This window comes from Enoplosus armatus, chromosome 4 (genome assembly GCF_043641665.1).
Source record: "Enoplosus armatus isolate fEnoArm2 chromosome 4, fEnoArm2.hap1, whole genome shotgun sequence".
NCBI lineage: Eukaryota > Metazoa > Chordata > Actinopteri > Centrarchiformes > Enoplosidae > Enoplosus > Enoplosus armatus.
The window spans coordinates 23,008,238-23,080,326 of NC_092183.1; the positions used below are offsets into that span (position 1 = coordinate 23,008,238).

General features: G+C 41.5%; 2 protein-coding genes across 3 annotated transcripts in view; both read left to right on the forward strand.

Annotated features, from left to right (window-relative positions):
* The first annotated feature begins 3,473 nt into the window (after window positions 1-3,473).
* tjp2b (tight junction protein 2b (zona occludens 2)) lies at window positions 3,474-54,868 on the forward strand. Of its 2 annotated transcripts, XM_070903647.1 has the most exons (23): window positions 3,474-3,632; window positions 8,408-8,461; window positions 12,833-12,957; window positions 13,379-13,481; window positions 15,898-16,417; window positions 17,248-17,351; window positions 19,155-19,308; window positions 31,542-31,647; window positions 32,144-32,262; window positions 33,099-33,162; window positions 33,793-33,943; window positions 34,098-34,206; window positions 39,715-39,934; window positions 43,355-43,539; window positions 44,379-44,474; window positions 44,599-44,678; window positions 47,069-47,279; window positions 47,389-47,489; window positions 48,094-48,312; window positions 50,923-51,030; window positions 51,351-51,851; window positions 52,698-52,783; window positions 54,612-54,868. In XM_070903647.1, the coding sequence occupies exons 1-23, from the start codon at window positions 3,540-3,542 to the stop codon at window positions 54,754-54,756; spliced, it is 3,654 nt and encodes a 1,217-aa protein (XP_070759748.1). In that variant the 5' UTR covers window positions 3,474-3,539; the 3' UTR covers window positions 54,757-54,868. The 2 variants fall into 2 exon arrangements, with proteins under 2 accessions (XP_070759748.1, XP_070759749.1); XM_070903648.1 differs by lacking the exons at window positions 31,542-31,647; window positions 32,144-32,262; window positions 33,099-33,162; ... (11 more) ...; window positions 52,698-52,783; window positions 54,612-54,868 and adding an exon at window positions 22,353-22,566 and having other exon boundaries at window positions 3,544-3,632.
* Window positions 54,869-64,819: 9,951 nt separating this feature from the next.
* Window positions 64,820-72,089, forward strand: part of fam189a2 (family with sequence similarity 189 member A2) — a 22,246-nt gene continuing 14,976 nt past the window's right edge. The window contains exons 1-2 of the mRNA XM_070905016.1: window positions 64,820-65,197; window positions 69,454-69,510. Of these exons, the coding sequence (XP_070761117.1) occupies window positions 64,919-65,197; window positions 69,454-69,510 (336 nt within the window). The 5' untranslated portion in view covers window positions 64,820-64,918. The remainder of the gene's footprint in view (window positions 65,198-69,453; window positions 69,511-72,089) is intronic.

The following is a 72,089-nucleotide window of genomic DNA, read 5'->3' on the forward strand; positions in this document are numbered from 1 at the left end:
TCCACACACACACACACACACACACACACACGGAGCAAAGTCAGCCAACAGCAGAGCAGAGAGGCCGTGGTGGAGACCGTGGCATCCCTATTTCTCTGTCAAATAAAACCTCATTTACTGACTGATGTAGATTCTGGTTGCCTTTAAAGTTTATATAGACACACAAGTACAGATATTTGTGTTGTTTTTATTCTAAAATATAGTTGGATAGTTAAATTAAGTTTTTGTTCAGTAAGGTAAAGGTAAAATGTTTTCATGCATAAATTGGTGCCTTTGCCAGGAATAAAAATGATTGCCAGAAACACCAAATTGCACCATTTAAAAAAAATAAAAAAATAAAAAAATAAAAAAAAAAAATGTACGGGGATGTGCTTCGTTGCACAAAACCAGTAAAAAAAGTTCCATTAAAAATGTTTCTCTCACTAGCATCCATGCTTGGGAATCAGGGCAAGGTGGAATGATCAGAGTCTGTTGCCCTGGAGAAAGCAGTTCATGGCTGATGGAGATGGTTTAAATACAAGAGCCTCAAATAAGTTGAATTCAATAGATTGGAGGTTACATTGAAAATAGACTTGCAGATAAAGGCAACACCTTCACCTTCTTTAGTAGGTGAAGAATCCTCATTTAATGGTAAGAAAACATTTGGTTACAGCTATGTTTCACATAAACCAATCACACCCAGGCTATGATGAAGAATGATGTGTAGGACTTTATCTGGTGCTTTGTAGTACACTTCACCATAGTAGTGGGGATGATAACTAGATATTGGTGATTCACACATTTAGCGAATGAGAACTTGTGAGTGATACAGCGGGGGGAAGGAGATAGTCTCAATGTTGAAAACTGGGCTATCTGTCTGATAGTGTACACTGTGAACATTTCCCTTGCTGGACATATTAACTAAGCTAGTGGACTCCAAATCCGCAGTAACTATAAACCTTGCAGGCTCTGTAATCACTTGTGACCTGCCGAGCACTAAAGCCCTAATGTCAAACTCAAGCTTTAACCTCCTGTTTACACGTACAGACTCCCAGTAGCAGTCTTTCGTGAGCCTGCATCTTGTAAGCATTCTTGCACTAAGCACCTAATTTTCTCAGTTCTGTTTGGGCAGTTATTATCTCCTGCCACAAAACAGGTGCACAATGAAGTAGTGCATTTCTTGAGCATGTTTTTCTTTTTCAAGTCCTGGTAGCTGGTTCAAGTTTTGTTGGGAGAGTTACTCATGCCATTAATAATAATAATCATGTGTTTATGATGTAATGCAATCAAATATATATTAAGCCAGAGCGTGTTTAGCTTGGGAAGTTTGCACTGTATATGTTCTATTTCGTATGTGCTTCGCCCTCTACGTCGTCACCCTTAGACAGATCTTTGCACACCGCAGACCATGTGTGTCATTAATTTTTAAGGCTGACAAAGGATCAGTTTGGGCCTGAAGGCATAGAGCCACCTGGTTTCTAGCTTTGGAAAAATTAACATCTTAGTTGTTTGTATGTTGTATGTATGTTATACCACATCAATTGACATTAGTGTAACTATCATTAACAGTCCAGCTGATCACAGAGGCGAGTACATCCTCAACCAGTGGGGCTGTAGGGCTGTAACATGAAGTAAGGTTATAGCATGATAATGGGAACCCTATTACTGTCAGACATGAATATTCAGTGATAGATGCATTTTGTGTTTTCAAACTGATACCTGCTAGATTAGACAAGGTATATAAGGAACTCCAGCAGCATTTGACCATCTGTGATAGTTAAGAGTGCAGGACAGTGCCAGTAACACAACCCACTGAATGGCCAGAGCCGCGAGAGAAAATCGTTTTAAAGGCATTAAAAACAACAGTGTACATGTAGTGATGTTATTGATGTCTCTATTGTTAATAAATGTAGGGCATTGTTGTATACGGGTTGCATACACACAACACAACGCACATTGATTCAATGGTCAATGAGTCTGCATACAGATGGGAGGTTGCAGAACAGCTCGCCCTCTGATGACGCTGTGGACTTCAGGAAGAGCCCCCCAATACTGTCCCTCATCACCATACTCAACAACACAGGAAGCCTTCAGGTTTCTGGGATTCACAATCTCCCAGGACCTAAAGTGGGCGTCCAACATCAACACAATCATCCAAAAAAAACAGGCGGACAGGGGATGTAGTTCAACCTGCCTCAGGGGCTGCGGTCCAGTTCTAACCTGCAATCATCCAGTCTGTCCTCTGTACATCCATCACTGTCTGGTTTGGATTGGCCTCCAAACAGGACAGGAACAGACTACAGCATACTTCAGGTCGGGTGCCTTTAAGCAACTGCCACAGTGAATATGTAAACTTCAGGAATTTTCACATCTTTCCAACTTGTACTTATTTTCCTACATTTACTACAGCACCAATAAGCCTTGCCAACTCCAATCAGTCATGCTATGTGAACAGAGCTTAAAGAGCCATACCACTGCTTTTGCACATCTTAGCCGTGGACCATTTTAAAAAGCATACAATAGGTATAATCATGTTACTGTTCCAACCTTGTCACAAGACTAAACATTGATATTGATAAATTGGAAACATTCAGTGCCAGACCTTTTTATATGATTTATTTCCTCAATATATTTGCATAGCATCTACAATATGATTGGCAGGTTAGGCTACTGAAACACCTCTGGTCAGGGAACAATCGTGGTTACAGTTTGAAAGGCAACATTAATTGTTGGTTTGTGACAGAACGCAAACTCTGGTCTCAGACATGGAAGCCCACACCCTTACTTTCCACCTTGCTAGATGAAGGGTACACCGCTCACTGCTAGAGCATGACTGATATATTGGTGTGGTCAATGGTACATATAGTATATATGTATATAAAGTTGTATACACTTGTAAAGGTGAATGAGTGAGAGAAAACGGTTGCCAACAGACACAGAGCAACATTAGCACTGATTTAGAGTCATGTCCAACCGATGACTGTAAGTCCAGTATTCTCTCTCTTTTAGCTCTAACTGCATCTGTCTGCTGTTTGGTGCTGAGCAGGTAGTGTACAGTGGCTTCATCAGATTTTTATCTTGTTGGCCTACTGACCTTCTGCTAATCTTACCCTTATCTACTCGTACTACTTGTAATGCTAACTCTAACCCTGGTTGAGTTACACAACTATAGTTTTTTTATGAGAAAGAATATACTTAAAAGCGACATAGTTTGGCTTTGATATAAAAATATTGGTTAGAGGAGCTTTAACATTTGACATTTCAAAACTGTTGTAATACACAAATAGGACTGATGCCATCTTTTCCTCTTTCAAGGGTTTTGTTGAGGATGTTGACTGTGATTCTTAAGGGAGTGAATATAGTTAGGAGACAGTCCTCACAAGTATGGTATAACAAATGTGTGTGTTTGAGTAAGTGAGAGAGAGAGAGGCAGAGAGTGAGAGAGGCAGAGGAAAAGCAGCAGGACATTGTGCAGAGTAACAGACCGAGGGAGGAGGGAGGACAGGCGGAGCACTCTGTTGGGCAGTTCTGGCGCTTGTGGACCCCGCTACTACCTGGCCATGTCATCCGGCCTGCGCAGGAAGTGGAGGAGAGCAATGCGAACGCTCAGGACTCTCCGCGGGACGGGAGCAGGAGGAGGTGGAGGAGGCGCTGTGAGTCTGCTGTTATTTTTAGTCTCTCCTCCCTCCTGGTGCTAGGCTAATCCGCCAGTGCTCAAGCTTATCCAGATTGGAGGTAGGACATGTGGCAGGAAGGTTAAGCGCTCGCTCCTGTTGGAAGCCTACTTTGGTTGTGATGCTAAACTATCCAAACTGGGCCAGACCATGCTGAAGCAGGATTTTGCTAGTCAGGGCTGTGGGTTTGACAGGGCAGGGGGACCGTGGCTGCTCCACTCACAGGAGCACTGAGGAAGCTCCTCTGCTAGTCATGACTTTGGAGTGGCTGCCAACCGGCTGCTGCGCCGGCTACCCCAGCGGGCGTCCGTGCAGGCAGGCTGAGACGGGCAAGATTGGGGACTCAGATGGCTGCTGGGAAGGGGGAGGCAGCGGGATTGGTGGGGGGGCCAGGATCCAGCTGAGGGGGCTGGACACTGAACAGCTGAAAGGCAGCCTGGTGGTCCTCTACGCACCTGCTGGGAACTCCTGTCTGCTCAGATTGGTGGGACATGCATGGATGTCTGGATGAATGGACAGATAGTAGAGAGCATAGTGTGCTGTGTTATGTCCTCAGGGTGTCTGCTTCTTGAGATTTATTAGATAGTAAAAGACGTAACATGGTGAATTTAAAGAGTATAGTTTTATGGCTGTTTAATGCAGAGTTTCACATGTTGTCTCCAAAGGCTGGTTCTGGAATTGATCCTAAACTCAGTGCACACTAGAATAATGCGATTAAAAGTCTTCTCTCTGACTTTACTTTGGAGAAGGAAAGGTCATGTGATTACTTTCGCTAGGCAACGTTATGCTGATTTGCTAATAATATTGCTTAGCGGTTCAAGTGACAGAAAATTAAGTTTACTATATACCTATGTTGTAGCTGGCATTTTGATATTTCATACATATGTGTAATGCTTACAGCTGTTGATGCTTAGTTATAATATGTAATATGTCCTTTCATATTTATTGCTTGATGGTGAATCAGTTGAAAGACTCTCAACCTTTAAATATCTAGGGATTGCGATTGTGTGTGTGTGCAAAGATACTGTACAGGCCGCAGCACCTTGAGATGACAATGCACAGCTTTCTGGCATTATTCCTGATGATTAATTAATGAATGTCTCTGTTCTTTTACATTGTGTGTTGTTTTTGTGTCTTTTGTTGCACCTCCAACCGCTGAACCTCTTTGTTTTGGGTAATAAAGTTACATTTGATTAGATTTAGTCTGAAACTGTGCAATAAACCCTTGTGCTAAGTGAGAGTTTTATCAAAGAAGATGCAATGTTGAAATAATGTGTAATTATCAGTGAAATCTGTCTCAAAAACAAAATCAAGTAAACTTTCTTTTCTTGCTCTTCTTCGGTGTAATTATCACAATACTCGTTGCAAATCATTTTTGATTGATTGAATTTCGGTGATTGTAATTTTTCACTAAAATGACTGCACTTCATCACACTAGTATAAAGTTCTGTACATTTGCCTCTAGAATTAATCAAATTAGTTGAAAAGAGAGAGAGACAGTGAAGCTGAGGGGACTGACACAGAGGGGGAGGTGGGGAGCTGTGTGTGTTTGTCTGTAGAAGAGAATGAAATACATACATTTGTAATGTCAGTAGCATACATGTACAAGTGCTTTGATATATGTTGTTTCTCATATGGCCCATTCTAACCAAGAAGTCCGTGCTGCTCGTACGTGTGTGTGTGTGTGGAATATTATGTCTGTGGAGAACAACAGCATTAGTCATTTCAGTAATTGCCCCGGAACATGTGTTTACTCCTTACATTCAAGTGACAAAGACCTCTAGTGGCTGTAGGAATTATGACAGGAGCAAAGGAATAAATAGATCAGGTGGGGGTAATAGAGGGCACGTGAGTCCACAATTACAGTCCACGTGGGAGGAGGAGGTCTCGCTGGATGGATGGGTCACCAAATCACCAGAGACAGCTGTTCATTTCTTACCGAGAGTCAGAAGACCACAATAGTTCCATAACCTTAGCCACATGTATTGTTGTAACCATGACAAAGAAGGTCTACTAACCTTAAAGCTGGAGTGCAGAACTTTTCTCTCCCCCTTCTGGCGTATGCTTAAAGGTTTTCCGTAGCCCAGAGCCATGTAAAGTTAGAGTTGCGTCAACTCCGTTCTCTAATTAAACCAAACATCGCATTTCTGTCTCTCAGTATTTACCATGGATGCATTATATTTACACATTCTAATTGCAAGAATTTCCTGGAACTATCTGAAGTCTAAGTGAATCACGTGATGATCAAGCATTTTGAACTTCCTTGATGCGTCTCTACATGGCTCTGCTGTAGCCATGGCGGTAGCCCACTCCGTTACAGTTTCTCTCCCATTAATTTCTGACAAACCAATCATTTCTGGTGCCAAGCATCACTACTGGTACACCAGCACGGGAAAGCGGTCACAGACATCAGATTTAAAAACTTACTGAATATACAGAAATACAGAGAAATTTACCTGACGGCAATAGGCTTAATCAGCATTGTGTAAAGTCGTTTGGCAGCTTGAATGTAACAGATGTTCATTTATATATAAAAGTCCCTCACTCCAACATAGTAAGATAGACAGATAGACTTCATTGTTTCCACAGAGTGTTCCTTATGTGAGCCTCCAGAACAAAGAGACATTTACATAAAACAACATGACAGTTAACTGAAACACAACCTGTGTTCTGCAAGCTATGGAATTCAGCACCGCTATGGCAGAGTGGAGTAATAGTGTTGTGACATCGTTTAGAAGGTACATACAAATGATGTGGTCCTGCTAATAGGGGCACCAGATCAGAAAGCGCTTCTAGGTGTTCTGTACAAACAACGTAGTTAGTCGACTTGTTGCCGTGTGACAGCCACATTCAGGTGGCAAACAAATGAGAACCTCTAAACAGCCCAGACTGATTTGCCAAAATATAAGATGATGTGTGAACCTTGGGACGATGCTTAGATGTGTAAATCCACACCTGCCCACATGCAGATGCTGATCTTGGCTAAATGATCTTACTTGTGAGGCCCTGTCCCTCTCCTCATTAGACTAGTCAGTTAGTGACTGACTCTGTGTGGTTTAATTAGAATGAGGGACCTCCAGCTGTCAGTCAGAAAATGCCTCCATGTATCATGGTCTATTGGGTGTCTCTGCTGTTCAGCTTGAGGGGAGATCTGTTCAGCTCACTCATGAATACCATGCTGTGCAGTATTACAGAAGTAACACGTGAATTCTATTTGAGGGTGTTTTTTTTTCATTCCGTTTTCAACAGTGTCTAACTGAGCAGCTGTAATAATGTGATAATACCAGATTCTTACACTGACAAACTTAGTCAATAAGGCACTGACTTCATCAGCGATGAGCCATCCCAGAATCTTGAAGAAGGTCCATGACTGAATTGCTGTACTGCTCTATTAAACTCAGTGCTGACAGGACTGAACTTTTTTCTTTCATGTGATTTCCTTACACACATCTCGACCAGTTATGCATTAGAAAATACTTTGTTTAAATAGTAATTTAGCAGCAGGGTGCAAAGCAGTGTGTCGCTGCCCTCTCTGGTTGAAAGCTCAGTTTTCCTCTCTGTTCTTTTCTATTGTCGCTCGCTTACGGCTCTTGTTAGCAGCTGAAGTAGAGCAGAGCCTGCCTCCATTGGTGTCATCAGGGCTTAGCGCACACATCACTTATTTGGTGTGTGTGTTTGTGTGTGAGTGTGTGTGCGTGCGTGCGTGTGCGTGTGTGTGAGAGAGAGAGAGAGAGAGAGAGAGAGAGAGAGAGAGAGAGAGAGAGAGAGAGAGAGAGAGAGAGAGAGAGAGAGAGAGAGAGAGAGAGAGAGAGAGAGAGAGAGAGAGAGAGAGAGAGAGAGAGAGAGAGAGAGAGAGAGCGAGCAATGAGGTGGAAAGGGATGAGGGCAGATGTCTACTGGAATAGTTGTCCAATTATAATTATACACCAGCCAGCAGAGAGATAGACAGGACAACATGCAGGTTGCCGTGCTGCTGTTATTGACGTGATACTGACTGTTCTTTCACAGAGGTCAGTTCCCACACCCTCACATGCCCTTTTCCTCTGGTGTGTGTGTGTTAATCTGGATTAGTCTCTTTTCCTCTTGTATGTCCTCAGAGATCTATATGTTTCTACATACCGGCCCCAGCTCCTCCTGTCCATGTCGAAGTGTTCTTGAGCAAGACACTGGACACTTCTTTTCATGCAGGTTATTGGCAATGTACGCAACGTAACAATTACACATGCTAATTAATTTTTCCCATAGACAATGTTAAGTGGATGGCTGTTGGATTTCACTTGGCTGGGCATTTATTTATTGTTTATTTAGCAGGGACAATGCACAATACATGCATTGCACCAAATGCTATGTTATCACAATACTCAGCAAATAGTAAAATGTTGAAAATATCATCAAAAATTGACTTGAGTATCACGATAATATCTTATCATGGGCCCTCTGGTGATTCCCACTCCTAATGGATAGTGTATAAGGTATTGCAGAATCTCTGGTAGAAACTCATTTATTTATAAATGAATAAACATTTATAAAATGAGTCTCACGGTGTATGTTGTCATATCACCCATGTACTGTGTACATAATAATTTATGGAGAGAAGTCAACTGTGAAAAGTTGTAAAAAGTTTGGAGATTATTGGATGAATCTTTGAATTTTATTGTTATTATTTACTTTATTCACAGAAGCCTCATGCTGCTGAATCCAGTCTGTCGCTGGTGTTGCTAACGCTAACTGTTGTGTGTGTGTGTTCTCTACAGAGCTCAGGAATGGAAGAGATGGTCTGGGAGCAGTACACAGTCACTCTGCAGCGGGTGAGTTCATTCACTGACTATGTGGTTAAAACAAATCTATTCATCAATCTGGAGCATTTGGGGACCAACTTCTGCATTTATCAATCCCCTGACATCAGACAGCTTAATCCTGACAAAGCAGAAATTCAGTTCTTGAATATCATATAGCATTAAAATCTTAATTACTTTTTTGATAGAAATAATTTTATTTATCACCACACCTGTCAGTCTGCTGTGTATGAATCTTCAGTTCTTGGACCCTGGTATTAACAATGGTGTATGCTAGAGGAAACTCCCTGCTGCTTGAACATGAAGTATACCTACTAAAAAGCAGGAGAATCAGAGTGACTATGCACTGTACATTGTATTGCATTTGTAGATGTTTCAGCAACACTGTGCCATTCTTAGTGCTTAAAATTATATAAAAATTGAATAACATGCTGACGATATATGCTTAACCCTAACAATTAATCTTAAAGGGGAGAATGTGTTTAAACAGTAGCCTCTGCTGTAGATACAGGGCACTGGCACAATGCGCATTTGATTCTGCCAATATGGAGAGTAACACACTATTCTTATGGGGGAGAAACATCATTCAGGGAGGAAAGGAAACATCTTCAAGTGAAAGGGAAAATACTTTTCCTTTTGTGACTTCCCTTGTCGTGCATATGGCTGGTCTGATTGCTGTGATCGAAAACATCTGAATCCACAGCTGTGTGTGCTAAAATGGAACGGTCGTACCCCAGAACTTTAGAAAACAGGCTGTAGTGGCCATAACAGGAGTTAGGGTGGATGTGGTACATTACTTTTGTTGTTTACAAACTTTACTTAGGTGAAAGACTTTAAAAGTGACATATTTTCTTCCTGGTAATCTCTCTACTGTATCTCTACATGAGTGGAAAAAAAGTTTGGAGATACTACATGTTGTGGGGTGAATAACCTCTTCTGTTATGATAAAAACCCTACTATGAGGACAAATTCACCCCAGAATTATTATTTTTTGGACTTTCTATGGATTCTCCTTGTTCTTGGGCTTATACGGTTAGGCAAATGATAATTGGAATGATATCAAAAACATTTTGTTTAAAAAGAGGCACTTGACAGAATGGTTACAGTATTATCACCATTACTCTGTCTACAGAATCTCTGGCTAAGAGCTGCATGGCAGACACTAAAGGCAGATTACAGCATCATAAAATCAGTTTATACACAATGCCCCCCAGACTCCCTTCTGTCAGTTGATAATCTTATAAATAGCTAGAATAAGGTGTGTGGCTACCAAGCACCAACGTCTGGGTCTGAAAAGTGAAGCCAATGCTTAAGTGCCATAAACCTGCATTCTTTCTAATGGCCAGCAGGGGGCGATTCCACGGGTTGCAAAGAGAAGTTCAATATATGTCTATGAGAAAATGACCCTACTTCTCACTTGATTTATTACCTCAGTAAATATTTTCCTAATCAGTTTATGGTCTCAATCGCTAGTTACAGCATGATGTTCATTTTGTAAATTATTGTCCCATTTAGAGTAAAATAGACCATAAAGCAGGGCATGCTTTAGGACGTGGCTACCTTGTGGATAGAGGCGTTTGGTTGGACTTAAAGACACTTCAAGGAGTCAGCTGTTAATTTTTTCCAGTAAGTACATTTATAAGCAAAGTTTGTTAGCAGCTAGCCAGGAGCCAGGTGCAGCCAGGTTGCAGGAAGTGTCCTCGGGTTCTCAGATCCCCAGCTCCACCTTCTCGTTCAAATATGGTTCCAAAAAACCAAGATAGCGACGGCCAAAACACCAAACTCGAGGCCTCAAAACAGTCTGGATCAACAGGGAGATTAAATATACATCTCAATCAATAAAATGCAAAACATCACATCACATCAAAATGAAACATTCAAGCTAGTTTTTACTCTGCAATTACAGACCATAGACGATGGAATGAATGACCATTATCTCTTCTTAGCCAAATTTGTCTAGTGCAGATGAACATTGTTCTAACCATAGACCTGCTTTGACATTAGTTAAAGAGGACCTATTATGCGTTTCCTTATTTTCTGTCATATGCATAGTGTTACAGTGTTGGATTTTCCTATCAAACGTTACCAAAGTTGCCAAATAATGAGGAAAACGTATGCAAAAGTAATCCCTGTGACCCAAAAGCTACTCAGAATGCTCCGTTCGCTTTTCGTGTCTACTTCCGTGAGACCTATTATGTAATACATCCCGGATTTCCTCAGATGGTCATCTGCTCAGGGCACAGCAGTGACAGCACGCCCACGTAGAAGAAGACATATATCTATATCTATCCTCTTAGTTTGCTGACTCTAACTCTAACTCTTGGAGCCCGGGCCTGAAAACCTCCTCCTCCCAGCGGTCCAAAGCTCCTGTGCTGGTGGTGTAAACACCAACACTCCCCTGGTGCTCAGAGCGAACTGAGCTAACGGCAGTTACAGTTAGCGGTTACTTTATTAAGCTTTCTGTCCATCAGGAAACTCCGTAAATCACAGAGAGTTGAGGCAGAGCAGTCGGAGGACATCAGAGGAAGAAAACATTTTCTCTATAAAATGATCGAGTTTCACCAAAATCAGTGAATAAAGTTGTGTGTTTTTGTACAGTAATCAGTGAGGCCCAGTCCCCAGAAACACTCATCACGCATCTATCATTTTTCCAACCTACTTCTTGTCTCATTTGTGGTCTGATAAACAGTACGTTCATCAAATTCAGTGCCTCATATCTCTCTATATATTTTCCAAGTTAAGTTACTGTTGCTGTCATGCAGTCGACCACAGCAGCTTGAGTATGAAGCGGTGCGGGCTGTGCGCAGAGAACACAGGCTTCTCCCTGCCCCTTGTGGGTTGCAGGGAGCTGGCCAATCAGAAGAAAGTGGGCTTTTAGGGAGGTGGGCCTTGAAGAGACAGGAGCTCAAACGGCTTGTGTCAGACAATGGGTTAACTGAGGGGCTGCATGAAGGGCCAGAATAAGATGAGTAAGGACTTATTTGATATGTGAATCATGCAAAGCTACTCTAGTGGTGTCCCAAAATAAAGATAGATAGAGCTGGAAAAGAGCATAATAGGTCCTCTTTAACCTGCCTTTGGGCTGCTCCACTACTCACATTCATACCAGCAACTCTAGAAATTATCTTCTTGTACAACAAACATAACATTTAGAAAGAAATGAAATTACATTTCTTTATTAATATACTGAACGCCTCTGCCAAATGTTCTCTGACAATGTATTTCATTAGGTTTCCTACAAACTGGAGGCTTTTTATGGCTATTTTTAGGCAACTCAAAGCTGACTTGAAACATGAAGTGTTTACTCTTTCAATATTTTACCCGTGATTCCTTATTCCAACCTTAAGCAAAGTTTATAGTATCCTAAACCTAGGCTCATGTGAGACGCAGGACACACGCAGTGCTCTTTATACTAACCATCAACCACCTCCCTAAGACTTCTGTGCATGTGTGTGTATATGGAATGGAATGGAAAAAAAACATTGCCAGTGAGCATAACCCCATCCGCAATCATGTGTCTTCCAAAGTGTGCAAAGTAAAACTGTTTAGAGAGATTTAGGGAGATTAATTAATAATTAAGGAGACAGGGTTGACATCAGAATCAGAATCAGAAATACTTTATTGATCCCCGGGGGGAAATTAGACACGTTCCAGGTGCTCCCATTCAAGAATAGAAAAGTAGCATAGAGTTAGGAATGAGAAGTCTGTAAAAATGAAAGATATAAAAAATATAGAAATACAGTATATACATTTACAATACTTATATGAAAAATAAACATTATATACAATAACGATGTATATGTATGCATATATATGTATTGCACTTGTGTATATGTTGTATATACATACATATACTGTATTGCACTGGTAAATATGTATTGCACTGTTTTTTTATAAATAGAGAATAAATAATGAGGTTATAGTTGCTGACAGAGGTGAAATAAGTCCAGAATCACTCTGTTTGTTTTGAGTGTTTGACACTCAACAGTGAGTTGAACAGTGTGATGGCCACTGGCAGGAATGATTTCCTGTGGCGCTCTGTTGTGCATTTAGATGGAATGAGTCTCTCACTGAAGGTACACTTGTGCCTGACCAGCACATCATGGAGAGCATGTGAGACATTGTCCAAGATGACCCGTAGCTTGGACAGCATCCTCCTCCACCGTCAGATGTAATATATTTTGCAATGCACATGAACACAAAATCATCCTAATAACTATGGAGATTTCCATCCAAGTTATTTAATTTGTCAACAAAACCAATAAAAATCGTCACAGTTTCAAAAACCAAACAATCAGCACCTCCATGACTGCCTGTTGGGAAGTAAATGACAGCAGTCTGTTTAAATGTACTGTATTTACTAACCAATGTATTTTTGTGTAGGACTCTAAGATGGGCTTTGGCATCGCTGTGTCAGGTGGACGTGACAACCCCAACGTGGAGAATGGGGAGACGTCGATCATTGTGTCAGACGTGCTGCAGGGAGGACCAGCAGAGGGGTTACTCTGGTAAGTCTGTCAAATAGTGACCAAAATTTTCCTCAAATGGAAAATGCTTCAATGAACTGAGTTGCCTGCTAATGACCCTTACTACTAAGTCACTACTAGTCACATGTCTGTAAAGGATACAGCTGAGTTAGCTAGCACAGCTCTCCGTCAGAGTTCTGTAAAATAACTTGCTAAGAAGGCCTCAAAAAATGGCTTTAAATGTAGTCCACGTGAGCTGATAGTTTTATAGTAAAGTGATTGTACAGAAGGTCCAGAAGGAAAGTACAGTACTTAGCTCATTATGCCCTAGATTATCTCCACTGATAGTCAATCTAGGGCAAATAATTTGTTTCTGTGATCAAGTTTAGTGGGATTGGGATATTGTTTACTTTATGATTTTTATTTTCTCACAATTACCTATTTGTGTGTATCTTTTTTCCAGTGAGAATGATCGTGTCATTCAGGTCAACTCCATCCCCATGGACAACGTGCCTCATTCCTTTGCTGTGCAGTCCCTTCGTAAATGTGGCAAAGTGGCCAAAATAGTGAGTATGAACCACATACTAGGAAGACACAGTGTCCTTTTGGAGAGTTGAGGCAAAATTTGTGGATGCTCACCTTTTGTTAGGTCAGGAACCATTTGCAACAGAACCTTTACGTCAAGTCACACTCATAAATGCATGTACATGTATTAGACATATCTCTATATATAAAATAGACAATAAACATTTAAGCCTGTTACTGCTAAGATTGGGGACATGACAGCTCACAGTTTGTCATGGTAACTCAACATGCCATAAAAAAAATTGGTGCTGTGATTGGGGAAAAAAAAAAAGTCTGTTCAAACTGTTCACTGTTGAATGAACAACTGCTGGTTTTCTCAGCCACCACCTCAGTCATGTCGGATTTGATTTCCAGTACTGGTACCTCCAGTCTGCGTTCCAGTGAACACAGTTGGCAGTGTTGGCAGATTTGAAATTAAAAACAATGATATTGAACTGTAACTCTTGTAGTGCACTACTATAGTTCTGAAAGCCATCAGAAAATTCAGAGTTGTTTTTAATCAAATAATTTACAGTATGGGAGTCAACATTCAGCAACATTTTTACACTAACGGTAAGATCCGGGCTAACCCTTGCACATCCTTCTCACCTTTTTCAGCCCAAACCAGTTTGCATGTCTGATAAATACATTATCCAGGGCACATTTCAGATCTTGCAGGGTGAGCCAGCACTGGAGAGGACTTTGACTTTTATCTCTTTTATTAAAACATGTCTACCAAGCACTAGTAACAGCACTGTACCACACACTTAAAGAGCTGATCCCCCCCACACACCACACACATTTAAGACTCAAGAACATTACATTGACAAAAACCTTATCATAACCACATACTACAAACAGCCCCTTCTACACACCATGTCCTCTGAAACTACACACCACATCCTCAGATCATTTCCAAAAAAAGAAAAGAACTCAGCCCTAAGGCATGCAGAAACCAGCCCTTTAAACAATTACTCGGGGTTCACCAGCCCTACACCCTGCACCCTGTTAGGCCTTGTGAGCACTCGAGGGGAGAAAAGAGTGCTGAGCACTATACAGTACATCTACAGGAATGGTGTGTGTGTGTGTGTGTGTGTGTGTGTGTGTGTGTGTGTGGATTTAAGTCTCAGGTTTTCAGCCTGGCTGCCTCTCACGCTGCTGCAGCTCTAAAAGTAGCAGCCGTTCTCCCCCGTGTGCGTACTGGACTAATCTCACTGCTCTGACATGTCGAGGGAAATGTGATTTGCTGCTTTGAATCACCACTTTCAAGACATCCAGCTATTATCTCACTCCTGTCTGAGAGAGTCAGACATAGAAGCCATTTAGTTTAAAGCTAGGTTTCTTTTAGAGTTGTTTTTTAGCCTTATTGAATAGATAGGTCGGTCAACAGATAAAGTCTGTCTGGTTTTAAAAAGAACAAAAGTACACATAAAACAACAAAAAATGTTGTCTCAGAATTGTTGTTCGTGATTAGGAATAGAACAAGCAGATACAGTGACAAAATAATCTTTACTCCAGGTCCACTGGCTTTTTCCAGAGCTTTCAACCACATCTCATGGTCTTTATTAGCCAATGGAGTTTGCCCAGTTTTCATGATGTTGGCTATCATCAGGTGACTCCCCGTTTTGCCAATCATGACCAAACTTTATACAATGACTTGAACAGGACCGTGTATGTATTATTTGTTTGTGCTGGAATTGTGAATGAAAGGTTTGAGGTGACTAACGGTTACAAACAGGAGAGAGGGAGAGAGGTCTCATCAGCAGGACTGAGTGTGCGTCTGCATTTTATTCACCTTCAACTCTGGCAGGATTCCCACTCACAACCTTTGGATCTAAAACAGGCACAGAAGTGGCTAGATCTTAAACCACTGGATGTTTTTTGCCAGATTGGTCCAGATATGCTATGTTCCCAATTTGAATCGCTCTCTTCTGCTACTTACCCCCCCCCCCCTCTCTCTTTGCTGCATCTTAACTCTATTGGTGTTATTGATACTCTGGTGTGTTTATTTTCGGGTCATTGATACTTTGGTGTATTGATATCGGGGTTATTGATAATCTGGTGTGTTTATTTTTGGGTTATTTATACTCTGGTGTAATGATATTGGCCATGCCATGTTTTTGTGTTGCTATAGCAACCTTCAACACAAGGCTTTCTTGTTTCTACAGTAGTCATTGATTTTATTTGCATCTAATTGAAACGTGCATTAGTCGTTATTTGCTGCTGTGCACAGAACATCACATGTATTCTACATATAGATATGGAACGCAATTCTAAATCCAGTTTCTTGTGTGGTGTCAATGAAGGGGATCATCTGATTGGTGTGTGGAGGTACATAGGACAAAAAAGGTTGGGAACCACTGATCTAAACTATTTTTTTAATTAAAGGGCTTATTGTTGTTTTTTCTTTTCTGTCAGACGGTGAAGAGACCTCGTAAGATGGCGGTCCATCTGAAACAGCCCCCCTCCCCAGGTGGAGACAGTCAGGAATACACCCCCTCCACACACTACTACGATGCCGACAATGACAACGGATGGTATCGTAACGAAGGCAGGGACCACACCTCTGACAGCAAAGGATACCTGGACCCAGAGTACAGGGGAGGGCGGGACTACAACCAGAGAGGAAGGAGCCGTGGGAGAAGCCAGGACAGAACCTCGCCCAGCCCGGACAGATCCAGGAGGGACGGCAGCCGGGGACGAGCCCTGGAAACCAGCGCTGACCGTCAGAGGTACCACAGCAGAGGACGCAGCCCCGGGGACAGCTCCCGAATGGAGGACAAGTACGAGCGAGGAGAAGGAGGAGGAGGAAGAGGAGGGAGGTATAGGAGCAGGGACCAGCTTAATGACAACCCTCCATCTCCAGAACCTTCCAAAGAGCTGGAGCCACTGGAAAAACCTGTCAATGTCCTGCTGGTGAAGAACAGACCCACCGAAGGTAAAACATACCAGCTACTTACTATAGCTGCCCATTTAACTGAGAAGAGGTTGTGTTTTACCATAGGGCTGCATGACTGTGGAGAAAATGAGAATCACATCTTTTCTTTGACAATTGAGATGATTGTCTTTCATATTTATTACATTCACAGAAACACAACACTCATGATTATGCTTTGTTAAAACTGCAGCCTCTTAGAAACAAAGTATAATAATAACTCTGAAATGTGAAATTACTGAGTTAAATTGACACTTGGAGTCAATGGTCCAAGTGGAGAGTGGTTTTCTGTATTTCCTTGTTTTTCACTGTGTTGTTTGGAACTCTAGCTTTGGCCAGTTGTGAAGTGATTGTCTCTCCTTGTGCCTGATATCTGGTCAGGGATAGTGATGGTCTGTATAAGGCTTCTGTTATAGATGTGTGTAGTATTGTGTCAGGGACTTTAAGCACAGACACCCCAACAATTCTGTCTTTTAAAATGGATTTAAAAGCATTCAAAGAAATTAACTCATGGAGTTTTAAAATATTCTGCAATATATTCCAGCCTGAGGGTGCAGAATATCTAAAAGTCCTGTGACCGCAAAATGTACTGTCCATTATTCTTCTGTGAAATATAAATACATAGGTAGGATGGGAGCAGCCCAAGAATTGCCTTGTATATTGAAGTATACCAGTGTGTGCGCATGGTGTGTTCATGTGCTGGTGGAAAATCTGACATCCTGGCATCCAAATCATCTTCTGAACAGAACTGCATTCACAACCTAAAATATCTTCAGTCAGTTCCAACAGGGGTTTGCAGTAACTGTGCTGTGTTGGATGTTGTGTTTTTGTAGAGTATGGTCTACGTCTGGGAAGTCAGATCTTCATCAAACAGATGACCAGCACAGGCCTGGCTGCCAAGGACGGGAACCTGCAGGAGGGAGACATCATTCTTAAGGTGCACACGCATTTATTCACAGTGCAGTCACACAATCACATCCTTCACAGAAATGTCATTTAGCACAGTGGTTTCCAATCTGGGGTTCCTTAAACACATATGAGGAATCACTAGATGGTTAAAGAGGACCTATTATTCTTTTCCTCATTTTCTGTCATATATATAGTGTTACAGTGTTGGATATTCCTGTTAAACGTTACCAAAGTTGCCAAATAATGAGGAAAACGTAAGTAAAAGTAATCCCTGTGAGCCAAAAGCTCAGTCTTCAGACTGCTCAGAGCGCTCCCTTCACTTTTTGTGTCTTACTTTCGCGAGATGTATTGCGAAATACATCCTGGATTTCCTCAGATGGTCATCTGCTCAGGGCACAGCAGTGACAGCATGCCCACGAAGTAGAGGGACGCGCTCATCCACCTGCTCAGTACTTCTGAGTTATTCGGCTGCTCTGTTCAGGAATGCTCTTTACTACTACTCAGGTTGTTCAGTATGTCTCACAGAAAGTGCTTTTTGTGTTGTGAAGGAAAGAAGGTCGGTAGTAGGTAGTTTCTTGATGGACAGATGGCTTTACTTGTTGCTAAAGTAATCGTTAACGACTGCTAACTGTAACTGCCATTCACTAGTTAGCTGTGCATTTAGCAGTCCTCTTAGCCATAGATATATATCTATATCAGGCCAATCTTCTGGCCAATCAGAAGAAAGTGGGCTTTTAGGGAGGCGGGCCTTGAAGAGACAGGAGCTAAAATGGCTTGTGTCAGACAGAGGGTGAACTGAGGGGCTGCATGAATGGCCAGAGTAAGATGAATAAGGAGTTATTTGATCTGTGAATCATGCAAAGCTACTCTAGTGGTGTCCCAGAATAAAGATATAGAGCTGGAAATGAGCATAATACCTCCTCTTTAAAATAATGCCAAAGAACTCATGTGATTAAGTGCAAATGTTTATTTTTTTCTTTCACTTCTCTAGTTTTTGCTTATTTTCCTTGTGAAAAACTGGATACTGTCACATCTTTGGGTCATCTAAAAATATTTCAAAGGAAACAATCTGAAGAATAAAGATCACTCTGGTTGGACAGTTCATGTCCACACCAAGGCCATGATGACAGGTCGTTAGTAGTCACTGATTTAAAGGCTCACAATCCAAAAAGACTGAGAACAACTGATCTAGTATGTGTTGCACACAGTCATTTAAACAATAGTTTTGTATTTAGTGATAATAAATACATTTTAAAAGAAAAAATATTTTAGCTTGTCTTAAAAACCTTTTTGTCAGGCACATGGTTGCACGTCTGCTCTCATTGTTGGATTCTAGTGTTAAACTATAAATTAACGATAAATCCTTCGTCTGACTTTGTCTTAAATCTGGATAGTTTTGGAACATGTTTCCCATTGTTCTCTGGAACATGTCAAATATCCATGAATAAATGTGAAGTCCACAGATGTCAGGTGATGTGTAACGCCAAAAGCCATTATTACCTTTGCAAGACACAACAACACACTTCTATCTTATTTAGTGTGATTAATATGATTATTTTAAATTTCTAGATTTAAAACAAACAAAGAGGCCTCATTGTGGTCAAGTTTTTCCTGGTCAAGACAGGCGGCAACAACCATACATAAGAGTTAAAGCAGATAACACAATACTGTATATACTGTGTGTTAAAATCATAGACACCAAGATTATATAAATATAAGATATATACAGATCCACAGCCCCTAATATGAAGTATTAGTTAGAGCTCCCACAGCCTCTGACTGTTTGTACTGTGTGCACGGTTTGTGTGTCTGTGTGTGTGTGTGTGCACAGATCAATGGGACAGTGACAGAGAACCTCTCTCTGCATGATGCTGGGAAGCTGATAGAGAAGTCGAGAGGGAAGTTGCAGCTGGTGGTCCAGAGAGACCGCCGCCAGATCCTTGTCCGCATCCCCCCCCTCGCAGACTCTGACTCTGATAATGACGGTGAGTCACTGAATGCATAGCCTCACCAACAGGGGTAGTGTTGAACCCACAGGGAGGTTTGTAGTGGTGTAGGGAGGACTGCTGTGTACACTGTCTCCCACAGGTCTGAAATATACTTGTTGTGGTACTCTGGATGGGGGTACATCAAACAGATGACAACCAACAAATGGTCTAATTTCAAAATAGTTTTCAAAATGATTCTCTTTATCCTTGTAGATCTACAGAGGCAGTCAGAGTGTCCTGACTGACTGTTCCTTCAAATTTAATCAAATCAATGTGATAGCTAATATGACACTTGGCTTACAATATACATGGACAGCTGCATGTTGATCTAACCAGACGGCGTAACTGAGTAAAGCCTGTCTTTGGGAAACACTGTATGTTGATTTCTTACAGATTTGGATTGGTCATGTAGTTACAGAGTTGACATGCTGTGTTGAATTGTGTCAGGTACTCAAGTGGTACTACCGTATATAATATGCACTGTTTTTGACCCTCTGTTAACATGAAACTCGACAGATGACAAAAGAAATAGAGCTAATCAGATCTGCTCCAAACTGCGGAGGCTGAAGTGTGCTGCCAGAAAAATTATAGATTTTTTCAAAGGTCTAGAATTTATTGATTGAGACAGATTATATAGTGATTGATTAAATTAGCATTTAAATGATACTGTTAAAGTAATTCATCAATTATGCCAATTATTCGATTCAGTTAATCCAAATTTCTCTCAGGGGTGGCTCCATAGACTATAAGTACTAGCCTTAATAGATTCATTGAGACTGAGACTGACCCGCTGGAAGGGTACCGGAAACAGGTACAAGGTAATCAAGAATAAGCAGCTAGCCGAAGGTTAAGGTAAAAAGATGAGTTTGAAGTTTGGATTTAAAAGTCCCAACAGAGTCAGACTGTCTGATGTCCACAGGGAGGTTATTCCAGAGGAAGGGGGCTCGATAGGAAAAGGCCTGCAGCCAGCTGACTTCTTTTTAACTCTGGGGACAGACAGAAGCCCTGTATTCGGAGTGTGGAGAGCACGGGATGGAATATAAGGTTCAGGGAGGTCAAATAGATATGAAGGGGTGGGCCCATTTGCAAAGTCATTAGAAGCACCTTAAAGTCTGATCGGACATGGATAGGGAGCCAATGGAGGGAAGCTAAAATTGGCTTATATGGTCAAAAGTTCTGGTTTTACTTAAGATTCTAGCTGCAGCATTCTGAACCATTTGAAGGCTTTTAGTTCTAGCATGTGGCAAAACTGACAACAGAACGCTACAATGATCAAGTCTGGATGAAACAAAGGCACGAATGAATATATATTTATAATGAATTAAATTATATCTAATATCAAGATTGGAAGTTAAACTGAAAACAGACTGGCAGATTAAGGCAACACCTCCACCTTGTTTAGTAGCCCAAGCAACATGGCCATTGGTACAATCAGGTGGGGAATTATAGTCAATTATTTTTTAATTATTATTGAATTATTATTCATTAATTATTTAATGGTAACAAAACATTTGGTTTCAGCCATATTTCACATAAACCAATCACATCCAGGCTATGATGAAGAATCAAACCATTCATCAGTAAGTTTTTTGGTAGATGGTGATCTGATATGTAGAAAACCAAATTTGAGGGTCTTGTTGGGGCTGCAGTTTTCATTAATAGGCCAGTCTGTAGAGCTAGCAGTCGCTGATGTATGAATTGGAACAAGATGCCTTATATTATTATTATTGGAACATTCCTGCGGCCTGTGCACGGCACAGTGTTGGGATACAATTGTGTTTACCCGAGATATTTTGTTGGACTTTATCTGGTACTTTGTGGGACACTTCACCGCCAGTAGTAGGGATGATAATTAGATTTTTGTGATTCACACATTTAGATAACTTGTGAGTGATGCGGCGGGGGTGAGGGAGAGTCTATTAGTGTACACTGTGAAGGTTTCCCTTGCTGAACATATTAACTAAGTCAGTGGACTAAAATAGAGGCACCTATTCCAGTAGGACGAAGGCCATCAGCAGGTCAGGGCAGCCCAAGAAAGAAGGCTGGTTATCAACAACACCAAATCCCTGCTGTTACAATAACAAGCCAGCCAACGGTTCAGTGAAGTATCTCATCATTAACCAGAAACAATTAATCAATGCCAACTCATCTTTCTGGCAAACTCCAACATCTTTGTGACTGCTTCATCATTATTATTATTATTGGTGCCAACATGGATTATGATGCTGTAAAGCTAGTGGTGGTGTGTGCCTGGATTCCCTACCAACCTACGTGATGCCAGCCCCCTCAGATTAGACTCCTATTAGTCCCCTATTACTAGCGTACGTTGTTTATCCCTGTCAGTGGGGGTAGAAGAGGCACGCAGGCCAACAGGAACACCAATGGCTAGCAAGGGTCGAAAACCGGTCATCTGTCAGGAAAGGTGACTGCAGACTGGGCTAGACAACCCGTTGGACAAAGTCTGCATCAACTGCTGACGAGGCTATGCTAGTGCTAACACTAATAGGCCTGCTATCAAGCCTGATAGCATTTATTATTATTATTTTAAGTACATCAATGAAATACAAATCAAATTACTTTAGAAATGTTTGAATGATATACTTAATAATTAATTTTAACTAACCAATGAAAAAGTTAATAATTATTCCTTGCGACACACTTGAGCCTCCACACAACACAGTGTAATGAATGGAACGATTTATAATTAAAGCAGAGTGTTTATTGGCATTATTCCAACTAGAGACATGCAGTTACAGTCATGTTTACATTCACATATACTAAGGGTTAATAAAGGCTAATAAATATTTGGCATTCAAGCAGCTAAAAATAACATCTGAAGCTAAGTAGTCTTGAGTTTCTGCTTGCTTCCCTACTGTGTATCACTCAAAAAAGAGAGAGGTCAACAGCAGGTCAGGATTTAATCAGGACCTTACAGTGGGCTGAAATGTTTTTAGGAAAAACCTCCAGCCCCTTGTGTTGAAATATGACTAGAAACTGTAATAGCTCAAAAGTGCAATCTTTGTCTGTGTTTTCTCTTCCAGATAATATGTCATACTTTTAGATGAAGGACCACCCAAGACACAGCATGTGTAACAATCTGTTGCCTATCTCTAAGCTGTAAAACGGCTGTGACACAACCTGACTAAGTTGTAAAGCTTTCACACCTTTTGCACTTGTCTTTATACTGCTCTAAATCTTTTAACTTTTTAATACATGATTCATTTTCCTGAATAAATAAACACATTTTATTCACTATGTACTTTGAATTGTGTGATTCATTAAATATAGAAGTTGAAGAGCCACACTGGCAGGACAAAGTCAATAGGAGAGACACTTCTACCATGAAAAATTAAAAGGCCCCCAACCATTAAGCAAATGTACCTACTAATTTGTCATCCCATGACATACAATATGTAATGCAGCCAATATAATCCTAATTAAAAACAGGCTTACCTTAATACTGGGATGAGCAGAAGCAGGCATGCATTTCCTTGAGTTTTATATTTGTTTGTTATTGCAATCTGTGTGAGGCATTCAAGATGTGCATTGGTGAGCTGGTTTCTTTGTTTACTCTTGATAGTGTTCATGGTTGAGTATGCTGACTCATGCGTATGTGCTCACAAAAAAAGATATCACTGGGAGTGGTTTTAAAGTGGGAGTTCAACTTCGAGAATGTTGTCTATTTCACTTTCCAGAGCAGCACGATAAAAAGGGCAGAGCTGTGTGAGAGTTGGAATGAGAGAGGATACATCCACATGGAAGGGATTTTCGATTAATTTGAAAATCTCATGCTCATTCACATCACTGAATGTTGGATACAAATTCTACCCAAATGCTGCCGTAGAGATGGGTCATTTGTGATTACAGATCTGACTTTTGGGAACTGAATGAACTATCCAGTGTCCAGTACGTACAGGGCAGTTATTTTGTTCTGGAATGCCCTGATTGAGCTTATCTCTCCCTTGAAGAGTTCAGGTGACTGATGTCAGTCAACTTTGGCTCTTGTATCCCCTTGCTGTCCAGGAAAGTGCGAATCTCAGGGAGGAGGCTCAGGAACCGTTTCTGCTGAACAACAATCTCACCTTGCTATGCATCACTAAATCACCATACTCTATCTCATAGTCTTATGAGATTGCCGGAACTGTCTGTGGTTTAGTGCTCGGGACACAATGAAATTCACCACAATAACCCTTTGCATCATGTTTTGGAATTCCTTATTTTCATAGTTTTGATACCTGATGTCCTGATGTCCCTGTGTCCTGATGTATGATGCAGTGAAAACTGACAAAGATGGGCATTTCTTCTTTTTTTCATGAGACCAACAAGCCCCTTCTCTTTGCCTTGCATGCTGAGGACACCATCACTTGCAAGACTTGACCAACTGAGTTTTTTTCCTAAAAAAAATGCATTCAGAATGCATGTCTCCTTTCTTTGTCTATAGAGTGGAAGTAAGCACAACATTTCTTCTCGAAAGAAATTTTCTTTTGGGCTGAGCAACATCTGTCACATTGGGGCTTTTGTCCACTGCAATGCTGACACAGAGGGACAGTTTAGTAAGTAACTGGTCACTTACGTCTTTGTCGATGTCATCTATCAGGATCAGAATCAAGTTTATTGCCAAGTAGGTTTTCACATACAAGGAATTTGCATTGTTATATTGACAGTTTGTGTCCAGGGTGGGAGGGGTAGACCACAATCTTTCCTGCACGCCTCCAGGTGCTGGAGGGTTGGTCAATCTCCCACCTGTAGGCAGACCACCAGAGATGAGGGTGGTGTCATGCAGCAGCTTTAGAAGCGCGATGGACTGATGACTGGAGGTGCACCTGTTGGTATACAGGAAGAAGAGTAGAGAGGACACCGCCTTGGGGAATCCGAGCCAGAGGCATGTTTCCCCAGCTTTGCTGCCTCCTGTCAGACAGGAAGTCTGTGATCCACCTGCAGGTGGAGTCAGTCACGCTCAACTGGGACAGCTTGAAACTTGAAGGCGGAACTGAAGTCCACAAACAGTATCCTGGCATAGGTTCCTGAGGAGTCCAGGTGCTGAAGGATGAAGTGGGTCTGCATTGTCTACAGAACTGTTGGCTGTGTAGACAAACTGCAGGGGGTCCAGGAGATGGTCAGTGATGGATTTTAGGTGGGACAACATAAGGTGCTCAAAAGACTTTATTACCACAGAGGTCAGGGTGACTGGTCTGTAATCATTAAGTCCACCATTGGTCCTTGTTTTTGGGTGGACAGGGATGATGGTGGAGGACTTGAAGCAGACTGGTACGTGGCATGTCTCCAGTGAGGTATTAAAGATGTCTGTGAACCAGAGACAGCTGATCAGCCTAGTGCTTCAAGGTAGAAGGAGAGTCTGACCCAGCTGCTTTTCTGAGTTCTGCCTCTTGAACAGCCGGTTAACATCTCTCTCCAGTTTGGAGATGCCTCATAATGGTTGAATTGGACAATTGTAATTGCTTTACAGTCACTTCCTTGTTGTCAAAGTCTGTGAACAATATACACTACTCACAAAAAGTTAGGGATATTTGACTTTCGGGTGAAATTTATGGAAAATGTAAAAACTTCATGCTACAGTGATATTATATCATGAAAGTAGGCCATTTAAGTAGAAGCATGCAATGGTAATTTCTTCATCTCAAACTATTTATTGAAACAAAAACTAACAACAGTGGTGGGTATACCACAACAAAAAATGTCAATGTCTCAATAACTTGTCATGTGTCCTTGAGCATCAATTACAGCTTGACAACGACGTCTTATGCTGTTCACAAGTCGACTTATTGTCTGCTGAGGCATGGCATTCCACTCTTCTTGAAGGGCTGCCCTCAGGTCATTGAGGTTCTGGGGTGCGGGGTTACGACCCTCTACATGACGACTCAGCTGATCCCATTGGTTTTCTATGGGATTCAGGTCTGGAGAAAGTGCAGGCCACTCCATTTGAGGGACCCCAGCCTCCAGCAGCCATTCCCTGATGATGCGACCTCGATGAGCTGGGGCATTGTCGTCCATGAAGATGAAATCAGGCCTGTGTTGCTCATGCAGAGGCACAATGACTGGATTAATGATGTTATTCAGGTAGTATCGGCTTGTCACAGTACCATTCACAAGGTGTAGGGCAGTTCTGTGTTGACTAGACACACCTTCCCAGACTGTAACACCACCAACTCCAAAGGCTCGTCTGGTGACAACAGTGGCTGATGCATAGCGTTCTCCTTGACGTGTCCAACAGCGTTGGCGGCCATCATTTCTGCTCAATGTGAATCGACTTTCATCAGAGAACAGCACTGAGGCCCACTGGTTCCTCATCCAGCGCAAATGCTCCCTGGCCCATGCAAGACGATGACGCTTGTCCCTGGTGGTGTGGTCAGGTACCCTTGCAGCTCGTCTAGCACGCAGACCATGCTGAAGTAAGCGGTTTCGAATGGTCTGACGTGACACTCGGATGCCTCTCACCTCACTTAAACGTGCCTGGAGTTGAGTGGCATTCACCATCTGGTTCCGCAGGGCACTGTTCACAATGAAGCGGTCATCAGAATGGGATGTGGCCAAAGGACGTCCACTTCTATGCCTTTCTGTGACTCTACCAGTCTCTCTCTGTCTCTGTTGCAACCTGCTGATGACACTCTGTGAAAACTCTAAGGAGAACAACCGTTTGAAGCCTCGCAATGGCCAGTCACTGTTGATCGATTGTTAGGTGTCGTCTTGGTCTCATGATGTCAAAATGTGAACAGCATGACGAAGAGGACTGTTTGAATACAAATTGTCATTGAACCAGAACATTTAGTGGTCGATTCATGGATCAGACACTTGTTGTTTTTGCGGTTAATTACCTTGTTAGAGAACAGCATGTTATGCAATAAGTACTGAAACACTGGACAGTTGGACATGTACATTCAAAAGTTTAGAGAAGGTCAAATTAAGTTCACCTGTAAAGGTTATAGTGCATTTTAGGTGCATTCTGAAATATCATCCAAAAGCCGAATATCCCTAACTTTTTGTGAGTAGTGTATAGAGAGAGTCTGAGAGGCTTTTTATTTTTGCCCTAGCCAAGATCCATACAATCTCTCTTCTGAGGTTTTGCTGCTCACAAAGAGAGCAATTTTTCGATTTTTCTTTTCCTGCTGTTACTACCAGGTGGATACGCTTCATTGAACTTTGGATGCATGGTTTGGAAATGGCGTTCCAAGGGACTTTGCTTGAAACTGGAGTGGGTTTGGTTGCATATTGAACTCAAAGGGTTGGATCCATGGAGGACAAATAACGACATGAGTAGTATTTTCTTGAAATTTCCTATGTTCATCTTCTTTGGCTCGCATCTTTCTTTTTTCACTCTGAATATCTGCTGTCTGCACACTAGTCCCCTCTCCGTCTTCGTATTGATTTTCGGTTACTGCATACTCAGTCTTCATTTTCATCTCTTGTCACACCGCTTTGTTTCTGTCCATCTGGTTTGTGACTTTGTTTGATAAGAGATCCCCTATTATTGTTCATGCACGTCATGCTAACTAGCATGAGACCCTGCAATAGCCGAACTAACGCTACTACACAAGTGTGCTGTGTTTTTATTCTAAACCATATCTGTCCAAAAACAGCACTATCGCCGTTGTGGTGATCCAGCGGGCCACCAAAACTGGCAAAACCGCAGTGAGTTAGGGTAGGTCTGAGCAGGTTTTGACAGTTGCATGTTTTTAGCTTATACTGCCATCTTGTGTATGAATACCATAGCTGTTTTGGGTATTTTTATGAATTATATATATTGGCTGCATTATCATATAATTATTAGCTGCCATCAAGTCACCAAACGCTGAAGCTCATGCAGTGAGTAACACTACTTCAGATTAATGTGCTCTGTTTTATAATATTGTGGGATGTCTGAATATTGAATCATGATGTTGCAGACAAAGGGTGATGATTTATTTTTGTGAATACAGAATGTTGCATTACAAAGCGTGGCTCATAAAGTGGGTAAGATGTTTGTTGAATTTTCAGTGTAATAACATATTAATGATTTGTCCTAACTGTAGCAACTCGCCGTTATCTGTCCGGGTGGTATATCGGAACCCCCATCACCTCCCTGTTGTCTCTTGCTGTCTTTCTATTTCACACAAATCTTCTCAAATCATGCTCACTCATCTCACTGCACAGACAGGATCACTATAATTAACTGTTGGCTGAAACCTTTCTGTGAACACCGGAGAAATTAAAAAAAGAACTTTGTAATTTGGATCCTGTTACAGTATATGAGAAATGGGAATAATGTTGAGACACATATAGTAAGTAACTACTTATTTAAATTTAACCAGGAACTGATATAATAGTTACATTCTGAAGTTGTGCCTAGTTTGTAAGCTGGAAACTATAAGTATAAGAACTGTTAAAATTCACTGGAGTCATGAGTGAGATTCGTTTAAACCCGAAGAAATATCCTTTTATTAAAGGAAATGTTATCTTCCATATTTGTTAAATTGTGTGCTTCCCTGTAATTAACAACTTTTGTCACCAATAGCACAAACGGAGAGAAGTCTTAAACGGGTGACTCTATAATTTTGTTTGTTTGCTAACTTCAGCTATCATTAGCCACAATACGCTACTGGTCACACCAGACCTAGTATGGCTGCAGCAGCACACCCCCTGAGTGTGTTGAATTAAGAAAAGGGTGCATTTTATTGCTTTGGACTCCGACTTTTAATTTGCAGAAGAATGAATGTGCTATTTCTTCATTCAACAGTTAAATAGCTGTGTGTGCTAACCTGACACAATGTCAGCATCCTGCAAGAGTGTAGTGTACTATCCAGTCCATAATAGATCAGAACAGGAAATTCTGAAGGGTTTTCAGTTTAACCCCAACTCAAATCCAAAGGTAAGGCAACGGTAATAGCCTACTTACCATGTTTTTTATACAATTCTTTATGTTTATTTTTTTTTCAATAACCTCAAACTACATAAAAGTCAAACTTTAAAAACAGCTTAACAGGTTTCTTAAATCTGACAGCACATGGATAAAGAGAATGGCATGTTCTTCTATACCATTCATATATCCGGTGACTATTGGTGTTTCTGATTTTGCCAACATGTTACTCTGGGTGTGCAGTTCTCCAGACAGTGGCTGACCCATTTAGCTCTTGGCTCCTTTCCATCCCAAAATCTACCAAAATGTTTTTTTGGGGGAATAAGATATTTACTATCAAAGTAAATCTCCAAATCTCCACCATCAAGTCATCACCCAGCCCAAACCCCACAGTTATTCCCACAGCATTCTAGATTAGATTGTCATGGATGAATCCCCAGAGCTGACTCAGCAGTAATACAGCTATGTGTCTTTGCTCTCTGTGCTGCTGCATACCCACTACTCCTTACATTTCTGGACCACAGACTATATCTTCACAAGGATAGAATAATGAAAACAAACAGCATTTAACTGACCCAAATTACTTCAAAGACACACTGATTTATTTGATCAAGTCAAGTAAAGCTCTATATTTCCTAGTAGAGTATATAATTAAAGTCATTTCACGCAAAATACTAAAAAGACTCAAGAGTAAAGATAGTAGAAAGTTCAACAGTAACATGTCTTCCATTCTAGTCCAATTTCATTGGCACTATTTCTGTCGTAGAAAGGTGTTTCAGTGGAAACTGTTCATAGCAAAGTCTGTGGATCAACTCTTGTGGTGGTGTGGTATTGGACTACCTAATATCTAATACAGTCCAATATAGCAATATCCAGGGTGAAAATACAATCTATCTATTATTTGGTCATCCTTAGTGTCCATACTGTAATTTTAGTATGCTGGTGGACACACAGCATTTATTTCCTGTCTGTCCGTCCTTCCATTTTTCCCTGTTAAAGGCAGGGAAGTAATAGCTGACTTTGACTGTGTGCGTGTGTCTGTGTATGTGTTTGTGCGTTGGGTTGGTAGTTGGAGTTAGGATGTCTTCATTCTCTGGCAGGAGCTTGTACACTACGAAATGCACAGATGGACCTCTGCCACTCACTACAACAGTGACTAACAACTAAAGCTTTGTTTCAATTGAAAGTACTAAGTACTAAGTAAAAGCACCAATGTCCACACTGTTTCCACTGCTGTGGCCATGGATGAATTCATAAAACAAGATTAAAAAAGCTCCACTAGCATAGGTTGTGGGGCTTTTGAATATGAACATTTTCCCAAAGATGGTGCTAGACGAAAGGTCATGCAATTAAAATTAAAAGGGTTCATCCCCTGAGTAGCATGAATGTACAGCAATCTGCCAGTTAGATTTGTTTTACCTTTATTGGAGTGCACAAGTTAGATTCTATTGTTACTTGCACCCATCAAAGATGACCAAAATGGTAAATTCTGGTAAATCTGGCTGCTGGGGCACTGGCTGATTGATGACGTGCTGCATGTGAAATGCCTCCAGTGCACATAGGAACTGTGGCAGAGACACACATTGAGTGCCTTTTGTAATGTAACTAAGATAATTTTAAAAGTTGAAGCATTTATCAGTATTTCTCTGATTTTAATGACAAAATAAAATATATCTATTTCAAAAATCATCCTCAATCCCCCTGCAATACCACCACGGATCAACAGGGGTCCACTGACTGAGAGACAGTGCCATACAGCTATCTGTCTTAAGCCAACTACTTGTTTAATTTAAAACATTTTTGTCCTGATGGTGGTGCTAGGAGAAAGGTTAGGGGTCACCAAAAACACAACAATTGATTCTGTGGGGACTAACATCCAATCTATCATGTAGTTTTGAAAATCTGTTGCTGTGTACCTGAGTGTTTGATTGACCCACAGATGGATAGACCGACCCACATCGACATCCTTAGGCCCTGCTTCTAGAGGGCAGGCAGAGAGAAAACGCAGTATTGATTGGTTCTTTGAGTTGGCTCTACAACAGACTTTCACATCAACACATCATCCAACTCTGGTGCTGTGACATAAATCTGAATGATTTCTGTTGTTTCTGACATATTTGGTCAACACTTGCCCATATCAGGTTTGACACAGTATCCTCACATTTTTCTTTTTCTGTCTGTCTGTCTCTCACTCAGCCTCTTTCTTATATTGTCTCTTTCTCTTACATGTCAAAGTCTCTTTCTTGCTTTTCAAACTCCATCACCTCTGGTGATAGCCCTGCATGCCGAATGTCTCTCTAACCCTAATCAAACTAATTAACATATACTAGATCATACCTTGTGAAACACTGACCTCTAACTGCTTTTAAATTCAAGGTAAAAAAAGGTTTGTCATGGTGTATTGTTTTGTCTCTCTTTTATGTGGATCCCTCGCTTGTCGTCTCAGATGTTTCTTTTACTTCTGGTTTGTTTGTGTACAGATTTTTGTTAAAGCTTCTATCTTCAGCCTCCCTCTCTCTCTTCAGAGCAGTGTTGAGTGCCACACTCTGATGGATAAAAGCAGCCAAATCAAAGACTCTGCCACCCATGTTCACTTGGATACTCCCATGAGCTGCCCTCATTCTGGCATTCCAGAAGTTGCCTCATGGGTCCTTAGAAAGCATTTCTTGAAAGTTTCTAAACATGAATTCACCCTTTTTAGTCTTACTGTGTCTCTTTAAAGTTATAATCCTTAAGATACACATTATGTCAAACCCCTTTTTCAACTCGTGGCAAACGGTTTGTCAGCAATAGCTTTCAGTGTATTTGCATTCATCCCTCCTTCCACTACTTATGTGGATCTGGGATCGCAATGACAGCCTTCAACCCAGCCACATCCTCCAGCTCCTCCTGGGCATCACAAACCAACCAAGAGTGAAATCTTAAGGATTATAACTGTAGTGTATTTGAACCATGCTAATCATTATATATTCAACCAATATGTAAGCTGATTTTCAAAGTGCACTGATATGAATGGAAACCAATGGCTGCCTAGAGGGCAGGAAAATAACCTAAATACTTTGGGTGTTTCTATGCAAATCTGAACAATTCTGTGGATTTCTGGACAATGAATTCAGATTTTTGGAGTAATAGCTGCTTTTATCTTGAGTACTGAGCTGTGGCACCAGAATTTGTCCTCATAATTCTGACATCTCTAATAACATCCTCACTCTGTCCCAGGCGGTAATTAGCTGATGTTGGGGCTTCCTGAGGCAACCATTTTCTACTGCTGCTGCTGGTGGTGGTGGTGGTGGCACGCAGTCTTGACGGGGGGGATTTAGCTTGAACATGCATGTGTGTCTAACTGAGATGTCTGTCTGTCTGTTTGTCTGTCTGTCAGACATATCAGAGATGGAGTCATACCATTCCTATTCTCCCCCAGAGGAGAGGAGGTCTCGCCAGTCTGACCTGTCCTCCCACTCTTCTAATGAAAGAGACAACCCCAGGTAGGATGAATGAAAGCTTGGATGGATGAGTTGAAAGCAAGAAAATGTCAAAACCTGACACAACTGACTTCCATATTAGTCACTTCCTCAAGGACTGGGAAATTGACTTAAGATTTGCCTTGACATAGGCGTGTCTCAATTTACTTGAGAGTCAAATTTGTCTTTCCGCAAAAGACACCAAAGGCTTTGATTAATTGAAGTTATCTAACTACATGTCCTGTCAGTCCCATTGCTTTCCTAAAATGTATGTGAGGTCTTACTGTAATCTTCTCCACCTCCTACATGAGATAATTTAGCATACTGCTAAACTGCATCAGTTGCTGTTACACCTTGTAGTCCCTTTAGAGCCTCTCATCCTGTGTGTGTGTGTGTGTGTGTGTGTGTGTGTGTGTGTGTGTGTGTGTGTGTGTGTGTGTGTGTGTGTGTGTGTGTGTGTGTGTGTGTGTGTGTGTGTGTGTGTGTGTGTGTGTGTGTGTGTGTGTGTGTGTGTGAACAGTGAAGAACCCATGAGGACAGCCAAGATGTCAGCCATGGCCTCCCCGTTCAGAGTACCTGAAGACCCTCAGGCCTCGGCTGAGCTGGACAAAGACACACCGCACATTGAGGAGCCTCCAGGTTATTGCTCACTACACCATCCACTTCAGTCCACCATGGCAGGGTCACAGTTCTCACATTAACACATACCAAACACCATAAACGACATATAGCTCATTGGACTGAATATATGACAACTTCTTGCTTTGAGTCTCTTTAAATACAACAAAACAGCCAGAATTCTTTGGTCACCTGGGAGTGGCAGAAACAAGCTGTAAGAACATCTGACATATTATCATCTTATAAAGTTGATATGGCATACATGCTAGCTAATGAATAAGTGCCTATTTACACTTGCAGCAGTCACAAAGCAACACTAGCATTCATTTGGAGTTGTGTTTGTGGTCCAATATTCAGTCTCTTTTAACTCTCTTTTCGGTCTCCACCAGCTCCTGAGGGAAATATCTGGCTCTTTAGCTGCTAAATGCTGCACTATGTTCACAGTCTGATCTGTCTGCTGTTTGGTGCTGGACAGGTAGTGTACAGTGGCTTTATCAGAGCATTTTCTCTGAAAACACCTGTTGCTGCTGGAAACCAGATTGATGAGAGCAGAGTTGCAGGTCGTCAAGCTAAAACAATGAGCTAAAACAAAAGAGAGTTGGTGATTCTCTGTGGGTTCATTACTACGAGCAAAACATGTCATATTGCACGTCGTCATTTGTTCAGTTGCTAATATAAAAAATATTGATTAGTGCAGCTTTGAAGGTATTTCTTTTCGCCAGCAAAAGGCTGGCTTTGAACCCTTTGGTTATTTCCAAAGCTTCATTATACATCTACTTTTACTAACCTAACATGTTGTTGGTAGTTGTAAACATGTAAGATGTTAACAACACTTTTCTTGATTGTCTTATCTACAGCTGCTGTAACAGCCACGCCCAAGATTCTCCTCCGACCAAGTCCAGAAGATGAGAAAATATATGGGCAAGTTGTTATCTAGATAATCGAAGGACATACATACATACATACATACATACATACAGACAGACAGACAGACAGACAGACAGAGATCCCTTCCTCTATAGTTCGATGATGCCACCCATGCTTTTTACAGGACTTTTCAGACACAGTGATGAACACAGAATCAGCAAATCACTCTCTTCCCTACATAGTAAACACTTAACAGTTTACTCTATATGGGGAGTAAATTGAGATTTACTCATGAATCATCATCATTTTGCACCATTACTGACAGGTGTTGTGTCGCATTCTGTAATGTTCATATCTATCAAAGGCAAAGCAATGCATTGTGGGAATTTTCCAGGAAATAGTGTACATGCCATGGATTTTCATACTATTTCCTGTGTATTTTTGATATTTTGAAGGACTATTTGATGTATGAGAATTTGCACTCTCAAATATACTGGCCGACAGTAAATATCAGTATCAGCATTAAATGGGGGTTCAGTTACCTCAAAGATTGACTTCATTTGACTTGACGCCTCCGTGTTTGTTTGTTTTTAAAACTCTTGCATCTTATTTACAGCGTAGCCGGTATATCTGTGTTTTTGTCAGTATGCTTCATGGATGTTGATGTGTTTTCCCCTTCTGCAGGCCGAACACAGTGATGGTGAATTTCCAGAAGGGAGACAGTGTCGGGCTGAGGCTGGCAGGAGGAAATGATGTTGGCATCTTCATTGCTAGTGTTCAAGAGGGCAGTCCTGCTGAGGAAGAGGGCCTGCACAGCGGTGACCAAATTCTAAAGGTAGCCAGTCCAGAGTTATTTCCATTTCATGAACAAAATTAAGCTCAGAGAAGCCATAGTTCAAAGTACAATGTGAATGTGAGGTTACAGAAAAATATCAGTGTTATATATTATCTGAATAGCAATAATTGTGCCTTTTGTTTGTGTCTTGCAGGTGAACAATGTTGATTTTCAAGGTGTAGTGAGGGAGGAAGCAGTGCTCTTCCTGCTGGAGATTCCTAAAGGGGAAGTGGTCACCATCCTAGCCCAGAGCAAACCTGACGGTGAGACATTCCCTCCAAAAACACCAAAAGACACAGACCCATAGTCAGTTACATTTCTCACATTAAGGAAACTTATATCAAGAACACAGTTCAACTTTGACCAATAAAGCAACTTTTCTGAAATCAGATTATCAGGAAATTTAATGAGCAATTCATGCTCCTCAGAAGATGAACCCTTCTTATTTTCAGCCCCCTCAAAGCTTTCTTCTTTTACATCCTCTTACCAAAATGTCCAAATTGCTTACACGATATCTTATAATTTAATTTAATAATTAAAGTTTACTGGGCATACCAATGCTCCCAGGAAGGTAAGTCCTATTGATTTTTATGATCGTAGGTTTTTTTTCTCTAGTATCACCACCAGGACAAAGTTTAGATTTTTTACAATTTTAACCCATTTGCTGGTAAACAGTGACACGTTCCTTCATTGCCATGAGCACACATACTGGTTTATTTTTGACAGGGAGCTGAGAGCCACAGACTAGGTCAGAAAATATTTCGAGACAGACTAACACACTGTTGGTTTGCCGCTTTTTATGGGCTTATAATAAGAAAAACATAGAGTAACGCCATCCTTCAAGTGCAACATATTTGAATATCACAGCCATAGCCTGCAGTTGATGTTTGAGTTATGGAATGTGCTGTGACTAGAATGATGGAAAGTGTTTATCAGAGCAGTTTTAATTGACTCAGTTATAGGCTTGTCAGCCACTTGTGGAATATCCTAGAACACAGTGTACTTTCCCACAATGCTCTGCCAGCTGCCACACTCACACCTCAGGACCATTTCTCTCTCTCTCTCTCTCTCTGATGTTTCCATTTAATGATGGAGGTACCAGCTTGGTCCCCCAAGGCTTTTAGACCAGATCAGGCTAGTTTTGGTTCAGCCAACCGTGACACACATGGACACATGCACCCACACAGAACCGCTCAAGAACACATAGGGTGAGAAAGAGCACAAACTGTGTTATGTAATGGGCACATTGGCCCCTTGAGCTTGTGGCTCTGATAAAAAGGACTTTGGCCTTTTAATTGAAAAAAATCTATTTATGAAGCAAGATACATCACACAATGAAGCAGACCTGACCTGACATGAAAACTGTGTGACTCTTCATTGCCCAGCACTGTTGCGAGGACATCCAAGGTTATCAGAGAGAGTTGGCAGGTTCTCACATAAAAAACAAATGGTAGTGGTTGAAATTAGAAAGGTCAGGTGACTGTAACACTTGTTATGTATTGGAAGGAATTATGGATGATTTTCAGGTCAAATTTACATTTCAGGAACAAATATTATTAATACAAATCTATTGAAGGTCCTCACAAGTACAGTAAGACAAATATATGTGTATTTGTTCTGTTCATGAATTGAAACTTGGCTTAGTTGTAGTGGAATGTATTAAGCAAATGTATTAAATGTATTAATAAAAAGGGCAAGAGTTCCACAGTTAGTTTTTGACCCATCCTTTAGTTTTAAGCCTGAGGTGAGGAACAACCAACAACCCCCAATCAGAGGACCCCAGAGACTTAGCACTGTTTTCTAATATACTCTCTTTTAATCATTGAGCTTTAGAGGTGCTGGAAGGTGGATTTAGTTAGCTTTTGACAGAGCCAGGCTAGCTGTTAACCCCCGTTTCCAGTTTTTAGTTAGGCTAACTGGCTGCTGGCTGTAGCTTCATGTTAAGTTACAGTAATGAGAGTGGTATCAATATCAATCAAAAAATCCTATCTAACTCTCGGCAAGAAAGTTTTAATTGAGCAGCCTGATTTTGTAAATCACTAGTTTGAACTTGACTAGTTTCAAGGACTTAATAGTGGATTTACAAATGCTGCTTTGCCAAAATCATGACGAAGAATATGTCTTGTGTTTCTTGAAATGAAACAGTGTGTAAAGTCCTGTAGAATGCCTCTAGTCTTTGTAGGTTTTTTTGAGGAGCACTCAACTAGAGCACTCAACTAGAAGAATATAGGTATATAAGGTTATACAAGGGGAACCCTTTGTTTTATGTGCTTTATCAGTGTGTGATTAAAGTAGACTGAATGTGAGTCCACAGTATATATGAAGCCTCATGTGTGCAGCCAGCCAGCCTTGGCAGCAGTGGATTGTAGTTAGTATGACTGTTGCCTCTGTTGGTCCTTTTGGGTCAGTGCTTTGTCAGACCACACATATCAAATTAGGAAGCCTCGCAGAAGCCTGGAGCTGGCTGTAAAGTGTATTTCCATGCAACAGTCAGACAAATATGTGCATTTTGTTTCAATTGTGCAAAGAAGACTGGAAATTTGAGCATGGAAGTTCATTCTTGACCTTTGAGAACAGTGCATGTAACAAAATAATCTAAGCCCAAATGTCCGCATACTAATTATTTTGAGCTTTCAAATACATCTCAAGGTCTTTATTCAGCGACTGGAAATGGCTCAGTTGTCATCACATTATTCAAATGTGGAACTTTCTTCAAATTCTAACAAGTAATTGTATATTAAACTGCTGTGTAAGTTTAAGACAACAAACCAAAACCAATCTTTGAGCAAGGGTCATGGAAAAAGATTAAGGACAAGACATCTACATACAAAAGTATGAGGAAACAGGAGACTATTTTCAATCCACATTTGGTGCTGTAGCGAGTATTTGGGGCAGGGCGGTGTATGTGGGATTGAGTCCAAATAGTATAATAATGGAGCTCTATGGCACAGAGGAGGATGATATATCAGGCTGTGATACACACACAATACTTGTTAGTAGATACATTCACTTTTGGGTTTGCTTTGCACATAGGAAAAGTAGGACAATAGGAAAAATCTGAATATATAAAATTATTAAGGGTATGTAGTTAGATATAGTTATAGTTATAGTTTGGTCACCTCTCTGTCGCAGTGGTGAATGAAAGAACATAAACGATTGATTGACGACAGTCTCCTATTCAGTAATAAGACAAAGCGTCCTTGTCATCATCATCTTTATCACAAAGTAATTGAAAGAATATAAACACTGTTACAGGGGGGGATATAATTAAAGCACAATACATCCTGATCTAATACGATACATTAGTCTAGTGAATTATAAATCAAAACCTACACCATAGGTATCTATGATGGGACTCCAGTTAACCCTTGCATCAAATATAAATCCAATCCACATGATGTAAGTAAGAGTTGAAAGTATTTTTCTTGAGGAAAAGGTCAGGAGGTCACTCAAATCATTAGAATTCATCCTCTGGGGAGTATGAATATTCATACCAAATGCCAATGTGGCCTGTAGTTTCATTAATTTCTATCTTTTAAACCACACCTCTCATGGGAAAAAATATACATAAATCCATGTTTACATGAAGCTGATCAGGAATGACCTGGGGCCGTTTGGTGTCCAGAGCCTCAGGGGGTACGGCTGACACTCTAATTCTCAACCATGGAATACAGAGCACGGGTCTATATGAGAGCTCACCATACAACAATACACTGTTAACCCTCCTATTATCTTTGGGGTCAATTTGACCCCATTCAATGTTTAACGTCTCTAAATAAATGATTGACATCATTTTTTTTGCTTCATATTTAATGACTTTTCCTAATTTAATGGGGACAACTGGGTAAACATAAAATTAACATGATGATATATTTTCAATGTCCTGTACACATGTTGTACGCATCAGTGTTCTTTGGGGGCAATTTGACCCCAGACTGTTTTAGCTGTATAAAACATATAAGAAATATCAACATTTTACACACATTTGTTTTGGTTGTTTTGCATGATATTGAGGTCACTATAACATGCAATTTTATAATCTTCAAAAAGCTTTAGGGCCCTAACCTAACATAACCATAACTGTAGTAGTGCGAGAACCACTGATAGTTCACACGACAGCTTGCACAGCAGCCTTCTAAACCATTTCTCTTGGTGCTCTGTGTGCTCTCTCTTTCTGCTCTCTCTCAACTGAAAATGACTTCTAAGGAAAGGTTTTCTGTCAATGAGGTGTTGTCACATCTCTTTGACCATGAAAGTGACATAGAGTAGAATGTGTCTGAGACAGAGGATGATGTTGAGGAGGACCCTGATTATGATGCATCCTCCTCTGATGAGAATGAGACCCTCAGTGTTGACCCTCCTGTTGTCTCTCAACCACCAGCAAACACACTACCTTCCAAAAATGGAAAGTTATTATGGTCCGTCTCCCCACTTGAACAACAGGGTAGACTTAGTGCTGCTAATGTTATAAAAATGGTTCCAGGCCCCACCAGATATGCTGCCAGCCATGTCCAAGACATAAAATCAGCATTTGAGCTCTTCATAACACCATCAATCGAAAAGGATATACCTGAGATGACAAATTTAGAGGGGAGGCGTGTGTATGGGGACAGTTGGAAAGACTTGGATATGACCCACTTGCAAGCCTACATTGGGTTGCTCATTTTGGCAGGAGTGTACAAGTCAAAAGGCGAAGCAACAGCAAGCCTTTGGGCTGCTGACACTGGCAGGGCAATATTTCCAGACACCATGTCTCTAAACACATTCCATGTTTTTTTCCTGTGTCATATGCTTTGATGACAGAGAAACAAGGCAGACGAGAGCGATTACCCTTTCTTTACAATCCAGGCCCCCACGTGACTGTGGATGAATGTCTGGTTGCATTTCGTGGGCGCTATCCCTTCAGACAATAATAATAATACATGTTACTATTCTTGATAACAGAAATTGTTTTTCATTCCAAATGTTATAGATAACAAAAATATGTACTTAGAAATAATATAAAGTACTATACTCATAGAACGTGGACTTACAGTACGTAACTAACGTTCTATATCATATAGGCTTCGTCGCTGAGTTCAGCTCACTGGGTTCGTCTGACTTCACGAGATGAAACAATAAGGGTTCCATGCCCAGTCACTATGCCATGCGTGATAGCGCATAGAACCCCATATGCACCCCAGTGGCACCGCACAGTAGAATACCTGACATTCTCCGTGAGGAGATGAAGGATGGGAACAAAATGGGAACAGTTGAAGATGTGCGAAGTTAAGAGTCCCCCTTATGACATAAAAGTGCACAGGCCCCGGATAGCCCCAGTCCAATTTAATCACTGGGTGTAATTGATACTTCAAAACTTTAGATCCACATTCAGGTCAAAAATAGCCAATTGGTTTAGTTTAGACAGACTATCCCATGATAATATTCCAGTGAGCTAAAATGATTGAAGTTGTATTTAGTATTTTTACATATACTGTGAATCTTTATGTATCAAAAAGTGCAGGTGATGGTCTGACACAGCTGCTTTAGACTGCCACCACTCAGAGCTCAATCCCAGCTGCAGAATCCAGCAGTGTCAACCTTCACTTGAATTTGGAGAAACATGATGGCCTCAATGCTTCAAACTAAGTCTAGTGGTCATCACTTTGTCTGAACCTCAGTCTAATATTTTACTATTGCTGCCTTCCCTCTTCTTTTCCTACATCCATCTTTGGCTCATTGTTTTTAATGCCTCTTTCTCTTCTCCTATCTCTCACTTTTTTTCTGTCTAGTGTATAATGACATCTTGGTGTCGGGGCGTGGAGACTCCTTCTTCATCCGGACCCACTTTGAGTATGAGAAGGAGACTCCACAGAGCCTGGCCTTTAGTCGAGGGGACATCTTCAAAGTGGTGGACACCCTCTATGACGGCAAGCTCGGCAACTGGCTGGCAATCCGTGTTGGCAAGGACAAGCAGCTGCTGGAGAAGGGCATCATCCCCAACAAGAGCAGGTAGGGCCATCGGCTGGTCCCCTTTTAGGGGCATACGAAGCCTATGAAGGTAGAAGACTGCTTCAGAGATAGTGCTTGTCACGTCATCTAACAGCATCTGAAACCCCCCTTTCCAAAGTGGGGGCTTTGTCCAACAATTTTTGAAATAGACAATGTGACCATCATGCCCACTATATGCAGCAACTGCCTGCATTAATAATCAAGTCGAGACTGCAAAGACCCACAAAGGTTGTTGGAGAGAGGTCAGGGAGGCACTGTGGTGGACCCAGGAGGAGACTATGGCAGCAGGCTTTTTACCTTTGAATGTGGACATTCAGGGTCTGACACCACGTTGTACATTCAATTGAAGCACACTGAGGCCGAGAGGGATGGATATAGAACTTGTTCTTCCTCCTTAGATGTGGAGGTCTACAAAGGATTAACCAGGGTTTTTCCTGCATCGAGGAAATTAACCATACCATCATCACCAGTTCCAAACGATAGCCTCACTGAGACCAAGGGCTACAATTACATGCTGATGTCCTGCAAAAGGCACAGTGAGTTTTTTTCCTCTAAAACAGGGTTACTCAAACTTTTGTAGTAAAGGTCCACACATGAATTTTAGATGAGGTCAGACGTACAGAACAGTGCCAGAAAATACACCAACATGAATAAATGTAAGAAAAGCATCACACATTCAACAGTGCATCATATAAAGTGAAACTGCACACGTCCAACAAAAAAGGTGGCAGGATTTAGTGACCAGTGCCTTGTGGGCACAACAGGTGTGACTACTAGTCCTAGTCTGGAATCCAGGGGCTCATGGGTGAAGCAGCTGCTGCAACAGTCCAAAGTTTCAGAGCTGGACTGCCTGTGGATGAATGCATATCTCTCCCTCCATTGCTTAGTTTTTTTTTTATTAACTTTCCTTTTCTTTGCACACAAGTCCTAATACCCGGAAATTAGTCAACATTTTTACTCTTCCAGTTCCTTGTCTCAAAATCAATGGGTTTTTTGAAGGGGCTTTTGGTTAGATGCCTTCAGGTCTGTGGTTAACTCAAGCTTAAGAGATTTTCACATTTTGTTTCACTGGTGAATTCTGAAGGATTTAGTTGTCTAAAAAAAAGCGATAGCTAACAAGTAGCTAAATAAGACTACAGTGGTTGTTGGGGACATCATGCTGAACATGCAGGGTGGCATTGGTCCAGTGGTTAGCACTGTTTGCAGCACTGCAGGGTAGAGTGGGTTGGGGGTTCGATCCCCAGCTCCCCCCGTCCACATGTGTCCACATCGTGTCCGTGAGCAAGACACTGAACCCTTAGTTGCTCCTTATGGAGGCCTGCACCTTGGTTGCCATCGGTGTGTGCATGAGTGAATGAGACCTGAACTGTAAAGCACTTTGGGAACTGTTCAAAAGCGCTATACAAGTGAAGACCATTTAACATTCATGCAAACTCATCTACTCACTAGTCTGCCTTTACAGCATCGTGGAGTTTATACTATATTATCTATCTATATTATCTTAAAAGTTGGAAGTTTAGTAGTGGTAACATTGAAGTAATACAACTGTGGTGTAGTTTGTTTATAGCCTAACATTAGCTTTTTACTCCTGACGATTGCATTTACTCTTCAACAATCAAAAAAGTGGTGTTAATTTGTGACATGCAGAACAAAACGTGTAAGTATCATAAACTTTTGATTGCCACAGATCTTATTTTCTGCAGTAATCCCAAATCCCATGGAAAATAAGCTTTTTGTTGAGGGAATCAGGGCAATGCTAACTTCTGGGTTGACCTACAAAAATACATCATCCTTGCACGACTCTATTTAACCAGAGTGAATACACACACAGCAAAGCAAAACAGCACTGTGTAGTCACATACCTATTGTACTGTGCATTTACTGCACATCTTCCACCCTGGTTTGATTTGCAGTCTGGTCCACATGTGGACCTTGGTCTGGAGCTATAGAATATATCAATATTGTAGTATAAAATCAGGAATTATATCCTCACATACAGTGTAAATGTTTCCCAGCATTTCCTATACATATATTTTAGCCCTGCTGCTGAACCACTGACAGTAACACATTCAAGGATTGTGCGAGCAGATAAGCAGGTGACACTTTCTCTGGGACTGCAGTAAATTAACTTGAATGTCTTGGATCTGTGACAAACCTGGTGAGCTTTCAGATAGTGGATTAGATAGGTCTGTCCTGGCTACAGGCCAGCTGCTGGCTATCTGAAAAGACCGAATGTCACATCAGACGTCTGTCCAGCTAACCATTCATCTCCTCTCTTATCTTTTCCTCCATCACCACTCTCTCCTGTTTCATCCAGCTTCTAATCTCTGAGCATCCTCTCCGCTGTCTTCACTCTTTCTCCTCCACATTATGCTTGCTCTTTGAGTCCTCTTGTCCTCTGAATGTCTCTCATTAACAAGCCTTCCTTTAACGGCACAAAATTAGGAAGAAAGATAGTCTAAATAATCATCTCCATCTCAGCTTTTTTTTACAATCCAAGATGGCGCCGTGGATGGCTGCCTCGGTTGGAGCGCATTGTTTTGCCTTGTTTTGTTTGTAAATAAATTATTCTGGTCACTGCACTGTTTGTTAATTATCATATCTTATCTTATTTTTATTCTTATTCTTATTTTACCTTTTATATTCTACTTATTTGTTATCAAAACAATAGCACCTTCAGACCACAGCAAATTCCTTGTAATGTATGTTACTTGGCAATAAACAGTTTCTGATTCTGATTCTGAGCTTGAGAGACTATGAGCCTTAGCACGTTCCTCAGCAGAAACAATCAGGACGAATCAAAATACTTACATGAAAATATATACTTTATTTAATATTTTTTATAAAAATACCTTTTAAGTATAAAGGAGATATGAGAGAAATATGCCAAATCAGACTGGCATATTCAGATGGTAAATGTTAAATGGTCTTCACTTATAGCGCTCTTCAACCGTAACGTGTCCCAAAGCGCTTTACAGATCAGGTCACATTTACCCATTCACACACCGATGTCGAACAAGCTACCATGCAAGGTGCTGGTCTCCGTCGGGAGCAAGTTAGGGTTCAGTGCCATGCTCAAGACACTTCGACATGATGGGGAGAGCCAGGGATCAAACCTCAAACCCGTTGTCCGCTGCTCCACCTCCCAGTGCTAACCACTGTGCCACCATGCCGCCGCCCAGGCATTTCAGATCTGTGAAAATGAACTACAATTAGTTTCTATTACAGTTTGATGCACTATCAAGTTTCAGAACTGGCTTTACACATGAACATCTCTCTCTCTCTATATATATATATATATATATATATATATATATATATATATGAAGTCTCATGAGATAACTTTGGTGCTATATAAATAAAATATAAAATTGAATTGAATAATGAATGGATTTGTGACAGGTGTATTTGTCCTATCAGAGCGGAGCAGATGGCCAGTGTCCAGAGTTCTCATAAAGCTGTTGCGGGCGATCGAGCTGACTTCTGGCGGTTGCGAGGCCAACGTTCTGTGAAGAGGAAGGACCTGAGGAAGAGCAGAGAAAACCTGAGCAGTCAGAGCCTGGCCACCCGCTTCCCAGCATACGAACGAGTGGTGCTCCGAGAAGGTGGGTGGAACACCTGCTTTAGGTTGATTGTCTATATCTCTGTTTATGAAAAAATAATTGTATACATGATTTGTTATTGACTTACACCTGAAACCTCATGTTTGTCAATGTGATGAGGCATTAAAAAGAATCTCTTCTGAGGTCTAGAAATAGGGACCATCTAGATCACAGAGGTGGATTGTATATTGTAATATAGTTGTCCATAGGCTCAACTGTCACCATTATGTGACGTGTTTTGTTTTTTCCTGGCTAGAAGTATGTAGAAGCTTTTCTAGGATACTCAAAAAAGAGATTCAGCTGATCCAGTTTTGGGCGGATATTACAGGGGGGCACGGGGGGTAATTTTAAATATATAATAATGGATTGAAAGCACTTTATAGATGCACAACAATGTGTTTTTAAGTTTCAAAAGATTGTTGGTAACCTTTTGCTGGTGGGCTGCCTCAGCGAAAAACAATCACAAAAGAAAACAAAACTTTCGGCAATCAATAATCTGATCCACTTCCTCAATACGTATGTTGCTGTGCAACGCGTTTGTCATTCTACCCACAAAGCCAAATTATCTGCCCTTGTATTTAAGACTTCTGACCGATGTATATGCATGGCTAATATTATAATCTGATTTTAGCTATTCACAGATACATTGAATGAGCTAATATATCTTGTTTTAAAAATTGAATATTGGAAAGATATATTGTTTTATGTTTTTTTTGTGACAGGGGTGTGTTTGTGTGTGTTTTGGTGTCCATGGGCCTCCAGAACTGGCCAACAATATGTAAATTATATAAATTATGTTATAAACTGTGAGCAACACTGTAATCAACAGTGTGTTGTTGCAGCTGGTTTCCGGCGTCCTGTGGTGCTGTTCGGCCCCATCGCTGATGCTGCTAATGAGAAACTGGCCTCTGAGATGCCCGACCTGTTTGTTGTTGCCAGTGAGTCTCTGCCAACCTCTTTCTGTCCATGTGTTTGTGTGTGAAAGTCTTCCTTCATTATTGAATAGATAGTCCTAATATTGCTTCAAATGATCTTTTAATTTTTTCTGTGTTCTCATGTTAGAAACCGAGCCGAAAGACGCTGGCTCTGAGAAGTCCTCAGGAGTAGTTCGTCTGAACACCATCCGACAAATCATCGAGCAGGTACCCACTCGTTTACACACACGTAAAATATCAATCTATGTCATGTCCAATACATTCATTTTGGGGAAAGAACTATTAAAGTTCATCAATCTGTATCCCTGAAATGGTAGATTTAAAGGATCTTGTCAAACAACTACCTGAAGTATAGCATAACCAACGCCTGAACAATTACATATAATACATCACAGCAGCAGCTCAATTCAATTTTATTTATATAGCACCAAATCATAACAGAAGTTATGTCAGGGCACTTTACATACAGACCAGGTCTACGTACTCTTTATAATATTATTTACAGGGACTCAACAGTTCCAAACATGAGAAAGCACTTGCCGACAGTGGCAAGGAAAAAATTATGAAAAGGAAGTGATAAATTCCTGTGATGAATGAGCTAATCTGAGCATAAACCCAATTTTGCAGGTTTTCAAACATGCAGTCCAGTAACAAAATGTGATATGTACAGATTCTTGCACATTCCTCACGTTACCCAGAGCTCCAAGCAGTTGGTTTGTAAAAAATATTGATTGAAAGGAATGTCAATAAAGAATTTAGAATAAAGGAATAGAGATACAGCTCTATTTCGCAGTAGAGCCTCCAGGCTAGCTACTGTTCTGCTAGGTTCTGTAACTCAAATCATTTTTTAATTTAGGTCGTCTTTTATCTTTCTTCAAAAAATGAAATGTGCTCCTGGGGTTTACTATCCCTAGCATAAGATAAATACTACAGACTTTGATATTACAAGTTGAAACTTTCATGATTGAACTGTCTTTTAGTTCCGTTTGGGCTCTTTGCAGACAGATATCACTGCTGCTCAGTAGATGGGTACCAACAATATTCTGGGCAGTTTCAGAACCCGTAATCACACACTGCAGAGGGCCTGCTCATCCCTTGTCAGTTTGAAATGTTTCCTGTCAGGATGCTTTCTGTTGCTCCTCTGTAAAAGTTAACCAGAATTTAGCACAGGAATTTGGTAAGGAATTTGGCCAAAAACTGCATACTTTATGCAACTGATTGTGGAATCTAAAGGAAACAGCCCTCTCTCTGGAACAGACTTGCTTAAAGTACAGTCAATGAAAATCAATAACGGCGCACGAAGTAAACGATTTAGTGATTAGCACTGACAGAGTCATTTATTAATTACTTCACTTAATCAATGTAGGAGCTTGTTGAACATTTTGAACCAGAAAAATTACCTCAGGTTATTATGACTGCAATCTTTTGCGTTGGATACTGCAATTATCAAAACATACAGTGCCATCCTGATCAAACTTATAACGCATCTGATAAAACCCCTCCATCAGAATTGGAAACAGCAGCCCAAGTAAGCAATCATAGACCAATTTCCATCCTACTCCCTTTTTCAATGGTCCTGGAAAAAGTTATTGCAGAACAACTAGTGGACCACCTTGAAAGCAACAAACTTGTGCATCCTAAACAATCCTAAACTTTAGATTTAGGCCAGGGTACTCAACCGAAAAGGCCAACTGTAACATCAACCTCACTGAAAACATCAAGAGCTCACTAGACAAGGGTAATGTAGTGGGAGCTGTGTTTTTAGACCTCAAAAAGACTTCTGACACCATGAACCATGACATACTTCTGAACAAATGTAGTACCTTATAACTTTTCAGAGCAAGCAACTGGCTGGTTTGCATCATATCTCGAATGTAGAGAGCAAATCAATGAAAAATATTCAATCCGATGATCCAGAATGGGACCTCTGCGTTTCAGCTTATATGAAAATGATTTGCCATCATGCTGAAGAACTGGTTGTCAAACGTAACTGATGACACAGTCCTTTTCGTATCAGCTAAAATCCCCTGTGTAGCAGCAGAGACATTAACAATGGAGGCTGTATCCCAATGGCCCAAAAATGATCATCTAACCCTGAATCTTGAAAGACTTGAAAAGACTGTGTCAATGTGTTTTTCCATGAGAGCGAAAGCACAAGATAAGCTTACAATCAAAATTGATCAAGAGGAAATAAAGGAAGTTTTTAGGTGTCATTTTGGAATCCCAACTCAAATTTGACCTTTGAACACATTAAAAAGACAGGCAAATATAGACTATTACGTAGACATTTATACTATTGTCTTACTGTATGGAGCCAGGTTTCACAGGCAACTGCAAAACCCATCACATCAATATACAAGCACTGAAAATAATGGATCAAAAATTGGTAATGATGATATGTTATTACCTTTTTAAACAGAAAAGCCTAACCAGTGACAGGGGTCGCAAATTAGCCTTGGCTAGACATCCTATATGCAACACATCTGTATCATGTTATTGTAACCTGTTAGAATGTTTTTTGCATTGTCCCTGAGAAATAAACTAATAAATAAAATAAATCACCATTACCTCGTGTCCCCATTTCTTACACCACACAGGACAAGCATGCCCTGCTGGATGTGACACCAAAGGCAGTGGACACCCTGAACTACACCCAGTGGTACCCCATTGTCATCTTCTTCAACCCAGACAATAAGCACGGCATCAAGGCCATGAGACAGAGGATCGTCCCCAACTCCAACCGCAGTGCCCGCAAACTCTACGAACAGGCCATCAAACTGAGAAAGACCTGCTCTCACTTATTCACTGGTACAGTCAACACACATGTGTCAGGTGTAATGAACAGTAGTACTGCTGTAGCTGTATATTTGCCGTTATTTGAGTGTGTATGCTAAGGTTGGATGGTTTTGTCATCCAGCCACCATTGATCTGAACTCAGCCAACGATGCCTGGTATGGCAGCGTCAAAGACTCCATCAGAGAGCAGCAGATGCAGGCTGTCTGGGTTTCTGACGGCAAGGTAAACACACACACACACACACACACACACACACACACACATTGATCTCACCGGCTTCCCCTGTGTACTTCAGTCAGGCATAACAAGGAAATTGATTCCCCCATAGATCCTCTTCCAAATTATACTGATGGGTGTTTCCATTATTTTGTCCACCCCAGTTTCAGTACCAATGAGTATCCCCAGTATCAACGAAGGTAGGCTAAATAACAGAAACACATCTCTCTATAACTCTATAATGCAATTCAGTTCAACAGCAGCACAAACTACATCCTCCAAAATTATCCTACGGTTGAATCAGCACATCTCTGAAACAGTTTCAACACAAACTGGACAGACAGAGCCCTCATGAAGGAGGATTTATTACAGGACTGTTGGATTAGACTGCATTAGTTTTAGTGACTGCCCTTCTACCTTCCTGTCACCTTTATAGCAGCCAACTGTGTGTGCACTCTGAGCATGCTCACTGTGTGTCTTCCTACTTCCTGCCAGTAGTGCTCTACAGCTCGGCTCTGTTTGTCTTTCTTTCTTCTCTCTTGTTTTCGTGCTATCCGTCTGTCCATCCTTCCTTCCTGTACACCCAAGATCCACCATGTGTCTCTTCTAGCTGGAGGGAGTAGAGAGTGATCTGGACTGCCAGGACGTGGAGCGTCTGTCCTTCCTGTCCGCCATGTCCGCCGACTACCTCAGCATGGACAGCCGGTTGACCTCCGACCTGGATGACACAGCCGACGAGGGCGGGGCCTACACTGACAATGAGCCAGATGTGGATACAATGCACATCTCCGCCATCAGCCGCTCGTCTGAACCTGTCACAGCTGAGGAGGTCAGAGTGAAACACACAAACACAAACACACACAAAAGCTTCCTTACAGCTAGTGTGTAATTTTGTAACTTTTATTTATTCAGGGAGTGACCTGCTGATCACTACTGTGCTGTACTGCAGCATCCTCTCACCTTGAAAATGTCTTTTATCACAGAGAAGATTTTTTACTGAGATTATCTCCAGTTGAAAACAGTTCATTAATATGTTTTTATTGACCCCCAGCGCAGTATTGGGAAGTAGTATTGTGTTTTTTTGAGGTACTTGTACCTCATGTAAGTATAGGTCTCAATATGCTTCAAACTAACTAGTTTGCATGAAGTGTCATCTAACCGCATCTAAAGTGTTTATATGTCTTATAAATGGCCACGCTTGCAAGGTGACAACCCTGCTATCGTAGAGAGGAGCGAAATGCAATGAATCGTACAAATGGGATTAATGCTGCACACTTTCCGACAAAGACATTCATGGTGTAGCACAAAAAGTTACATATGCTGTCTATGTAAAATGTGAATCTGCAAAGTCAGTAGTAACTATGTCTGTCAGTTAAATGTAGTGGAGTAAAAAGTACAATATTTCGCTATGAAATATAGTGGAGTAGAAGGATGAATTAGTAATAGTAGTAGTATTACAAGTTTATTTGTAAAGCACCTTTCAAAAACATAGCAATTCAAAGTGCTTTACATAAGACATAAAAATGCATTAAAACAAGACAGAAAAGAAACTAGACAATATAAAAAGGCTATAAATAGACTTTAAAAATAAGAAAATAAAATAAAAAGATAAAAAATAAGACAAAATTTAATTAAATGCAAGATGTGAAGAAATGGCCTCAAATCTGTTTTAATAAAAGGCAGGTGTAAACAGAAAAGTTTGAAGCATTGATTTAAAAGAACTGAGAGCTGGAGCAGACCTCAGTTCTCTGGGAGTTTGAACACTGCTTCTCCATGTTTAGCTTTGACCCTGGGGACAATAAGCTGACCTGTTCAAAATGTAGTAGAAGTTAAGAAATGTATTTGGGCCCTAAACTATTCAGTTCTTTATAGAATACTGCAGGGATGATGTATTTTTGTAGGACAACCCGAAAGTTAACATCGCCCTGGTTCCCCCGACAAAAAGCCAGTGGGATTTTTCAATTGGCTTTTGGATTATTGCAGAAAATAAACTCAGTGGCAAGGACGATCTTCACAAATGAACACCAATTTATGATTTTTGAAGCGTAATTGCAGTCGCCAGAAGTAAAGAGCTAACGTTAGGCTGTAAACAAACTACACCATGATCGCATGACTTCAACGCCACCACCACTAAGCTCCTACTTACCTCTTCTACAAAAGCCGATTCCTCTTAGCATGACCTGATCTAGCTAGTGGTCATGGCTGTGTCAATTGCCAATCTCACATCCTTTTTCAATGACGACCGAAAAAAGCAAGAACTGCAACAATGTACAGCCGGCTAGATGCTGGTCTATTTACCAGTGCTAGCATGAGGGACAAGGTCCATCGAGTGTCTGTGAGTGAAGTTAGCAAGAGAGAGAGGAGTATAATGTATTAATTTTATAAGTGAATTTAGTAAATTCAGTAAATGAGCTCCACTACTTATCAGCCAGGGTCAGCAGGCTTTTCCTGATAAGGCCTCAAGCTACTTTTTATCTGAAGCACCTATTAACTGTCTTGGCTAATTATTAAGTGCTATGTGATAATATGTATTTGTTGAAGGACATTTCAGACGTATGCTTTCAGCCTGATACACACTTCATTTCTCTACATTTTCCTCCTTTCACTCTCAGGGTGGTGCTGCCATCTGGAGTGCAGGCAGGGCATTACAGCTTCAAGCCTGCCAGGGCAGGAAAATACAATTAGAGGTAGCCTCTGTACAGTTGTTGTATACTTAACCAGAAAATTAGGTGACACCATCTTTAGAGTCTACAGATACAATTGGATCTACAATGTATTGCATTTACTTCTATAATGTACTACGCATCAGAAGAGTTGTTAACAGTCTTTCGAGCATCTGAAGTTATTCTGTACATCTGAGTTACTAAGTTAAGATACACCTGTGCAATCTAATTTTATTTTACACCCCCATGCACAGTATATATACAGTATATACATTGCAGTATACAAAGCAAAACCCCCGAGTCTCCCCATCCACCGTTACCCAGTGTCCCTTTCCTTCTTATTAACCCCACACTTCCACCGGCCTGGCCGAAACTACATAACTAACTACATAAACTACAATAACATAAACATGTAAAACAAATAAGTTACAAAAGAACAATACAGAACAAATAATTATAGTCATCATCATCAAAAAAAGAAATCACATATAGTGCGACGACACAGCTGTGATACAAAAAATTGAAATACCCAATGTTTGAAAATATAAATCATTTTCATGGATAATTCTGAGATCAGACTGTTGCCAAACTGAACCAAATTCAGGTTATTTAAGTGCATCTTAACAGTCCGAATGAAGGGAACGCTGAGTCTTTGAGGCTTTAGTGACACACCAACCCTGTCATGGTCCTGCCCGCTGACCTGTCCTGTGTACTGTATGGATGTGTACAATGTGTGTGTGTGTGTGTGTGGTGTGTGTGTGTGTGTGTGTGTGTAGATATTGCGCAGGTACAGTCCAGACATCAGGAGTCGCATGAGGAAAATCAGCAGCCGGGAAGTTCACAACAGGTCCAGCCCTCCACCTGTCTTCTTACCAGACAACAAGGTGATGGACACATACAGTATAATATAATCCTCAGAAAACACTGTGATGTTGTCCTTAAGCAATGTAAACCACCCTGGGTTCTGGAAAGATGGGAATTCTTCCTGACTTCTTATACAATTATGAATAATGAACAGATTAATTTATATTGAAAATAATATTCACTATCCAATCATTATCCACCTTTGTTTGGGTAGTAGTTTACATGGTTTTGTTTATTATAAAAGTCAGACTGGGCTTTTTCTAAAAAATATCAGACAACTGTGAGTACTATGCACTGTAAGTATCTGTTCTGTCTCTTAACGCTTCCCCTCCTTGGTCAGGTGAAACTGTCTCTGAGGGATGATCCCATCCTCCTATCAGGCTCCATCAACCTACTCCATCACCACCGTCAACACCACCCTCAAACCCCCAACTCCAGCCAAAGTTATGATTCTCCCTCCAGCAGCAGCCCTGCCAGCAGCAACAACGACCCTCCACCACCCATCTCCCATTCTGCTGCCTCCTCTGGCCCGCTGCCCGCACCTCCAGCTCACCACTTCAACTCCTGCGGCCAACTGCGGCCTGTGGGAGCGCCCCACCGCCCCCCCACGCCCAAGCCCAGCAGCTGCGGGAGTACGGCAGAGGCTGATGTTCACTCACCTGTGGCTCTGCCCAGTGTGACTGTGGCAGCCTGTAGGCAGCAAGAGGTGGCAGCAGGGGATAGCCCTGTGGAAGATCCATCCACAAAGTCCCTCCTGGGAAAGATCAAGGCCTTCGAGAAGATGGATCACTTTGCCCGAGTCCGAAGGATGCTGGAAGTGCAGGAGGCGCAAAATGCCAGGGTAGGCATAGCTCAATGTTCCCATTAGTCATCTGCACTATCATAAGGTATACTAGAGCAACAACAAGAGCATATCCCAGCACATTTTATTGTTCATGTAAGCACAACACACTAGGTGCAAATGGGTTGGGTGAAGTGAAATATGAATTAGATTAGGGTAGTGATTAAACATTATTCTCTTGGTCAGTCACATCACTTGGTTCATACCCTGTTGCACCAGTTACAGTGGCTTGATGACCAAACCAATTAAGTGGGAGACAGTTGTTGTCCATGATGTGCAGAGAATTAAGGCATAAATATTTGACATCGCATCTGGAGGGATGATAATTAAACTTTTAATAAGGTATGGCAGATTATTAAAGATTTAATTAAGAGAGTAGTCTCCTACAGAGCCTCCAAAGTCCCAAAAGAGGATATAATTGATACAGTATATTAGATCTATCTACTGGCACATCATAGTAACCTGTGCGCACAAGATCCATATCTATACATTTTTTTCATTTTCAAGTTTGATAATGTCTAGCCTGTGACAGAACCTGAGGCTTTATTGGGCTTCATCTCAGCTTCCTGGAGACACAAAAGGCTTTATACAACTATTTTCACATATGCAGTAGTACTCCCCAAGACCTGGAAACACATGTATGTGTAAAATGGAATTCCTTTTTAAAACGATATGTGCTCCATATCTTATCCTTCCAGGGCTGGTCTCAGTTTCATGTCTGAGAGGCACTGATTTGAGCTTCGTGGTCAACTGATGCTTATCATGTTTTATTGAGACATATGACAGAAATTGAATTTGTTTGGATACCAGTCACAACAGGCTTTAATCAACTAATCTGTTTTCCAGTTGGAAATTGCTCAGAAGCACCCAGACATCTATGCTGTTCCTCTGAAGACACCCAAGCTGGATCACAGTCGCCCACAGCCTATCGGGTAGGCTCACTACTGCCACGACTGTTTCCAAGCTCCGCTGTGAGTGTGTTTGTCAGAGTGTTTGTGTCTCTGCAGTGTTTGCTGAAGTCCCAGTTTACAAGATATCACTGATAGTGCAGCCTGAGAGGCTTGTATTGTTAGGGACTGTACTACTGTACTTACCGTAGTTGTGTGCACACAGTTTTCCTGTACATTGAGGGATTATAACTGACATTTCAGGTACACTCACTTTGAGTTTGACCTTCACATAAAGTGGTTTAGAGAATCTGGATAAACTGGTTTGGTTGATTTGTTTCCAACCTGTCTGATCATCTGTCTGCTTGGGTTTCGTGATCCATTAGACCAGGGGTGTCAAACTCATTTCACATCGCGGGCCGCATATGGCCTAGGAAGATGTCAAGTGGGCCGGACCATTAAAATTGTAGCATACTCAGCTATAAATAACAAAAATGTCATGTCTTTCCTTTGTTTTAGTGTAAAGAAGTACAAGAACATTAGGAAAAACTTGATATTTAATGAACTATTCTTTTACAAAACATTTCATGAAACACCTCAGATTTCTTTAGAGAAACGTGCAATTTACTTTTATCATTCACATGTATGCATTGCAACTGATCCCAACTGATGCGGCGTGTCTTCTACTCTGACCAAAACAGTGCGCCCCTAGCGGATAATTCTTGAAAAGCATTTAATTAAAAAAATTAAATCCAAGTCTTTTATGGATTTTTTCACTTTCAAATTCATCCTGCGGGCCTGATAGAACCTCCGTATGTTTGACACCCCTGCATTAGACGAACACAATGACATTGTTGCTAAAGCCTTTGCTTTAGCAACAATGTCATTGTGTTCCCAGATCTCAGCAATTAACTTGATGAGTACAATGATATCATAACTGATAGAAAAGATGATCGAATGGTTTAATAACACTCAAAGAGGAGAAATTTTATTTTGATATAATGTCATACAGGGTAGGAAAAGCCTCCCTATCAAATGGGTTAAGAGCAAGGCAAGTGTCTATAGAATGTGTGTTGGGCCTTCTGGAAAACAAGGTTTCTGGCCCTGCACATAATGCCTAATTTGCAGGTATCTTGCGAAGTGTGTTTTTTTTTGTTTAACAAAACTGATATGCAATAGTGTTATCAATAAAAAGTTCTTTAGAATATTTACGGCCTTTCCTAAAACAAAAAAGATTGAAAAAGATTGTATCCTGTATTGAAGATGTAAAAGCAATCGGGCTTAGTAATGAAAGAAACTTTTTGTGGTTCACAACAGGGTTGGTAGAAAATTAGGTAAAAGCTAAAGGAAGCGCAAGAAATTTGGTCACAGGCAACATATTTCACTTTAAAACAAAATTGTCTACCTCTTAGTGGTGCTAAATGTGGAGTCAGGGATGAGCAATTTTGAATGGAAAATAGGATACATCGTCAGGGACCCATGAATGTTTGTACATGATTTAATAAATAATAATCAGATGTCAAGCTATTTCACTGAATAAGTGAAAACTTTGACCTGCTAGTGGCGCTAAAGGCATTTCCAAGTAAATAGAATTTCACGCCAATCCATCCAGTAGTCAAGATATTTCACTCAGAACCACACATGTCAACCTCATGGTGGTGCTAGAGAAAAAGTCAGGGGATCACCATCAGTAGCATACATCCTCTGGGAACCATGAAAGTCTGCACACCATTTCATGGCAATCAATCCAATAGTTGTGAACGAAGTGATGGACCGACTTTGCTGGATCGCCATAGTTTTACCAAATGAATCTCAAGCTAAACTAGAAGTGGGGCAAGACTCAGTGGTGCTTGTGTTTTCTGTGTCCCTCCAGCTCCAGCTCCCGTCCTGAACCCCAGACTCCTCCGTCCTCCAAGGAGGGACATCCCTTCTACCCCAGCCCAGAGGAGGCAGAGGAGGAGGCAGTGCCGGGATATTACACCGCCAACTCCTACCAGTACCAGGACACTGAACTGTAGGGTCAGCACACAACAGCTGTGCCAGCCCTCAGCTTCCTGGACATACATGTACACATACACTGCTTATGCAGTATATTTACACACTTACCATTCCATTATGCCCTGCACAAGTAAGCTGCTGACTTTGAACTAACTCTTGCTTCTTTGATATTGAGGAGAAAAAAAACGTTTTGTTTGCTTCAAGAAAGTTAAAGCAATCTGTACTATCCATTCGGATGGGAACACACTGTCTTCACTTTACTTTTTATGTTGTATTTGATTGTTTCTTTCTTATGTATCACTTTTAATGGTCAAAACTGAGTGACTAGGAACCACTTGTTTTCTTGCCTATGCAACTCTTCAGTTTGTGCACAGCAACTGAAACCTATTGCCACGGGTTTTGCCCTCACAGAAACCTCTACAAACCCCAAAACCCGCAATGCGCTTTATCACATCCATCCCTTTCTTTTTTAAGCTCCTATTTTTGCCAGCTATGATCAGCAAAAGTTACGTATATATTATTACATACAGCATATATATATATATCTAAAGTCAAGTGTTTATACTCTGTCTTTGCATTCCTTCGTATATGACAATGCCTGTGTATACATACAGTATATATCTATATATATTCTATCTAGTAACACTGGAAATTGTTACAGTTTTTTGAAGTGCCTTTTACTTTGTTAGTTTCATGAGGTTTGGGTTGTCTTTCCTTCGCCCCTCAGCCACCCAACTGTACTAAAACCTCTGCTGCTGTCAAGCTTAAAGGGAAACCAGGGAACCAGTGTCACCAAAACCTTAATCCTGCCCCCACACACTGTACTGTCTGCTGTCAAATCCTGTGACAAAAGAAACGAACAAAAATACAGTGGGCCTCCACATCCTGCAGCCAGTCCTATCTGCCATGTTTAAGAGCAGTGTCTGATCTCTAGTTCAATAAAAAGAACAATATCAGTCTAACACCAGTTTGAAATTTTAAATTGAGATAATTGGAGTTGGTCAAAGTTGTAATCTGTAAAGGCGCGGTCACTCCAGCAATAAAACAGCCACATTTCTAGGCAAATCAATTACTTTTAATGGAATCAGCACAATCAGTGGACTAGCTCGCAGGGGCAAAGTAATTCTGCGCAAATCGCTGTGGGCCGCAGGAATGTTTTTTTGTTGAAGCACCACGGTTGGACACTAAGGTAAATTGGCAGCAAGGCTGACTCACCACTCTCTCGCCAGCTCTCCTTATACATCCATGAGTTAGATTGCCAGCTACAGTAGGTTGTCAACTGGTCCTGTGATTATTAAAGTCATAATGTCACCAAGCTTCTAGCACCACCTATTTTACAAGGATGTGCGATGAATTTTGCTGTGCCACTTTCTGGTGTGACTGGGCCTTAAGCTTTTTTCTTACGTTTTTTTTATTGTCTTTGGTGCTCAGCATTCATTGCTATGCTGTTTTTGCACTGTACCTCCCAGCCAGAAATGATTTGCCAGTCTTAACTGTGTGTCCAGCAGAGTGATGTCTTTTGCCTTGAAATGATTTGTTGATTAGGTTTCAGCAGGTGGTGCCCCCTTCTGTCTGTTCAGCCACGGTGGCTATCACTGCCTATGCTAACAACCCTGTTGAATGAAAAGGTCGGTGATATTCAATATTTCTTTATTGTCAACAAATCCAATGTGCAGATATAAACCAACAATGAATGTATCCTACTAACAAGTATGGTGTGTATCCAAAGTCTGATATATCTTATTCCAATGTGCCATAGAGCTTCATTGTTGTCCAAAAACTATTAAAAACACAAATACAAATGTTTATCAATCCACCTCTGAAAATAGTCCTCAATAAATGCACTATTTTCTGATGTTTGAGTAATGTTTGATAAAAACTAAAGTGTCCAGTTGTTTTAGGAAATTACTGAACCTTTTTTTTTTTTTTTTTTAAATGAAACTGTATATTTGTGAGCCATTTTTAAATATTTATGTTTTCAGTAGAAACCAGAAAGTATTGAGAGACAGACTAACACATTGTTGGTTTTGGTTTATGTGGAGTTTATTGACAGTAAGAAGAATATAGAATAACACCAGCCTTATCTTTTCAAAGCTTTGTCCCATTTCAGAACAGAAGACTGAATAAGAGGAGCAGGATCAGTCCTCTGAAGGTATGGCTGGTTGAACTTGCTAGGGGGCCATGGGGGGTTGTGCCTAGATTTTGACACAGAACCTCAAGATCAATAAAGCAAGACCCACTTAAAGGCCTTTATCATGCCATTTGATTATTTAGTGCATATTCCCAAACCAATTTTCACAGTAAGCTTTCAAGGCCCTTAGGGTAGTAGCCCCCTTAGCTAGGTTGGTAATCCAGCCTTGACTGAAGGACACACCTTTATCAGAATCAGAAATACTTTATTGATCCCCGGGGGGAAATTAGACAAGTTACAGATGCTCCCATTCAAGAATAGAAAAGTAGCATAGATGTGGGCTGTGCCTTCAAAGGGGGAAGGCTCTGAATTGTGACACAGCTTGTTTTATTATTACAAACCGCAAACATTAAGTACATGACTTCCTGCATGCTAGCAAACATTTCCCTGCACAAACCTAGCAGACGTCAAACGTAAAATCTTTAGTGGCTAAATTATTTTTGTGTTCTATTAGTCATCAAAAGCAAAACAAATTTACAGATTTATACACCCATAAGGAAACATGTGATAGATGAGTCTAGTTCTGAAACCACAGTTGCTGTCCCACAGAAACGGGGTCCCATCTTTGAGTGGGAGTGTGTGTTCTGCCTGGGTCTTGGTGTCTGTGGTGGAGAAACTCAGCTGTCATTGGTCTGGCCTCCACTATCATTGAATGGTGTCCCATATGTGTCAAATATGCTTGATTGTATATCTCAGTTCACTCTTTACCTCCACACATGAGTTACAAAGTGCTTACTGTCCAATCCAAGTGCTAATGAGTATACTGTACTGTGTCATGGCAGAGGGTTATATTTCAAATCATATGGAGAGAATAAGGAGAATGAATGGACTGTGTCTGCTGAGTTTTTTCATGTTTTCACCTTAAAACACCAAATAAAACAAAAAGTCTTAACCATATGTGTAGTGTATGTACTGTGATCATTTTCATTACTACCGAATTGATTAGTCTAAGTCATACAACTGAAGCCTCATATTAGCTCCAGATAAACTTTAGAAAGGGGAGGGTCCAGACTAAGAGCGATTCACAAGACCCTAATGAATCAGATGGGGGTCATTTGGAGGAACGGCCTGTCTGATCTGATCTGAGTGGTGCTTTGTTATTGGACTTCTGTGCTAGTCATGGATTGGCCATAACGAACACCATGTTTGAGCATAGGGTGATTCATTAGTGTAACTGGTACCAGAACACTGACCGATGATCAAGCCATCCGGTCCTTATATAACCAAAGTGTGTCCGTATACTTGGCACAAAGTAAAATGGACTTCACTTATATAGTGCTTATATAGTGCTTTTCAACCTTAAGGGTTCCCAAAGCACTTTACAGATCAAGTCTCATTCACCCATTCACACGATTCACTGATGTTGAGGTCAGAAATACTTTATTGATCCCCGGGAGGAAATTGTACAGTACCGGTGCTCCCATTCAAGATTAGAAAGTAGCATAAATTTAGAGCTAAAGTATGTACAGAATAGAAAATAAGAATAGAAAATTGAAAATAAAAATAAAAATATACACATTTACAGTATTTAAGTGAAAATAAAAGTAAAAAATATATACAATAACAATGTATATGTGTGTGTGTGTGTGTGTGTGTGTATATGTGTATATATATATATGTATGTATTGCACTGGCACATTTAAAAAATAAATAATGAGGTAGTATATGAACAGGTGAAGTAGGTCCAGGTTTCCAGTCTCTTTCTTCTGAGTGTCTGACACTCAGAGGGAGGAGTTGAACAGTTTGATGGCCACAGGCAGGAATGATTTCCTGTGGCGCTCTGTTGTACATTTGGGAGGAATAAGTCTCCCACTGAAGGGAGGAGGATGTGAAACATTGTCCAAGATGCCCCGCAGCTTGGACAGCATCCTCCTCTCTGACACCACCGTCAGAGAGTCCAGCTCCACCCCCACAACGTCACTGGCCTTGCGGATCAGTTTGTTGAGTCTGTTGGAGTCCGCCACCCTCAGCCTGCTGCCCCAGCATGCAACAGCATAGAGGATAGCACTGGCCACCACAGACTCATAAAACTCACCCCGGTGTTGCTGACCACTCTGTCTGACACACAGTGTTGTAAACGCACATACTGTGGTCTGCCAGTCAGGTAGTTGACAATCCAGGACACGAGGGGGGCATCCACCTGCATCTCCGTCAGCTTCTCACCCAGTAGAGCCGGACGGATGGTGTTGAACGCACTGGAGAAGTCAAAAAACATGACTCTCACAGTGCTCGCCGGCTTATCCAGGTGGGCATAGACGCGGTTGAGCAGGTAGATGATGGCATCCTCAACTCCAAGTCAGGGCTGATAGGCGAACTGAAGGGGGTCCAAATGTGGCTTGACCATGGGCCGGAGCTGCCCCAGGACGAGTCTCTCCAGGGTCTTCATGATGTGGGAGGTCAGTGCCACAGGTCTGTAGTCCTTGGAGCCACTGGGACGCGGCATCTTCGGCACAGGAACGAGGCAGGACGTCTTCCACAGCACGGGGACCCTCTGAAGACTCATGTTGAAGACGTGGTGAAGTACTCCACATTGCTGGGGGGCACAGGCTTTAAGCACCCTGGGGCTGACACCATCAGGGCCTGCAGCCTTGCTGGAGTGGAGTCTCATCAGCTGTCTCCTAACATGGTTAGCAGTGAAGCACATTGTAGAGGTGACCGGCGGGGGAGGGGTGGTGTCGTCAGGTTGAAGAGTGCCATCAGCCTGGGGACTGGGGAACGAGGTGCGAGGAAAGCCCCCCTCACAGGGGGGTGGGGGGCTGTGAGGAGCAGGAGGGGGAGGGGGTAGTGGAATAGGTGAAGGTTGGAGGTAGACAGCAGAAGAGTCATGGGGGGGTTGAGCAGGGCCCACAGTGTCAAATCTGTTGAAAAACAGATTCAGTTCGTTGGCCCGGTCCACACTGCCTTCAGCTCCTCTGTTGTTGGTCGGCCTGTAACCCGTGATGGTCCTCATTCCACTCCAGACCTCTCTAATGTTGTTCTGCTGGAGTTTCCACTCCAGCTTCCTCCTGTACTTCTCCTTGGCCTTCTTGATCTTTACCTTCAGTTCCCCCTGGATCGTTCTCACCTCGTCCCTGTTGCCAGCTCTGAAGGCCCTCTTCTTTTTATTTAGGATGTTCTTGATGTCCTTTGTCACCCATGGCTTGTTATTTGAATAACAATGGACAGTCCTTGCTGGGACAGTGGAGTCCACACAGAAATTGATGTAATCCGTGATGCACTCTGTGAGCCCATCAATGTCCTCTCCATGCGGCTCACAGAGCACCTGCCAGTCAGTCACCTCATAACATCCCTGAAGTGTCTCATAAGCCTCCTCTGACCATCTCCTCACTGTCCTTATGGTTGCAGGCTGGCTCTTGACTAGAGGCACATAACAGGGGTTGAGGTGCAATAGGTTGTGGTCTGACCTACCCAGAGGGAGGAGGGGAGAGGAGTGTATGCATCCTTAACGTTAGCATACAGCAAGTCCAGGGTCCTCTCCTCTCTAGTGGGACAGTTCACATACTGAGTGAAGGTGGGAAGTGTCTTAGCCATGGTGACGTGGTTGAAGTCACCCGAAATAGCAATGAGTGCATTCGGGTGTTGTGTCTGTAAACGGGCTATGGCGGTGTGAATGACGTCGCACACCGACTTCAGGACTTCAGGTTGGCAGAGGGGGGGATGTAAACAGTCACAACAATGGTATGTGAGAATTCCCTGGGCAAAAGATACGGCCTGAGTCCAACAGCCAACAGTTCAATGTCCAGGCAACAGACACGATACTTGATGGTGATGTGGGAAGAAGCACCACCTGTTTACGCTTACCACTCCCGGTGCAATCTCAATCTCCCGTGCGACAGTGCACCTATCTCCCGTGTAGCACTGCACCACCATGCTGCCCGGTGGGTGTTGGCCTCCGCCAGGTTTGTTCCTTGTCACCGATTTTGTTTGTGATATTCATGGACAGGAACTCAAGGCGCAGGGGGAGGAGAGTGTCCGGTTTGGGGACCTCAGAATTGTGTCTCTGCTCTTTGCAGATGTTGTGGTTCTGTTAGCTTCACCAGACTATGACCTACAGACTAAGACTATGACTGGATTGCTCCCTCTGTGTTGGTAGTGAGTTACTGCCTCAAGCGAAGGAGTTCAAGTATCTCAGGTCTTCATGAGTGAGGGTAAAATGGAGCACGAGATTGGTGTGGCATTGTACCAGACTGTCGTGGTGAAGAAGGAGCTGTGTGGACATTGTAGAGGATTACAAGTACCTGGGAATTCACATAGACAATAAACTGGACTGGGTAAAGAACACTAATGCCCTCTACAGGAAGGGCCAGAGCCGTCTCTATTTTCTGAGGCGGCTGAGGTCCTTCAACATCTGCCGGACTATGCTGAGGATGTTTTATGAGTCTGTGGTGGCCAGTGCTATCTTCTATGCTGTTGCATGCTGGGGCAGCAGGCTGAGGGTGGCAGACTAAACAAACTGATCCGCAAGGCCAGTGACGATGTTGTGGGGGTGGAGCTGGACTCTCTGACGGTGGTGTCAGAGAGGAGGATGCTGTCTAAGCTGCAGGGCATCTTGGACAATGTTTCACATCCTCTCCATGACGTACTGGTCGGATACAAGAGCACCTTCAGTGGGAGACTCATTTCTCCCAAATGTACAACAGAGCGCCACAGGAAATCATTCCTGCCTGTGGCCATCAAACTGTTAAACTCCTCCCTCTGAGTGTCAGACACTCAGGAAGAGACTGGAAATCTGGACCTACTTCACCTGCCATATACTACCTCACTATTTATTCTTTAAATGTTTCAGTGCAATACATATACAGTCATACACAACAGTGCAATACATACATATATACTGTATATATACACATACATATACATTGTTATTGTATATATTTTTACTTATTTTTCACTTAAATACTGTAAATGTGTATATTTTTTATTTTTTATTTTCTATTTCTTATTTTTATATTTTGTACATACTTTTAGCTCTAAATTATGCTACTTTCTACTCTTGAATGGGAACACCGGTACTGTACAATTTCCCCCTGGGGATCAATAAAGTATTTCTGATTCTGATTCTGATTTAGATAGTATAGATTTCTATACAAACTGACTTGTTTTTGCAGCCAGTGGAATTGACACCTGCAGAGATTTAGTGATGGCATGTAAATGGTTGGTAAGAGCCTCTCAGGACACAGCCAGGTCAACACTGCTGTCACATGAGCTTCAACTGCAACACACATTATTGAAGATTTATCACGGCCACACGTACAGTCCAGGAACAACGTGTGAAGGTTACAGTTACACATGATTCATACCCAGGTAGTTACAGTACATCAACATAGTGGATTGTGGTCACACAATCAACCTCTGATTGTTTTTCAATGGGAATGATGTTTTTTTCAATCTAGTATACAAAACACTTAAGGCCCAAAATTAGCACCAACCCCCAGCCAAATGCTGGCAACATATGCAAGGGGCTGGCTCGTAGATATGCTTCACTCACCAGCCAAAAAGAATGGTAAACCTAACCAAAGCCGAAGAGGTGCTCGATCATGAAACTCTCATATGATGATCATATGTGTTTTGGAGGGCACTGATAAATGATCTATTTCGTCATTTACTTTGAAGGACCTGTTTGCTAAACACATTTTTATCTCTTCCTTATTCAGTGACCATAAGGCATAGGCTTTAGGATACAGGTTTTCTTAGCAAGCAACAGCACTGTGTCATCAAAACAAGGTGTTGGTGGGGGTGTGTTGCTACTGGTACCAGTGAGAAGTTGTAAGTCTCCTCTCTACTGCAGCACCCCCAACTTTGCCAACACAGCGGCCATTATTGGTGTGTGGTGTTTTAAATGTCCCATATTGTAGAAAATGAGATTTCCATGTCTTTTTTGATTATAAAGCAGCTCTACGTGCTATACAAATACTGTGAAAGTATCAAAATGCTCAATCTGGAGAAATACACACAGCCCGTATTCAGACACTGTGCCTTTAAACGAGCCATCAGGACTTCCGTAAGGTCGTGATGTCACTACTATACAGCCACGCCCCCAGCAGGTCATCTGCACCAGGCACTGCTCACCCACCAAGTACAGGGACATGCCCATCCATCCGCTCAGTCTGTCTAAGTTCTTTGACTGCTGTGCACAGGACTACTCTTTTTAGTAGTATACATGTCAATCACATATCCATGGTAAGTTTTTGGAGGTTGTTCAGTATGTCTCGCAGAAAGTGCTTCTTCGGTTTGAAGGAAAGTTGGTTTGTTTCTTGATGGACAGATGGCTTTACTTGTCGCTAAAATAATCGCTAACTCCTGCTAACTGTAGTTGCCGTTTGCTAGTTAGCTCAGTTAGTTGCTCAGCTAGCTGTCCTATTAGCTAGCCGAGTCTGCCTGGACTGTGAGCCCAGAGCCCTGGCCTGAAAACCTCCTCCTCCGGGCTATCCAAAGGTCCTGTGCTAGTCGTATAAACACCAACACCCCCACGGTGCTCCAGTCTAGCTATGCTAATATTACCGATAGCTGCACAGCTAGCTAGCTAACGGCAGCTGCAGTTCGCAGCTGTTAGCGGCTACTTATCCACTTATCACTGAATAAAGTTATCAATATTATTGTATAATTTCCCCCCGGGGATCAATAAAATATTTCTGATTCTGAAAAGTTGTTTTTGTACAGTAATCAGTGAGTCCCTGACCTCGGAAACACTTCAGCTCCAGCAGCATCTATCGTTGTGGTCTGATAAACAGGAAGTTCATCAAACTCAGTACCCCATATTGCTATTTTCTAAGTTACTGTAGCTGTCATATGCTGTCGAGCACAGTATTGCCCAGTTAAATTCAATTAGTGAACCGGTTCATAACTAACTACAGGGTCCTGTGTCTTTATCTTTTTCACGTACTTTATATTTTCATCAAATACCTATGAAATTGCCATTTTACCAGTTTAGCTTCAGTGTTCTCTGGGTCATGAACTCTTACCATGTAAATTTGATGTGTATTCACATTCTTTTTTCCAGCAATAATTTAATTATTATTTTCAAATAACGTCCAACAATAAAGAAGCGGAACATATAAATATCCAGTATAATGGATAGCACCTAAGGGAAATAAAGTATAGTCCCACATTAAAATTAGGCCTTCCTTTATATGTCAAAGGAAAACAGAATATCACTTGAAATAAAAAAAAATATATGTAAAAGCTTCCCTGCTTTTGAAAAGGGTTCCCATGCTATCGTGCTCACATCACATTTTTAGTGGTACAAATGAGTTCAGATCATTCAGGTAACTTTGCAATATTCACATTCTTACTTGAAGTTAGGCAAGTTAAATCCAGATTTAAAAAGTTTGTCAATCAATTTGAAATCAGTAGGTTAAAATCTTGCAACCTTTTTGATTCCACTTGTCTCGTACCTTTAAAACTCAACTGTGAAAGATGTGATGTGAGAGGAAATGTAGATGTTTTGTAAGCTATATTTGTCACTTTTCTTTCTTTTTGTTTTTGTTAGATTGAGGATCATTTTTTCCCAAAGACATAATGTGAAGATTATATAGGGGATGGGGTGTGGTGGGGGGTTGGGGGTGCCATTTTCCTTTTCAAGCCCATGCCCTTCACCAGTCTGTGCACCAGCCTGATACAGAATGACCCCTCCTTGCATGGAAAAAAATGAGAGCAACTGTATTTAATATATGTGTGTAGTACTATGTAAGTGCTTCGAGTCTATATTTCATTTCATGGAGGTATATTTTCAAGACTTCAAGAAGACACCCTGGCCTGTTTACATGTTACACATGGCCTGCTCTGCCCCTCCCCCGTCCTGACTTTTCTCAACCTGCTGCCAAAGTATGTGAAAGTCAATCCAAGCCCTGCCGTTATTTAAAACTGGACACCATCATGGCAGGGGGACCGAACTGCTCTACTGAAGTCAGCGAGGATCCACCCTTTAATCCGTGAAAACAATTCGAGCTCCGAGAGATTCTTTGTTTTTCGTCCTGACTTTCAAGCCTCAGATGTCGCTCCCAGTGGTGCTGCCGGGGTCTTGCTGTCCGGTTACCGGGGCTTCGCAGCTCGCAGAGCCGTCGTACCGAAATCGACCCCGTGGCTTGTCCGCCTCTTCCCGGATCGCCGGCGGTAGCTCTCGGCTGCTGCTGCCCGGGCGGCCGCTGCTCTCGCTGGGTTTGTTGCAGCTGCTGCTTGGCGGCTCCATGGTGGCGCTGTCCTTTGGAGCTCTATCCCTCAGCAACTCAGCCCCCATCCGAAACTCCTGTCCCTTCTGGGCAGGATCCTCGGTGAGTTAGCTTCGGGCTTCAGTGTCACCAGTGTGCATTGCATGTTTTATGACAGTTGTGCCTCTAACATTATCAGAGGTAGCAAAATACCCTTGTCAAGAGTTAAAACATTCAGCAGGCTGTACACCGCGACAAGGCGTGTGTTCGCTATTTACCATTTAAAAACGGAAATGACGACAGAAAAAGTGCTGTATATCACAAAGCATATGAACAGTAGCCACTTTAACTGGTTTCCATTAATGCCAAAGTACTGTCTCTGTCAGGGATATGACATGAAACTGACAGTGCTTCCTTAGATGTTACTGTCAGAACCACTAGACTGGTAGTTTGATTATTTATTATATATTGTATATTATTTCACTGTATTGGTCCCTGTCAAAACAAAAATCCCATAAAACAAGACGCTTCAGGTGGTGATTATCAGTGCAGTTTTTAGATGACAATGTGTAACCTGCAGAGCATATACAACAATGCCAAAGCATAATGCAGCATACTTTATTATTAAAATTCTTGTATTTAACTTTTTAACTTAACCTTTTAACTTTTCCTGTTTCGCTGCACTGTATCACCATGTCCTATTCCTGTGTACATTGTACATTTGGCGATTGAAGCATTTCTGATTCTGATTGACTCACACAAAAATGACTGTGTGACCTATGTTGATTCTTTGCTTACATCAGTTACAACAACATTGTACTCACCACAGTAACTGATGAGAATTTGGACCATGGCAACATCACTAAAAACAAGTCCAATGGGGAAAGACAGGCCAGCAGCAGGACTATCTGACAGGTTGTAAACAAACCAAACTTATTTGGACAAGAAAACAACGACGAATGGTAAAATGACATAAGCTTCAACTTTGAGCTAGCCTACTGTTTTTACAGTAATTTTGTGCACACCGTTTTTCTGAGCAATGAGGGATTATTTGCAACATTTTGGGTGTGCCCACTTTCAGTCTGACCTCCAAATAAAGTGGTTAAGATAATCTGGATGAAATGTGATCTCGTTGACATGTCTGTTTTTATTTACCAGACCAATACTTTAGAGGGACTTGCTCTCAATTGTGTCAAAAAAGAAAAAAAACACTATTAGCACAACTTTGAAAGTATTTTCTATTATTATTTTAGAGGTCAGACTTAAGACTTGTGACTTGACTTGAGACCTGATTTGAGAATAGAATTGATTTGAGACTAGTCTAGACTGACTCTGTACTCAACTCAGCAGCTGTGTGCCAACCCTGTGGAATAGTGCATTATTTCTAGGCTAGTATTTTCCTCTTACTGCCAGTCCATGTGCAAAGCCAAGCTAAGCACATCCTGGAGACAGGATGTGTTTGGCTTGGCCTCTCTTAGGAGAGGTAAGACGGCAAACAAAGCTAATATCCCAAAATGTTAACTATTCCTTAAACTGGCTGAACGTCGCAGACACCTTTTGTAACCGTCATCCTTCACAGTTCAACACATGTTGTGTTCACCAGTTGAATAATATGGCAGTAAATATACATGTCAATCACATATCCATGGTAAATAAGGAATTCTTGTTTGAAGTGAGTGTTGCTGGTACAATTTCCCCCATGTACTGCTATCTTCCTCTCACACAACATCTCATTCTGCTGCTCCGCCAGCCTTTGGAGAAGATTAAATTCCTTTACCTGCCACAGAGAATCCCCTCTCTGCTCGTAATATGTATCTCCATTTGATGAATAAAAATAATAATTGTACTTCAGGTCAGACTGAGTTTTGATGAACAAACTCCTCAGTCTTCGTTGGCTTAGTTTTCAATGTATTTATTACAAAGACAAGCCCACACAACAGTGGTTACGTGAGATTTGTGTAAAGTAACAATCTTTCCATCTTCAATTATACCGAAGAAACAAGGTCACAGATGGAGGTATGTACGTCTATTCTTAGTTATCTAGTCTAAACAACACAATTCCGGTCTCTAGCCTGCGTCAAGAAACTGAGACACAACGTCTTATAACCTTTCTGATTGCATTGCCTGAACCTCCTCTCATGCTTGGCAAAGTAAGGGAAAGGACAGGGTCAGTTTGCCATGACACTGCAGAAACACACACTGTACCTAAAAGTAATCTTTTCTACCACACCTTCAGTTCAAAGCCATTAAAGGATAAAGTCCTATCATTGTCCACTGCAGCTCTCCAGTCTGTTGCAGCATTCTTTTTTTTCACACCATGTGTTACATGGGACAGTATGTGTGTTGTGCTGCAGTATGGCAGTGATTTAGCAGGTCTGCAGTATGCTTGGCAGCAGCCGAACACAGGAGTTGGTGCACTGTATCATGCACTGTAGCAGTTCAAACCTACCACACTGAAAACCAGCAGCAGAGATAGGAGGAAGCTGTACATTTTTAGTTGTGGAGGCTAAATGTATTTGGTGGGGTGTACTAACTAGGGGTATCACGATTTCGATTCTAAATCGAAAATCAATCGAAATAAGCTTTCGATTTCAAACTTCGAAATCAAAGCAGGATCGGCATTTCTGCCAGTATTATTTTTTCTCTATATATTATTGGCGCATGTCAAAAGAAAAAAAACACTTCAAAGATGACATGGCTGGCGAAGGCATCAGGTCTCAACCCCTCAGGGTACTCCTGATTCAACACTGCCCCTAACCCCTGCAGACTGGCATCTATGTGTAGAACATAGGGCTTAGAGGGGTCTGCGAATGCCAATACAGGCGCATGAGTGAGACGAAGGATGATCTTTTGCAAGGCATCAGTACATGACAGGTCCCACCTGTCGCCAAAAGTTTCACCCACTTTGAAATAAGACAAAATCCCAGAAAGGATTACAGGGTCTCCAAGTCAGTAGGTTGCTTCCAGTTGGCAACTGCTTCCACCTTTGCTGAATCTGCTGCGATACCTGCTCTGACACGATGTGCCCCACGTATGGCACTTGTCTATCGATAGCTTCAAGCCACTCTCTTCCAGTCGGTCGAGAACCTTTAGGAGGCACTCCTCGTGCTCTTCTAAGGTTTTCCCGAACATGATAGATACACTAACACCTCCAGAAGGTCCAACTGCCTTCTCCCATAAGTCTTTGGAATGTTGCAGGGGCCCCTGTGATCCCCTACAGTATTCGTTCAAATTGGAACCCCAGTGGACAGATAAAGGCAGTTTTCACTTTATCCTCTTCAGCCATGGGTATCTGATAGTATCCGTAGCGCAGGTCCAACACTGAGAACCATTTACTTTCTGTTAGAGAATCAAAGGCATCGTCAATGCATGGCACAGCATACTGATCTGGAAATGCTTCAGCTGTCCACTAGTCTATGCACATGTGCAATGTTAAATTTTTCTTCCTTGCAATGACAATGGGTGATGCATAAGGACTTCTGGATTCCTTAATAATTCCTGCCGCTAACAACCGCTGAAGGTGGCGATGCAGGTTATCCCAGTCAGCAGGGGCTAGGCGTTGGGATCTTTTTCAGTGGTGGTTTATTATCATTGAGCCTTATGTTGTTTTCCACTCCCTTTGCTAGTCCGACATCCCACTCCCTTTGCTAGTCCAACATACTAGCACACCTAGTATAGGCTGTAGTTGACGTTTGTGGTTACTGAGGTTACTTAAGGTAAACAATATCGCTTTAAAACTAACTAATTTCCTATTTTACTGTCACATGGGAGGTAGAGCAGGGTAGAGCGGATTGGGGGTTTGATTCCCAGCTCCCCTCGTCATGTTGAAGTGCCATGAGCAAGACACTGAACCCTAAGTTGCTCCCAATAGAGACCAGCACCTTGCATGGCAGCTTGGTCGCCATTGGTATGTGAATGCATGAGTGAATGGGTGAATGTGACCTGATCTGTTAAGCGCTTTGGGAACCGTGAAGGTTGAAAAGCGCTATGTAAGTGAAGACCATTTACTACATTTACATCCCACATTTACCCAAAAGTTGGGGCCCCTCGGTTCGTTGTTACTCACTGTGATACTATACTAGTTACCTTGTGAAATTAACTTAACTTACCCTATGATAGGAAAGTTTTATTAGAAAGTGTTGGTATGCAGCCATAAGTAACCAGCGAGTGCTGGTCCAATTCAAGCACTGCTCCAATAACTACAAAACTGTCTTGTTTGCTCCATGTAAGGTAAAGTGAAGAGAGGCCTAGGAAGACAGGAAACACATGGAGTTTTGTGTTACATTTTGTTATATAAATGTATGTGTGACTGTTTAGTTTTGTCTTTTTTCACACAAAATTGCACCACATGAACATTATTTTTCTCCATGTGTTCACAGGTCATTCTGTCAGGCATCGTAGGCCTCACAACATGGAGAAGGCCCATGCTGCTACTGGTAAGGGACATGGTTTTGGTTCCTTCTATGAAGTAGTGATTGCATTGATTACAATGTTGTGTTGCTGTTAAATTGTCAAACCTTGACAAATTAATGCCAACACCTGCTCCACCTGTGCTCTGACACTTAAAATTGTAATCCATAAGATTTCAGTTCTGAATGATTTTGCGACACCCATGGTTACCATGGTAGCAGCAAGTGCAATTTAACACTGCAGCAAACACTCCTTGAGCACCTACTTTGTCGTTAGAGCAGCTGGTGTACCTGTTTAAAGTGCAGCCAAACAATGCAGGTTGTTTTAATAAAGAAGTCAGTCAATAATAATTACAACCTCCATCTGAATTACACTGTACACACAGACAGTAGTTTTCCACACAACAGCAGGACACAGTAAAAGGAGTTGTTTATGTTGCTGCACAGCTCACTGTGGCTGCTCCTCACTCCTCCATCACTCTGATAGATTTAAAACTGATCTGGGCCCAGGTTCAGTGAAAACTCTGAGTTAGTTAACCCTGAGATGAGGGAAATTCTTGGTTTTCAGATCCAGAAACTGAGTAGACTTAAATTGTGGGAACAGACGCTGTGAACCTAACCTGCTCACTGAGAAATGGGGTTGCATGGTGGTGCAGTGGTTAGCACTGTCGCATGGGAGGTAGAGCAGGATAGAACGTTTTGGGGTTCCCTGGCTTCCCCCCCAGTACACATGTCGAAGTGTCCTTGAGCAAGACACTAAACCCTTAGTTGCTCCCGATGGAGGCCAGCACCTTGCTTGGCAGCTCGGTCGCCATGTGTGTGTGCATGAAACCAAACTGTAAAGCGCTTTGGGAACCGTTAAGGTTGAAAAGCGCTATATAGGTAAATAGACAGCGATCTGTGGACTATCAAAACTATACACAGTCCTTCTTTCTAACACTGTGACTCTGTGGACATTAAGGCAGCTGTCAGGTTGTTAACCAGTTCCCCTGAAACATTTAGCAAACATACTTTAGGAATCACTGTTTAAATAAAACACGTGTGTGAAGCTTCAGACACACTGATCAATGAATAATCATTTGTCATGTTGTGATTGGTTAGTTATTATATCATGATGGAGATGATGAGTATTTCTAAGTGAGGGTGATTGTGGTGCAGCTGAAAATACTTTAAGTATTAAATCTTAATGTGTTTTAACAGCATTTCACACAATTTACACATATGAAATATGGTTATTAAATTCTGTTGTATGTTTAAATGTAAAATAGATGTCTACAAATGTACACTCAGTTTGAACCTTGGTGCCTTTTCAACTACAAATCACGGAAACCATTAATACTGGCTCAGCTGTTACAGCTGTTACAGCTGAACAGATTTAAAAATCGAATGTAACATACAGTAGGAATCCAGCACGTTATCAACCATTCAGGAAATGACAGTCTGGTAAATGATGAATGATTGGACTATGCTGAATAAAATGTAACAGCATTAACTTATTGACTCTTTTCTCCCTTTACACTCAGCCTCTCTAACTGCTGCTGCTATGTCGTTGAAGACAAGTCATGGTCCGCATTCATATTTCTAGCTCCACTGGATTAAAATGGAGGCTTTGCTCTTTATTTACCCATTGCTATGGTGACTCATAGTGTCAGAGCTCCATTGATGATGGCTTTCTTCATTCACCACGCACACACTTACGTCAGAGTGAACGTACTGTGACGAACTCTGATTGAACTAACAGTGAGGCTGATATCAACCTGATCAAATTACAAATAGTAACACTGGATTACATGCTGCATTGTTTCTTGTCAATACCTCATGTGAAGGCAATTTAAATCCAGACTCTGCCATTTATTGCTCAGTAGTTTGATTCTGTTGCCATCAACTTCCCAAAGAAAATAGCACTGGCTCCCACAGACTGGTGGAACTTCCTCAGCATGGTACTGCAGACATTCAATTACCGGAGGTCCACAGAAAGTAGAGTTAACTCTGGCCCTTCTTGTGCACAGCCTCAGTGTTCTTAGCCCTATCCAGCTTGTAGTTCAGGTGTACTCCCAGGTACTTGTAGTCCTGAACAGTGTCCACATTCACCCGTGGATGGAAATAGGTGTAGGGGGTTTTCTGCCAACTGAAGTTCACCACCAACATTTTACCAGTGTTAAGCTGCGGGTGGTTCAGCCCCACCACTCAACTAAGGAGTCCACTACACCCGTTTTGCTCACCACAGTGTCAGACATGCATACCTGCAGTCTTTCTTCTACAATAGAAATTCAATCTGAACTGAGTTGTGTGGGTCCTCTGAGAGATTTAGAACACAGAGAGAAAGAGAGAGAGAGAGGATACAGTAGCACAATAGTTCCATATAGAGATGTAAAGTAATGGTTGTGGTAAGAATATTAATGTAATAATAATAATTGGAGCAGAGGGTGTATGAGAAATGGAACCTAAAGGCTACTATCTTCACATTTTGGACTTCACACAAGCAAAACAGGTTCTCTCTAGGTTCACATGTAGCCTAAATCCATGTTCTCAGAACATCTAGCCTGAGTCTTCAACAGGTAGTCCGTTTTTGAATCCTTGAGTTGAGATGGTTTTGTCATGTGTAA

What these genes read in the sequence shown, in the direction of transcription:
- tjp2b (XM_070903647.1), top strand. Translation starts at nt 3,540, where the DNA reads ATGTCATCCGGCCTGCGCAGGAAGTGGAGGAGAGCAATGCGAACGCTC. An exon ending in AGCCCAGAGCAAACCTGACG is followed by an intron (nt 34,207 to 39,714) that starts GTGAGACATTCC and finishes TTTTCTGTCTAG; the next exon opens with TGTATAATGACATCTTGGTG. An exon ending in ATCATCCCCAACAAGAGCAG is followed by an intron (nt 39,935 to 43,354) that starts GTAGGGCCATCG and finishes TTGTCCTATCAG; the next exon opens with AGCGGAGCAGATGGCCAGTG.